The 72,089-nt window shown below is 30.5% G+C and overlaps 4 protein-coding genes and 1 long non-coding RNA gene across 10 annotated transcripts; 2 read left to right on the top strand and 3 right to left on the bottom strand.

Annotated features, from left to right (window-relative positions):
* Nucleotides 1-9,771: 9,771 nt before the first annotated feature.
* Nucleotides 9,772-14,856, top strand: LOC122526136 (cell growth regulator with RING finger domain protein 1-like; the record flags this gene model as incomplete). The annotated part of the gene is given in 5 exon segments (XM_043649340.1): nucleotides 9,772-10,082; nucleotides 10,965-11,136; nucleotides 12,774-12,915; nucleotides 13,241-13,348; nucleotides 13,789-14,856. Coding segments are annotated over 5 exon segments (891 nt in total). The 3' UTR covers nucleotides 14,245-14,856.
* Nucleotides 14,857-18,324: 3,468 nt separating this feature from the next.
* Nucleotides 18,325-18,773, bottom strand: LOC122525687. The gene is made up of 3 exons (XR_006305864.1): nucleotides 18,743-18,773; nucleotides 18,551-18,600; nucleotides 18,325-18,487 (listed from the first exon to the last, which is right to left on the bottom strand). It is a non-coding gene; the product is annotated as an uncharacterized LOC122525687 (long non-coding RNA).
* Nucleotides 18,774-42,186: 23,413 nt separating this feature from the next.
* Nucleotides 42,187-46,020, top strand: LOC122525880 (rho GTPase-activating protein conundrum). Of its 6 annotated transcripts, none has more exons than XM_043648893.1 (10): nucleotides 42,187-42,659; nucleotides 43,242-43,490; nucleotides 43,582-43,823; nucleotides 43,910-44,037; nucleotides 44,111-44,295; nucleotides 44,382-44,544; nucleotides 44,642-44,985; nucleotides 45,071-45,237; nucleotides 45,307-45,484; nucleotides 45,572-46,020. In XM_043648893.1, the coding sequence occupies exons 2-10, from the start codon at nucleotides 43,352-43,354 to the stop codon at nucleotides 45,946-45,948; spliced, it is 1,923 nt and encodes a 640-aa protein (XP_043504828.1). In that variant the 5' UTR covers nucleotides 42,187-42,659; nucleotides 43,242-43,351; the 3' UTR covers nucleotides 45,949-46,020. The 6 variants fall into 6 exon arrangements, with proteins under 6 accessions (XP_043504828.1, XP_043504823.1, XP_043504826.1 ...); XM_043648888.1 differs by lacking the exon at nucleotides 42,187-42,659 and adding an exon at nucleotides 42,669-42,801; XM_043648891.1 differs by lacking the exon at nucleotides 42,187-42,659 and adding an exon at nucleotides 42,669-42,999.
* A 1,262-nt stretch (nucleotides 46,021-47,282) lies between these two features.
* Nucleotides 47,283-51,031, bottom strand: LOC122525959 (nuclear receptor subfamily 2 group E member 1). The gene is made up of 6 exons (XM_043648999.1): nucleotides 51,028-51,031; nucleotides 50,510-50,650; nucleotides 50,149-50,244; nucleotides 48,486-48,746; nucleotides 47,899-48,207; nucleotides 47,283-47,625 (listed from the first exon to the last, which is right to left on the bottom strand). Exons 1-6 carry the CDS (start codon nucleotides 51,029-51,031, stop codon nucleotides 47,393-47,395), a joined length of 1,044 nt encoding a protein of 347 aa, XP_043504934.1. The 3' UTR covers nucleotides 47,283-47,392.
* A 1,857-nt stretch (nucleotides 51,032-52,888) lies between these two features.
* Nucleotides 52,889-60,154, bottom strand: LOC122524854 (GATA-binding factor A-like). The gene is made up of 6 exons (XM_043647343.1): nucleotides 60,102-60,154; nucleotides 57,213-57,430; nucleotides 56,532-56,785; nucleotides 54,323-54,495; nucleotides 53,614-53,882; nucleotides 52,889-53,509 (listed from the first exon to the last, which is right to left on the bottom strand). The coding sequence occupies exons 2-6, from the start codon at nucleotides 57,401-57,403 to the stop codon at nucleotides 53,146-53,148; spliced, it is 1,251 nt and encodes a 416-aa protein (XP_043503278.1). The 5' UTR covers nucleotides 57,404-57,430; nucleotides 60,102-60,154; the 3' UTR covers nucleotides 52,889-53,145.
* Nucleotides 60,155-72,089: the final 11,935 nt, after the last annotated feature.

Raw genomic sequence — 72,089 nt, 5'->3', positions numbered from 1 at the left:
TTTGTTTCTTGGATTATGATAATAACGATCATCAATCGTCCCATAAATACGGAAATTATATATATATATATATGTGTATATAATTGATGAAATAATATTAATTTGTAAACTTTTAAAATGCGTCGTGCTTGTTAAATAGCAACATATCATATAAGTTTCATTAGTTTTGATAATATTTCACGAGTAATATAATAAATCAATAAACAACAATTTTGTTGTCGTCATTTAAGAATTACGTATGTATATACGATAAATCTAATTTTTAATTAATATTTATTAGAGAAAATAATTTTCCTTTGAAGAATATATATGAGTATAATGTTTTTATTTTTCTTTTTTGTATACAAGAAATAAACGAGATTAATAGAAAAACAAAATCTTATGTGCAATACGATATCTCGTCCATTTATAAATTAATGAATCGTTATTTACTTTAATTCAAGGATAGTTGAGAGTGTATTGTTGATATAAGAATAAGTAAAAGACAAAAAAAAAATAATATTAATCATTCATTTCCGTTAATAAATGATGACACACGATAACAAATATTACCATCGTAACTAACTATAATCATTTTTATTCACCGTTTCGTTGTCGTCAGTTCTTTTTCCGCTTCCGTAAAATGCATTATGTAAAGTCAGGAATATTTTTAATTATTGTCTCGAATACTAATTGTAAATCATTCGATTTAGTGAACACACCGATATGTGAACATTTGTATTACGTAATTTGTCAACCATGTTGTTTTCAGTCCCATTTTTTCTCCTTTTCTTTTGTTTTTCCTTATTATCTTTTTTCTTTCCACTCTTATTATTATCTTAAATGAAAACAATAAAAAAAACCGGTGTGTGTACTTATGTACGCACGTAAGAAGTTATACTTCTTTGCCGTACCAAAACGAATATAACCTCAATAACCTCAAAAAAAACTTCAAAGAAAAAAAATAACTTAAAAAAAAACTGGTGTGTGTACTTACGTACGCACGTAAGAAGTTATACTTCTTTGCCGTACCAAAACGAACATAACCTCAATAACCTCAAAAATAACTTAAAAAAAACTTCAAAGAAAAAAAATAACTTAAAAAAATAAATAATAATTATTATATATATATATAAGAAAGAATAAAAAAAGAAAAAGAATATAGATATCAGTATACACTAAATATAAGAGAAATATATCGAATTACTTGACGCGTCAACAGTCATGGCGCGGTTACAGCATTAGTTCTCGTTTCGATCATTTAAGTAAAGCAGCGCTGAGTACGATTAAGTATTTGGATGGGTGACCCGCTTGAGAAAAAAAGGGGGGAAGAAGAAGAGAAGACAACTTCATGCCGTATACTTGAAATCGCTTTGCCGCGCGTCGTAAATACCTGACAAACTTCATGGTGTCGTTTTTCCAGACGCTCGGAACAAAATCACTCCCCATTACATTTTCCCCAACGCGCCAAAAGAAGTATAACTTCAAAAATGAATAAGAGAGTTAAAAAACAAAAAAACAATCGTGTAGTTAATAAAAAGATATTATCACATAAATTAGAAGAGTTTAATATGTAGGGGAAAAAGAAATGCAGATGTTTGAATAATAACGAATACGTGTCGTTTGATGAATATAAAAAAATTAGCAGAACGAATAGAAAAAAGAAAAAAAAGAAAAGGAATATAACGAACGGATTTTCGTCTTTACTTTTATACGCGATTATTCATTTCAATTAATTAAGCTAAGTTAATGTATTTCGTCGAATAAACAATTTAAGAAAAAAGATAAAAGAAATAAGAGAGAGAGACAAATATCTAGATATATAATATATAACAATCATATAACTTTAACATTTTATATCATTTTAATTGATACGTCTTTCCTCCAATTAAATTTCGTTTAATTTAATTAAACTAATGAAATCTTTTTATTTCTTTTTTTTTTTTTCAATTAAAAATAGAAAGAAAAAAAACATATTTGGTATAACGGTGAATAATTATTTCTTTAAATTAGATAAGTATTGTACAAGTGTCAAAGTGCTCATAACAATTAGTTTGAGTTTGTTGTAATCTTGTAATACTTATTAACGAAGACTTACACTTATATTTTTTATCTACAATTTGTAATCCGAGTAGGTGGTCGCGTAATGCAATAAATTAAAATTTTTTAAATGGATTATTAATCGACAGTGCGTATAAATTTTAATTTTTTAAATATTCAATTTTTTAAATGGATCATTAATTGACACTGCATATAAAAACCACAGACCTCTGTGTTTAACGAGTATTTTCGTCATCGTTTCATTCTAACAACACAATATATATATATATATTATTCCCATCAATGAATATAAATTTTCTTTAATAATAATAATACTCACGACGTTGTTAAAAGATCAACATTTTGATGACTAATAAATTATATGAGTAATATACATGACACGACACAATACATTCGAATTACAAAGACAATTTCTTGCCGATTTCTAAACTTATTTTCCCAGTTTTGAAAATCAAGCCGAACTTTCTGGCAAACTCTGATGTATACTATTATCAATTTGGTATTTAATTTTTTTTTCGTTTTCCTTTTTTTTTTCACTGAAGTTAATCGATTTGAATAAATAAGTAGTTGGTTGTGAATTGCATTGAAAAATTATGTAATACGGACACGTTCTCCATACTTATGCATAATTCGCGAGCGATGAACGAAGGAAAAGGTGCGCGCGTACAAGAAAGAGAGAGACAAAGAAAAAAAAAAGATAAAAATCTATTCGTTCGAAAGAACCGAACATTGACATACAAAATACTCGCAGCCCGAGGTCGAACCTCGAGGAGGAGATTACTTTTCCACTTCGATCGCGAACGAATAAACGAAGAACGAAGAACGAAAGCAAGTAACGCGACATAACCTTATTTAATCTCCATCCAAGACTTCAAACGATTTCAACATCCTTCGTAAGTGTCAAGGCTGAGAATCGTCGTTGTTATAGAAGCCACAAAGATTTTTTTTCCTTCTCTCTCTCTCTCTCTCTTTTTCTTTTTCTTTCTCTTGCTATTTTTCTCTTTCTTTTTTTCTGATTCCAATATGGCGGCAACCGCGTGACCATATTATAGCTTTGTCTCTTCTTTTACTTTCGGTATCGATATTTTCTCTAAATTTTGTATATATAATTATATAATACTTACACACATATATTAATAAGTTACCCCCAAAATATTCGCATAAGTTAAATCTTTTTATAATTTGCAAAAGAAAATGTACGATTTTTTTATAGAATTATTTTTCTTTTACTTTTTGGAAAATGGAGTTAAAGGAAGGGGGCAGTAAATATATATATATATGTGTGTGTGTGTGTATTGTAAGTAATGAAAGTTAAATTTTTATACAATAAGAAATTATTTTCAATTATATGCTTTTGTGCTTTCGTTTTTTCTTAATAATTTAATTTCAATGACTTACGGTAGACTTAAACTTTAGACCCCAGAGGTATATTAAAACGAAAAAGATTATATTAACGGGATTGTAAAAGATTGAAAGAAGATTTTATAAAAAAGAATGTTTACCCGCGCAAATATAATACTTTTTTTTCGGCAATGTAAAAGATAATTTTTAATGTACGGTAATAATAAAAAAAGAAAAGAAAAAAAAATAGTATCCAGAGGGTAAATGGTACTTTTATTTATTGAAAAAGTAAATATGAGAAATAAAGTAATATGATAATTATGCAAAACGTTCTCTCTATTGAAAATATTAATACTTAAATGAATCAAATTGAACGATACGTGATCACAAGTTGTGTTTTCAATTGGTATTCGAAATTTTCCAATGCAGCTTTTTATACGTTTACACGTAAGAAGATAATTTTTATTGTACTCTCCACAAAAAATAGAATACAAAAGAAATAAATCTGTCGACACAACAAAAAGATACATAATTATACTAAACGTTCTACTTAAAAAAAAAAAAGAAAACTACTATACAAACGAATAACAGCCATTAACCTACAAAAAAAAAAGGAAAGATCTATTTAGATGATTACATTGAATTGCTAAGAAAAAGATGCATATTCTTGCATTATCAGAGCTAAGGAGGACAACAGAAAAACCAATAAAGAGAGAGAGAGAGAGAGAGAGAAAAAAATCTCTGGCAGACGAAGAGAGAGAGAAAGTGAAAAAGAAAGAGAAAGAGAAAGAGAAAGAGAAAGAGAAAGGGACAGAGAGACAGACAGATATGAAAGAAAATTTTTTAAATATAAATACATAAAATATTTCTTTCTCAAGAGAGATGAAATCAAATTCCTCGAGGTTGCCTACGTGACCGACTAGCCGTAGAGAACTTCAAGGTTGTTGCAAAAGAGATACCAACCTCGCTATTTCCATTTATATAGATCATGTGATATATGTATAACTAGAAATAATACGTCAATATGATTTTCTCGTGAGGAAATTAAACGACTACTGATTACCCCTCCCCCCTCCCCTTTTCCCTTCTCTCTCTCCTCTCTCTCTTTTTCTTTTTATATTCTTTTTAATAAATTTTCTTTCGCATTTTTTCTTTTCTTCTATAAAACCGAACTGGCAGTTATCAATGTTATATTTTTAGCTTTTAACCGATGAGCGCCATATTTGATTGACGCCATTTCTTGATATAATATTGATCTAATATTGAGGATATCAATTCGAAGTTGTCGTACAACAAAATATGGATGAACGAAAATGAGACTTAATAATTATTTTCGTTTCTCTTCTTCATATCGATTTATTTTCATTTCGATTGAGAAACACTGTAGGATATTATGTATATATCTTACGATACGTGCATGTGGCCTTACGTATGTATGAATCATTTAACTCACGTTAGCTAGACTAGCGCCGGAGAATCGAATTTTGAAGTATCTTTTTTTAACCTTAACTTTTTTTTCTTTTTCCTTTTTTTTTTTTTTTTTTTTTCCTGTCTCTCTCTCTCTCTCCCAGCGTTATTTACTATTCATTTTAACGCGTATCGTTTTTACGGTACATTGTAAGTTCAATTTATTTGAACGATCTTTTTTTTTTAAATTAGTATTTTTTTTTTTTTAAATCATTTTTTGTATCTCACTCTCTCTTTTTCGTTTTATTATACGTGTGTATATTACCTTGTTTCTTCTCGATAAATAAAAGGAAGAGAGAGAGAGAGAGAGAGACCTCCTTTCAGAGAATCTTAGCGAAACTGGCACTCCCAGTGTAACATATATATATAAGGTGTCTCGATTTAAATGATAAATTCAAACACTTCTCCGAACACATTAGATATTAAAGAGCTAATTTCTTTTTTTTTTTTTAATTATATTTTTTAGAGTTTTTAGAATGGGAATTTAATATTTTTTTTATTTTTAAGAGAAAGTGATGCTGACAAGATATGGAAATTACTAAGAAAAATTTTTTTTTCTTTTCTTTTTCCAATATTTTTCTTTTCTTCGTAAATTGTAGAAGAATTGTAATAATGTATTTTTTTTGTATTTCCGTTAGAAATTGGGACCACTCTGTACGTATGCATTATATATTATTCGTCGATAAAAACTTGAGAATTAATTCGCAAAGTGCATTCACTTTATCGATAAGATAAGAAACATGAAAACAAAGAGATATTGTAAGACATTAAGCTATGATATTAATTTGTAACCATTCTTATAAATATCTATAGACGAAACGCATTCCTGTTTAATAAATAGCTATCGCGAAATAACAGTAAAAAGTAATTAGTTTGATTTTTGTACTGTGGTTACCCTGGATATTACTTACATATACAGTTAACATTCTAAATAGAAAAAGAGGATACAGTTAACTTTCGAAGTCAAGAAAATACAGTTATCCATTGGCAAGTGATCCTGTGAAAATACAAACAGAAAAATACGAAAATGTTTACACATATAGAATAATAATAAAGATCTATAAAAGATAACAATTAATTTGAATAGAAAAGATAAAAGATAAAAGAATAAGAATAAGAAAAATAAAAACGAAATAAACGAATTAACATAATTAAAGAGAGATAGAGAGTGATAAAAAGAAACTTGTCAAGAAACTATATGCAACACTGAGCTCTTGATTATGTAATGACATTTAATAATAATCAACCGTTAGGTATCCATTCGTTACGTTTTATAGTATACTATAGTATTGAGTAAAAGGTAACTCATTGTAAGAAGTGAACAAGACTACAGAAAGAAAAAGATAACTCGTAAAACGTTAAGGATACTTTTATTCGACTGGTTTCTTATATATATTGCGTTGACTCGTTTTCTTGCGCTGAATTACGTCAGCCACGGTCTACCAGACCTTATTAAATGATAATGTACACGTATATATATATATATTCGTTGCTACCATAAACTTCTTTCATTTTCTCGTCACCATAGAACCGAGACACCATTGGTTGACCTTGACGTTATTGTCGCCATCATCGCCCTCTGATATATTTTCATAATAAAACTTTGGCGCGAAATTTAAACCATACCTTCCATTAGCATCGTTTTTTTTTTATAAAATACCGTAATCATTATTAAAAATATGTATATTTGTAAGAATATATATTCAAATATTTATACGAACACATAGCGTATATTATTTTATGACGATTTTCGATTAAAATATTAAATTTCGAATCTATATATATATATAGATAGTTTTTTTTTTTTTTGTAATAATTTTGTATCATTGAAAATAAAAGGATAATTAGTCGATAGTAACGATCCATTGTTTTTAAATGTCAAGTTTTTATTATTCACTTTGTACCAATGGATATTCGATTTCATAGAATAGATACGATATCTATATATATTTTGATATTTTTTTGTCTCCTTGTCTCGCACTTTTTATCACGTCGGTACAAAATATAATATTCTGGAATGTTGCAAGCTTACATCTGGTTTCAAATGTCACCTCAGATACGTGCATAATGCGGGCTTGTGATTTTCTATCAACAACTCGTTTTCAATTAATTAAAATAATCAATTTATAAGAATCGTTATAGAATGTATGTGTATATGTATTCTACATATATTCTTTGCTATATATCACATCTTTGTTGATTATATTATGTTTCAAATTTCAATAATTTTTAATATGATCGTGATCAGTCTTTACGTAGCATTTTCGGCAAAATATTATTCACTTATTCAAGATGGCGTCATCGCCAAGATTGCGACCGAATAGAAAGAACGGACATGACAGTTTTTTTTTACTGTTATACGACAAAATTTGCTTGTATACACATATTTCTAAATAATATAATACATTAATTAGACCAAAAATTGATGGCGTAGTTTGTATTTTTTGCCCTGAGGCATAAATCGTATCTGTGTTCTCAACGTTCGCCATGTGGCCTCGTATTTGAGCTCGTTCATTATCCTTTCTTTTACTTTTTTTTTCGTTCCTTCGATACTACGTTCTTTCGCAAACATCCAAAAAGAATACCGAAGCAATACTATCGAAATTCTCATGTCCATTAAAATTATCATGCGAATAAAAATCGCGAATAAGATTAAAAAACAATTGAAATTAAATATTCTAACCTAATTTCACAAAATGATAAGAAATTTAAAATTAGATTCATGTAACATATATTTATATATGTAATATAAAAATATCATGAATATATATGATAAAAACAATGAACCCCAATTACTGTTATTTGTGTTTTCTTTTAAATTTGAATTCGGTGCTTTCGAATAGATTCAATTACTCTGTAAGTAGAAGCTACGTTCGTTAAGTTCGTGCTTAACTTATATATAACATACTCACTTTTATAAATATAATGAATACTCTGAATCACGCAAAATGCTTTTTAATATGTATATATATATAATCCATAAAATACTTAATATCGATGCCTCGTAATAATTATTATTTTCATTTTTACTTTCTTTTTCTTTAACTTACATATAATAGCGAATAAAATCATCAGTGTGTGTTAAGAGAAAATTAATATAGAATTAATTAACTTTTAATAAGTAGATTTTGTTAAGAAATAAAATACATGAATTATTTTATATTTTGATTCATAAAAGGAATATGAAAATTATCTCTCAACAAAATGATTCCTTTCTCTTTGTTTCGCTCTTTCTCTGTATACTTATACGGTTTATGAATCATCAAGAATCAATTATACCGATTTCATTAATTTATCAAACCGCGAGGAATACAATTATTTAAATAATTTTCTTTTATTATCAATGTAAATTATTCACTGTTCTGCTTTGTCGAATAATTTATAATTACGTGCTGCTAATTATTACGAAGAAAAGATAAATGTCACGTTGGTCATTGCTTACGTTATTCTTCGAAAAAATCTTGAAATTCTTGCTAATAAAAATCAACGTATAGAGAAACAATTGATAATATAAGGAAAAAATAAAGAGAAAAAAAAATAATGAGAGGAAAAAGTGAGAGAAACAAATGATTAAAATTTAAAACTGTAAACGTAACTGTTTAGATTCGTACATAGAAAAAGAAAATAACTATATTAATATTTATATTTTAAATTACCGCAAGAAATATGAATGATAATGATAATGATGATGAATAAGACGAATAAGAGAATTTTAAAATTACAAATGATCTTTCCTTTTTATATTTCTTTTTCTTTTATTATTATTATTATTATTATTATTATTATTATTTTTCAATAATTTCTTCTTTTATGTTTGTACAATTTTTTTAGTCACGTGTTAAAAGAAATAATCAATATTCGAGATCGGTATTGAAATTTATATGAAATAAGATGATAATTAATTCAATGTCTATAATCGCGGATAAGGAAATTGTTCATTCAAATGGATTTATATTTTTTGTTTTGTTTTTTCTTTCTTTTTCTTTTAACGTCGATTATGTATTCATATGTAGGTATAAGAGAAAGAGATAGAGATAGAGAGAAAAAAAAAGAAAAAAATTCAATGAACGATCTACTCTGATATAATATACGTGGATAAGTGATTATCGAATACGAAATAACTCATTATGTGATGTTAAAAAAATTATTAGCTATTAACATTCAAATTGCACACGAGGAAAGTATTAAAATTAAATACAATTTTTTGTTTGTTTTCAAGTTAGAAGATAAAAATAAAATGACTCGATCATTCGTACTATTTTTCTTTTTATACAGAATGATTCAAAAGTTTTTAAGTTGTAAGTTTTTAACATTCAAATTGCACACAAGGAAAGTATTAAAATTAAATACAATTTTTTGTTTGTTTTCAAGTTAGAAGATAAAAATAAAATGACTCGATCATTCGTACTATTTTTCTTTTTATACAGAATGATTCAAATGTTTCTAAGTTGTACGTTTTTAACATTCAAATTGCACACAAGGAAAGTATTGAAATTAAATACAATTTTTTGTTTGTTTTCAAGTTAGAAGATAAAAATAAAATGACTCGATCATTCGTACTATTTTTCTTTTTATACAGAATGATTCAAAAGTTTCTAAGTTATACGTTTGGATTAAATATAGTACAAATGAAAATTATCATAGAAAAAGTCGAATATCATTTCGTTGTATAGAATTGTCCAAAAAAAGAAATGAGAAATTCTTCTTAAAAAATAAAGAAAGAAAAAAACTAAACAACTTACCTACCAATTGCGATAATTAATTTAAGAGAGAGAGAAAAAAAAAGAAAACAAAACAAAACAACGCGTTAGAAATTATCGACAAACTTTCTTAGCTTTTGTATATTATAATTGTTGTCAAAATTTCACCTAATTGTAAGATCGAAGATTGTAACGTATCCGTGTATATAAAAAAAACAATTTTATTACGAAAAATTTGACATTGGTTGAAAAACGTTAATGTACGTTACAATGCAATCGTGTTTTATCACGTGTGTTTGATGAAAATTATTCACGAGGCATCGGTAAATGATGAGAGATGAAACGTTTAGAAGTCCTTTCCCATGAGATTAGTGAGTATATTATAAGCGCATGGTAGCTTCTACTCATGTGTGATTGTATTTCTTTAAAGGCACTTGGATAATGAAGATAAAAGGAATGCATATAAAAGAAGACGGATTAAATCCAAGACTATGGAATACTAAAGAAAACATCGATTGACAATGCCACGAAGGGGTACGTAAAATGATCAATCAAACAACCAACCAACCAACCAACAACAACAACAAAAACAAAAGCAATGTTTTTATTGCGTTGATAATACGCTATAATAAATCATCTGTGATATATATTTCAAACGTATAACGTCGTCTCCAGTGTGTGTGTGTGTGTGTGTGACTGTACTCGTGTATTTATTATAAAAAAGTAAACAAAAAAAAATGTATATCATATTAGTTATTGTAAATAATTTTAAAATCGATCTCTAAGTGCCTTCTTTTTATTTTATTCATTTGTAAGGATAGGATATTTGTATTTCTTTTCTTCTTTTTTTTACGTTTATCACATTTTTAGAATATTTTATTATTTGTGAAATTTGATTAGGAACATAATTGCTAAATTTTAATTAAAATTAATTAACTTAATTACAAATATATATATATATATATATCTTTAAATTAAACATAATATATATTAATAATATATAATAAGAAAAATATATTCTTTCAAATAGTCGAACAAAAATTCTAATTCTCCTAGACCTATTTTAAGATCATTTTTAGCAGAGAGACTGACTTACATACATGGAAAAACTGTTTTCAGTTTTTCATGCTTATCATCGAGGTAAGGTAACAAAGATCAAAGTGAAGTCGCTCTTTTAAAAAATACTCGTCCTAGTTTTTAATTATTCTTGACAAAAAAAAAAGCAAATAAAAGTAGAATAGAAGAAGAAAAAAAAAAGAAGAAGAAGAAGAAGTAGTAGAAGAAAGGAAAGTAGAAAGTAAGAGAAAGTAAGATAAAAAGAGTAAAATAAAGAGAGAGAGCAAAAAAAAAAGAAGAAAAAGAAGAAGAAGAGAGGAATATAAGAAAAATGTAACGAAAAAATTTACTCTGTTTCAGAAGTCGAGTGCGAAGTATCCAGTCAAGTTGAGTACTCACTGCAAGCAATGTGGGGTGTCAGCATAAGGGAACTTCACTTGGCCCTTTGGAAACCCTGGAGCAATCTCAGAGAAGCGTCCTTGAATGGCACGCTTCTTCAAAGCCACGCTCAATATTTAACACCACCACAAACGTATCCTTTTATATGTTAATATTCATCATCATTATTATTATTATTATTATTATTATTATTATTATTTATCAGTAATTGCATTTACGTTTACATTATCTTATATCATCTCGTTCATTTTCACATTCGTTTTTAAATGTGTTGAATATTTTTTTTTAATTATTATTATTAATATTATTAATAAAAATTAATTCTTCGAATATTTTTGATAATACTTATGGCAGTATTTATCGTCGTATCATTTCGAGATTGTATCATCCGTATTCGTTCGATTAAATCTCATTTAAAACTTTATTTTAATTTGTATTCAGATACGAAATAAAATTCCTATCGTAAGTCACATGAATTTTGAAATTGTTCGAGTGAAGGATTACTGTCGAGTGTTTTTTTTTTTCTTTTTTTATTTCGTACGTAATTTATTTCACGAGAGATACGTGCATGTACGAGGAAAAAAGAAAAACGGATAAATGTTAAAAAATTATTAATCACTTGTAATTGTTTGATCGAATTAAATTTTATTATTCATATAATAAAATATTCATTCTTAAATAATACGAAGCCACCAACATTTTTCAAAAATTAAATGTTAAACATATATTATCTTTTTTTTCTTTTGTAGCGATAAAATTTGCAAATGCTTCTCTACCGAAACGTTTTTTTCAATTCATTTTAGATAAATTTTGTTGTTTTATCTTTTCGTACATCACAGAGAGATATAGGCTTTTATTAGCTTTAAAAGAGGAAATAAAAGGAACGATAGAAACTGTTTGTTCAGGCAAAGTAAAAGTTAGCAGAAAGCAGTTTCGCGAATAAACAACGCCAGTTGGTTATTTTTAACCATATTTTCACGGCCACACGAGGACGAAGAGAGATCAAAAACAAAACTCACGAGAGACATTCAAATGCTAACGTTTTAAATCATTATTAAAGCATTTTTTAGTATTGATCTCTGCTTCGCCTTTTTAATTTTTTTTTTTTTAATTTTTATCTTCTTTCTTTTCATTTTTTTTTCGTTTATCCGTCACGTTATTTATATTTTATCTCGAAAGTAAAGTTAAATAATATATTATTTATACGTGTAATTTTCAACGATTATTCCTGAAACGTCAAATTTCGTTTGTTTGTACTTTTAAATGCTAATTGCACGTTAACGAAATATGTTTAAATTTTTTATACAAATTTCACGTTTATCTTTTCAATTTAATTTTAATGCGCATACGTATAATTTATTTGTTTAACGTGACGATTAAATTATATTTATAAAAAAGATCAAAGAAATATTTAGATACATGCTGCGTTGTTTAATTTCAAGGAAATATCTCGACGTGAATAATTAGTAAAAGTGGGGGGGGAGAGGAGAATGCTAAAATCGATTGTTTAATTTCGAGATAGAAGTGATTAGTCATTTAATTTTTTCTAAATCGTACGCAGATAATATAATTAAATTATAATTAACAATTTTTAAATAAAGAATTAATATTTGTACGCGTGATTCGTTTCAATTAAAAAAAAAAAAGAAATTGATGTTATAAATTTGTGAAGAAAAAAAGACAAAAAAAAAAAAAATAAACAAAAATAAGGAAATAGAAAATTCATTGGCAGAGATATTAACTAAAATTTTCTTGACCGATTAAATATAGTAGACAATCTCACGGAGAAGAAACATTGAGATTATCGCTTCCGGCGCCAGAATTAGAACTGGGAACACCACCACGACTTTGTTATCCGTTAGTGATCTTTCTAACACGTAGAGATAATGGTGATCCACATCCCGATGAAACTGTAAGTATTAATGATCAGTCAAATTTATATATATTTTTCTTTAATAACGATTCATAGTTTTTTTTTTTTTTTTTTTTTTTTTTTATTAAAATACAATATCGTGTTACTTTCCACGTGTTATGAATCCTTTAAAATCATTTTTTCAGAGATGTAGTTCTTATTTTTTTGTCCGAGTTTCGTTCCATGATTTTTCTTTTACTTATATTCTTTAACGATTGTATAAAAATTAAAAAATTATTTTGCATTTTTGCCTCCTAGCATAATTTATGTATAGATTAATTACTACGTTTGAATACATTTTTTTTTTCGTTTCTCCGTTACACAGGTTGCTTTGGTGAATGTCGTCCATATCAAGGATAACGTATGCACGTTACCGACTTCGATACTGGCACAGTATTTAAAACAAGCCAATGGACAATTATCTTGCCTTAAGGTTAGTTTACTCGATTTTTATTTGATTTTTGTTTTTTAAGCGATCGAAAAGATAGATTTCTTCCATGGTTTTTTCTTACTTACATTCAATTTATAATTAATCGAAGATATGATATTGAATTTGCATAAATCGAGACTTTTCAAATTTGTTAACGAACAACGTCGAGAATAATATGAAACAATTATTTTATTAAATGCATTAATTTATATATATATATAAATTGGAGAATGTCAAGATTCTTCAGATGGTCACTTGGTGTATGTCCAATATATTAATTTATAAAAATAAACTGAAATATTCAGTCTTTCACCGACCTATTTGATATGTGTCGACTAACGATCATGCGAAGAATCTTGACATTCGCCAATTTCGATCTTTAATAGTAACATATATTATATTATCTCCACATTTCTTTGACGAATAATAATAAAAATTTGTAGCAACTCTATTTGGCAACCGGAAACTCAACGAATTACGACGAGGGTGAAGTGTCATCCGGATTGGGCCCAGCATTGGCATTGGCCGAGCCCTGCAACAATAATGGAAGTTCAACGAGAGGTGCTTTAGTAGCATCGGGGAATAGTGATTCGGAGGGTTCGTTTTGGAACACGGCTGGGGAACAACTATGCGTTGTTTGTCAATATTTCCCGTTGTCACGTGCATTATTACCGTGCAGGCATACATGCATATGTGCATCGTGTTTCTGTAAACTCGATCGTTGTCCCATGTGTCGTAGCCCGATAAAAAGTTATTTTTGTATTCGCGGAGAAGAATATATGCCAATTGAGAAGGACTCTAATTCGTGTTGCAAACAAAGACAACAGAGTCACGGGCCAACTCATTGGCTTCACGATTGGAACGACAGACTTACAGATTTTCTCGGATTTGCACGATAGATATTTTCAAATGAAACATTATTACTATATCATGAAAAACCCCCTGACCTTTCTTCTCATTCTCCATTTGTTCCCCCTCAAGTCCCATAACTCCTCTCCCCACCCCCTTCACCTATTATTCTCTCACTTCGAATTTTTCAATCCAAATTTTTTAATTAATCTTAAATAATATACATATATATCTTCTTATACTCGTACCAATTCGAATTAAGGATTAACTGACAAGACAAGATTATTATCCTAGTATCCCAAGGTCGCTTAAATTTATCATTCAGTGACTCCTTGGATATTTTACGTGATTACTTTTATATATATATATATATACACATATATGAGTTAAAAATTTGTCTTGAAAACATGTTGCGAAGAAAAAGATAAGAATGAACGAGAAAGAGAGAGAGAGAGAGAAAGGAAGAAATGCAATGTGTGGTTTAATTTTTTTTTCCTCTTTAATTAATGATTGTTAATAGAGAATATATTAAATATTTTTCAAATGTGATTAAAAACTCGTGTGTGATTGACCGGTTGGAATAATAAAAAAGCCGACGGAATGATAATTTTATACGTATACACAGAAAAATGTGTTGCTGGTGAAATAATTTAAAATACAAAGAGACAAAGATGAAACAAAGATAGAGACAATAATCAGGTCTCCTTATCTTTTAATAACGTGTTAATTATGACTGCGTATGTTAATCTTTTGAAAGGATTCAAACAAGTTTTAAATCTCCTTACATCGATTCTATATACGTACTTGTTTAGTTTCATATTTTTATGTATATATAAATACACATACATATATATATACATAGAAAAAATATATCTATATACATATATACATATATATGAAATATATCGATACATATATATATATATATATATATGTTTCTAATTTATCGACAGGAGTTTTTAATAATATTAATTACAAACAAAAATCTAATATAAAATTTTAATCGAAGATAGATAGTTATCATCGCACGGTCACGAATTCGAATTAGCATAAATTCTCGATGATTATAAAAAAGAAGATTAAAAAAGAAGAAAAAAAGAAAATGTTTAAGTTTACTTTTAAAAAAAAAATAATAATATGTGAGATAGAACAATTGAAAATAAAAATACAAACAAAAGATGCAACACGTACATGCAATATAATAAAAAAAAAAAGAGGCAATGAAATATAAGAAGAGAAAATGATTAATTGAGATATTCGGAGGTATCGATGATCTTTCTTAATATTTTTCTCGTTTTTTATGACTCGCGAAAGAAGAAAAAGATGAAGATAAAGATTATGATGATGATGATGATGATGATGATGATGATGAAAAAAGAAAATATCATTATTTTATTATTCATAACGAATTCCAACGTATTATTGTATTGTATAGTATTATTAATATTCGATACATCCTAAGAGAATAATGATTATTATTTACTATTAGTTATATTAATTATTATTACTATTATTATTTTAAATATATAATTATTCCGCGTATAAACATATAGATAATTATATATATATATATATGCGCGCACAGAAACGTTATGCAATGTATTTAAACAAAACGAGCAAAAGAAATAGAATTTATTTTGTGAGTTTCATTTTTATATGGATTAAAAAAAAAACACAAAAAAAAGCAAAATTCTCATCTAATCTATTTCCGCGTTTTCTTGCTTTTTTGCCTTTATTTTTTTTTTTCTTTTTATAAATAAACTTGCAACACGAGAAAACCTTTCCTTTCTCTTCTTAATGTAAAGAGAGAGAGTTAATTAAGTTAAGAAGCAGTTTTATTAATATATAAATGTCAACAAGTTTTTTCTTCTTTTTTTTTTTTTACAATTAAATAAATCGGATTTAAATGACATAATATATTCCACAAGTTTCTGTGCGCTCGTGTTACTTTTTTGTTCTTTTTCTTTTTTTTTATTTTTATTATTATATTTTTCGTAGAAAATATTATGAAATAACTATATTATAATAATAATTATGCGAACGGACCACCACCAAGTAGTCTTAAATATTTTTTTTTTTTTCGGAGTTCGCAAAGACATGGTATTGGATTATAATTATTTCGATATATACATGTTTGTGTTTTTTTGTTTTATTTCTCTTATTCTATATGTAAATACGATTAATATAAACGAGAGTTGGGAGAGAAAGAAGAATATGATTACATGTGAATGGTTAATCCTTAAAAACTATCATACGGAAATTTGACTTAATAATTTTATACAAACTTCTTCAAAACAAAAATGATTAATCTTTAATCGATGTGGTGTATTATTATTATTACTGAAAATAAACAATATCACGAATTAATTCGCACGGGACTAAGAAATATTAATCATATAGAAAGAAGAATATTAAATTATAATGATAGTCTTTTTTGAGGATTAATTAATATCTTTTTGTATAAAACAAAAAAAAAACAAAAGTAAGAAACATAAGATGTAAATATGAAAGAGAATTATTATTTAAAAATGAAAATACAAAAATAAAAACTACAAAAAAATACAAAATAAAATTAAATTAAAAAGGAAAAGAATATACAAATAAAATATATTATATATATCTATACACATATAGGAACGTCCGGATAAAAAATAAAAAAAAAATTTGAAGAAAAAAGAAGAAAAGAATAATGTCTAAATAGAAGAGTGAAGAAAATTGTCTTCAACGATCGCTATGATTTTTTTAATCTTACAATTAATCATATATATGAAAAGATAATATTTTTGCTTCGATGTGTCCATTAAAGAAACGGAAAATGTAAGACAGAGAGTGACAGAAAAAGAATGACTAAGAGAGAGAAAGAAAAGAAAAAAAAATTAAGAAAACGCATCTTGTTACCAAGTCCTTTGTCATTATTGTTAATGTTCTGCCGTCCAGAAAAAAAGATAAACAGCGATAGAGCAACATTGAGAGATAAAATAACCGCAAACGAGAGTAAAATAAAAATAGGAAAGGTCATGAGGGTTATTATAAAAAATAAATAGGTGGAGGGGAGGGGAGGAAACAAAATATATTCGAATTATAGAGGAAAATTAATTTTTCGTTTGATATACAATGCAACTTCATTAATTTCGTCCCTTTCCCTTCTCGCATACGAAATAATAATAATGATAATGATAATGATAAAGATGAAAAATAAAAATCCAAGATGAGAATAGGGATGAAGGTTTAAATGAAGGGTAGAAGATAAAAATAGTAATAAGAGAAAAAGAAGAAATGAGAAAGGGACGGTTAAACGTTAATTGTCGTCCTTTTTCTTAACTTTTAAGATTGTATTAGCGTTTAAGCTGTAGATACACAGACTGTGATAATTCTAATATTGTCAAATGATAAAACAAATATCGCTGTTCTAACAAAAAGAAAAAAAAAAAACAAAAATAATAAAGGGACAACAAGAAACACGAGATACGATTGACAGAATAAAAAAAGGAGAAAATAAAAATTATTTTTACTGTTTGTTTTTCTTTTCTTTTCTTTTCTTATTTTTTTTTTTTTTTAAATTAATGCAAGAGAAACAAGAAAACGAAATGAGTCTGTTTACAATTTTTGGATCATCAAAAACAAAACAAAAAGTTTTGTAATTTTTATTAATTCTTTTTCTTTTTCTTTTTTTTTAACAAGAGTAATGGCCTCCGACGTGCAAGGAAATATTGTATTGTATCTGAGAATATCACAATACTCTTATTTATATATATACATATATATATTCTATTAAGTCTAGTATGTTCTATCGATTAAAATTTCGAATGCGAGGATTTGTACATAATTTATTTAATAAAGCATACGATGCGATTCAGTAAATTTTGCGAATTTTATCATTATTTTTGCCTTTATTTTCTACTATATAAATAATAATAATAATAATATATTACCAAATTATTTAATTTCAGTAAAGATCATGCTTTTATATGTAAGAAATTATATTTTATTATATTACATGTAAGCTCCGCATTATTGAAGGATTTCTTTTTTCTATTTGATGAAAACATGTTTACACATTGATCTGTTGTATTTATCATAGTTTATGTATTTTTTTTGTCTTAATTTTACACTTCTAAGAAAACATAAATAATGGTCGGTAAAAAATCAGATCAATAATCATTCAATAAAATATAATGATTATTAGTGAGCACAAAAAAGTTGGCATAGAATCGCAACAGCAAAAAAAAATAAATAAATGCTCTTAACATATGTATAGACCTTACACTGCTTTTCTAATTTTCCATCATGTTCCTGTATATATAAGTAAATAATAATATTAATGTTAAAATATAAGACATTAATTTAACTATTTACCTTAATTAAAATGAAATTTAATGACTTTCCTTTGGTTGTTGAGGCAAGAACTGAAAAACAAAAATAAAATAAGTAAATAAATAAAATTTGATTTTTAGGTTCTAGTAAAGCATAGCTTTTGCGTCGCGCGCTTAAGGCATGCAATAAACGTTCTTATTAACGAATAAAAATTATAATTTAAAAAATATTTACCCATTGTTTATACATTATAAACGATTATCCTATTTCTTTTCATTACCCTATAGGTTGTTACTTTGAAAATAAACTTTAAATATATCCACTGCAGGTATATACCAATTTTACTTTCATTTTTTTCAAATGACGTCGCCATTTCATAATTTTATTCAAAGCGTAATAATTATTTTCAACTAATTAACGATAAATAAAAAATATTTAATAAAATAAAGTTGAGGAGCCGGACAAACTAAAAGTGAGCAATTGATTGAAAACATAACTAACTGCCAGCGTCGGTAACTGCCACTGTCGGTAACTGCCACCGTCGGTAACTGCCACCGTCGGTAAGAGTCGACTTAAAATTTTTTTTACTCTACGTCGATAATATTTTGTATTTAGGTTCATGACGGTCAATAATATTAAAGTACAAACTCTCATTAAAAACGGTCGATGTTTTATAAATAAGAATATACTATTTCCGACGGTAGCAGTTACCGACGGTGGCATTTACCGACAGTGGAAGTTACCGACAGTGGAAGTTACCGACAGTGGCAGTTACCGACAGTGTCAGTTACCGACGGCCGACGAGATAAAGGTAGAGCACTGCAATTACCGATATCGCCCTTAGCCGGCCTGCCACTAAAGTGGCTTTTGCGATTATTTTTTCCAGGTCCATGAGCCACTATAGTGGCTCACTCGAATAGCTTACTGTCTCACCGTTTAAATTAAATAATCGTCTTAATAGTCGTTCATATTTGAGTGAAATGTTAAAGTTTAAGTATGTACAATATATTTTTAAGAGAAAATATAATTTAATCATTAAGGAATCTTTACGTAAATCATACGAACTTGCTTTATATAAGACTGATAATTTAAAAAGTGTGTGCGTCAGCTCCTACGCACAACTAGAGTTTACTCCTTAAAAACAATTGTCTTTAAACAGGTACAGGAAAAAAGACTTACTTAAAAAAAAAAAACAAGAATACAATGAATGCATACAAAGATACAATGAATGAATCGAATGCAATCTCTATTATAGATCTCAACTTAAATTTCGACAATTTTGGACTACTCCCTGGTATGATATTAACTAGGGATTCAAAAGAAACTAATTACAATTATAATGTTTATGGTAAGCGGTCTTTGGCTAGATTTTACTTGCAATGGAATGCATAACATATAAAATATGTTAAACATTATACTGAAAGTAAAATACCATTGCCCAGGTCTAACCACGAGGAGGTAACCGCTTCTGAAGACCCGGGATGTGCATCCTGAAGATGTCCCCATCCGAATTAAATTAAAACCATAGAAGATGAAAGTCCCGAGAAGGTTTTTTAATAAGCCCCACTCTTAGGCCCCACCCTAAGAGTTTTATTCGGAAAATCCTTACAATAATTATCGAAAATGAAGAGAAAAGCTTGAAAACTGAATAGAAAGATGAAAACGAAGAGTGCATCTGAATAAAAGTCAAGTAACATCAATGATTTTATTAAAAATCAATACACTTTATTATAATTTCAATATATGCACATACGGAAATTACAAGTTTTACGAATATTTTATATTTAATAATTTTCAATCTACCTAAATTATAATATAATAAAAATAAATGTATATAATTTTTGGTTAATCCATGGCATCTGTAAAAAAAAGAAACTACATTAAAAATAATTATCATACATGTACAATGCTACGAGAAAAACAATAAATGAATTAAAATATTTCATTTATATTGAGAAATAATTATTTTATAATACCTTTTACCATTACTCTGTCCTCTTCTGGTCATCTTCTAATCCACTTCCCCTTCCTCTTGGACGGAATGGTCATATGAAACAATAAACTGATTAAAAACATTCATTTACTTATAGAAATAATTATTTTTTACTACCGATTACTAAAACTTAGTCCACTTTTGGTCATTTTCTAGTCCACATCCCCTTCCTCTGGGTCAGAATTTTTATCTGAAAAAATAAACGAATTGAAAAAGTTCATTTACTTATAGAAATAATTATATTCTACTACCATTTACCATAACTAAGTCCTCCTATAGTTCGCTTCCTCCTTCTCTTGGATGGAATTTGGCATCATAGTTTATCCTGCAAAGAAAATATTAAAAGGAATAGGAATAGAATAGGGAAAAGTAGAACTTTTGAGGTGGAACTTTTCACGATTTTTGTTTTAAGTGGTTTCCCCCCGATCGGACTAATCCACTGACTCTAATTTTTTTTACGAGAAACCTAGGCTTCACGCAACGATCGACCATTACTCTAACAGCAGACGGTTGAGGCCTGACTAACGGATAGTGACCGAATCGCCAACGCGTGTCGCTTCGGTCCCTATGCTAAATGCATATCTATGCATATCAAATCGCGAATAAAAAAAAAACGTATCTTAAAATATATATTACGAGGAACCTAGGCTTCACAAGTCGATCGACCATCGTGCCAACGGCAGGACCGGTGAGGCCTGACTAACGGATAGCGACCGAATCGACTATGTGTCGCTTCGGTGCCTATGCTAAATGCATACTTTATGCATATCAAATCGCGAAAAAAAGGAAATCTAAAAGTTGTTCCACCTCAAAAGTTAAGTAAACTCACTTGAATGCATGCTAATTCACGTGAACATACTTGATATAAAGGAAAAGAAAGAAAGTGAAAGAAATAGGGAAGATATCATGGTTGGTGGGGGAAATTAAAGGTAAGGGGATACCTGAAAAATATAAGAATTATTAAAGAAACATTATAAAGTAATTAGTTTCTGTATATTAAATGGATAGAAGGAACTAAGGAAAGGGGTAAAAGAATATGGTATTAATTGGGAAGTTAAAAGAAACTAATTACAATTATAATGTTTAAAGTAAGCGGTCTTTGGCTAGATTTTACTTGCAATGGAATGCATAACATATAAATATGTTAAACATTATACTGAAAGTAAAATACCATTGCCCAGGTCTAACCACGAGGAGGTAACCGCTTCTGAAGACCCGGGATGTGCATCCTGAAGATGTCCCCATCCGAATTAAATCGAAACCATAGAAAATTAAAGCCCCGAGAACGTTTTTTAATAAGCCCCACTCTTAGGCCCCACCCTAAGAGTTTATTCGGAAAATCCTTGCAATTACTATGGAGAATAAAAAGAAAAGTGGAATACCAAATATCAAAATGACAAGAGAGAGTGAAACATGAATAGAATTGATATAACATGGAACCTGTGAACGAATAAAATACATTAAAAATAATATTACATGCCTGCGATGCTAAGGAGAGAAGAATAAGTAGATTAAAATTATACATTAATTTATACAAATAATTACCTTACACTATATTTTACTATGACTAAGTCCTCCTGTGGTCCTCGGCTGGTCCTCGGCTGGTCCTCGGCTGGTCTTCGGCTGGTCCTCTTTTGATTCTCCACCTATTGAACCTGCAACAAAAAAAAAAACGGGGATGGAAGAAGAAGAAAAGTGGGCCCGGAAACGAATCTGAAAAAGAAAAAGAAAAGATATTATAGATTTGCAAAGAATCAATGATCCATGGTACCTATAAAACATGCAAGTGCATTACCAATGATTTTCTCACGAGTGCGATGCAATATGAAAGTAATAAAAATATTAAAATATTACCTTTTACCATATTCAGTCGACTTCTTGGTCCCCCTTTCACATAATTCATCCTGCCAATAAAATATAAAGAAAAGGATCGTTTGTGTGGGTGGAATTTTAGGTAAGGACATGATTCTATCCTTGGGAGTAAGATAGAATCAAGGCTCGCGTGGGCAGGGTCGCATCCCTGAAGTAGATCTTTCTTCGGAAAGAAAGAATCTACCCGCTACCCATTAAAAAAAATACTGGAAACGAACCTGAAACAGAAACAGAAAGATTAGTTTAGATTTGCGAAGAACCAATGAATGCATCGAAAGCATATTCCTTTTCCTAGATCAAAATCCAATACTTACAAATGATTGGAATTAATCATATCCTGAAACAAAATAAAATGCAAATTAATTCAATACATAATAAATAATTGATTAAATCTTAATACCTAAAACAATAAAAGAGACATTAAAAAACATTATAAGATAATTAGTTTCTACGAATGAAATGAAGAATAAATGAAGAATGAAAAGTGGGGAAATTGTGTAATAGGAAATTAGAAAATGATATGATATTGGGGCGGGAATTCGGGAATGGTATTGTACTCTATCATGATTTTAAAGTATTTTCTATCTTTTAAATGAAATATCATTTATAAAATTAAATTTTCTTAATACTCGATTTATTTTAGGAAAAATTATGTTTGGTCTTTGGTGGGTGGCATGGCAAATCCAACGATGGTCACCTGTAACAAAAAGCAAACTATTTTAATTATTACCATTCTTAATAACCATTATAAATTATTGACGAGCAAAACAAAAAAATAAAACAATAAAAATATCAAATGACCAACGAGCTATTTTCAAAATTCAACCATGCTGTCGAACTTGAAAATAACTCATTAAGTCTGTAGTTGCCCTCTTGAGCCACAATTAAGTGGGGGCCTCTTCGGCTTTTAGCCTCTTCTTTCTTCAAGCCTACTGTCGGACATTCCCTACGTGCGAGCATGAAAAGAATCTTTGACCAAAAACGTCAATCGTTCCAAAAAGTATTCGCATAATTTGGCATATTACAACGATTAATGATATAGAATTAGAATCGTCCCTGATTCTATATAATAAAAAAAAACCTAACCGACCCTAACACAACCCTGAAACAGAAAAATGTGATTAGTAAAACATCCTGAGCTTTTTACATAGAAAATAATTATTACCTTTTGGTCGAGAGATATCTCATCGCCGAAAGGAATATTATTAACAATGTAAAGTATCGATTCTATTCTAATACCAAACCGTTATAATATGCCAAATTATGGTCGTACAATTTAGAAACGACTTCAAGACATTTTCACCCAATTACTCTCAACTGCTTATTACACTAATATAAATGAAATACATTTCACATTACAATATATTATGAAATAATTCCATTTATTTTCTTTCATCATACATCTTATGCAAATAATTCCGATGTTCGTTAAGGGGGTGACTCTATTTATTAATTATTACAAAATGCATTCGCGTTTCCCGTTAGCTATCCTAGCTCGTGGACAATCAACGAACTTAAAAGTTCATCGACTGTGCACATATTACACGAGCACATTTAATCGAATGTCCGAGCAGTTAATTATGCTAATCGATGACCTAATAACACTTCGCACTTTTACTATCGAGTAATATAATCGAATTGAAATAAAAATAATACTAAAAATGCAATGCATTTCTTTGCAATATTTTTATTTAATTTATTCTTTATATTAATTATATGAAACATTTCAAAGACTAAATCGCGATAGTGCGAAGTGCTAGTTATAATACTTAAAACTAAGTATCAATTCATCAAAGGTTTTGCGGATTTGATTTCGACTCTATCTCGTTCGAGATACAATCGAAATAGAAATGAATTTCTTAAATGGTTGCAAATCCCTTTGAATCATGATACATAATGCATATTACAGAATTGTCACAAAAAAGATTTACAAGTCAAGCAAGATAGAATAAAAAAGATATAATTTTGTGACAATTCCGTATAAAACCCGGAGGTGGGGACTCGCACTGAAAAGTGCAAGTATGCCACGTGCCATTCCGGGGTCCTACCTACTTATAATTAAAGTTTCACATTCGCTCAAAAAAATACACATGCATACCCACCCACACACTCCACGGTTCTCACACATACCACCAGGGTGCAAAAGCCTAAACTAGAGAGCATGCCCCGGGGCACCTCCGACACCCTAGTTCAAACGCGTTTTCTAAATTTATGGGAGTACGTACCAATTGCTGTAATCGTCTGTCAAGGCTAGTGATTATTGCATAAATGACTAATGCAAAAATACAAGTATAAACTAGTATATATTGCATACTAGTTATATACGAGTATATTAGTTTCCACAATAAATGCGGTAACTCTACTATGCAAAACGATTGTTAAAAAAGAAAATTTCGTATCGTACGCGTGACTCTACAAGTTATTTTTATTCAATAACTTTAAAAAATAATAAGCGCGGTATTACGTATCGCGAAACGATGTACAATGCACATTCCTAACCGCACACACATGTGCAATGTACACCGTGCAATCACTAGCACAATGACAGACGCCAAATGGGGGGGAAAAACTTAAAACTAAACCATACTAACCGTTTCTCACCCATACGTGTAACACCTGGGCACACGCATAAATGAGAACGCAGAAAGTATAGGGGGGAGAAACGGGGATTAGTATATTAATTGCTGAAAATCCTAATCTAAGATTTGATTATATATAAAAATGTTCTCTCATTAATCTAAGCGGGCTATGACTCTACAAGTCATTTATAATGACTTTTAAAAGATTTTAAGAATTTAAAAAAAATAATAAAATCTCGGACGACTCTTTCGTTAAATGGCTGTTCTAATGAAAGAACTGGGCTTTGAGCCACCACTTAACAGCCAGAGTCTATCCGTCGCGAATGGGTTTGTCTTCTTGCTCATTTTTTATTATATCGAAAAATAAAATCGCGATTAAATAAACTAAGTACGAAGCAATGCATGTAAGACATTTATTACATGCTTTATTGGACGAAATCGAGTAAATTAATACTCGATTTCACCACTACTAAACGCGAACGAAACACGTAATAAAAAGAAAAGTGCATTAATTAATTGCACTGTTAATTAAATGAATTTAACCGATGAGACAAGAAGACCTATCCTGAACTAATAATAAACATACAATAAAATATACAATTTTCATGAGCAATTTCAAAAAAGGACTAATCCTTTTTTGGAATCACTCATGTGCTCGTCAATAATTTTTTGGAATAATTACAACCAGTAACTCGTGCCGATTGGGACCTTTCATCCTCGGCATGATTGAGCACCGGAGGGACTTTAAATTTTAACTCACGACCTGCTAAATGTTATATTACATATATGTGGCATTTTAAAATAAAATGACGCATGTATGCAATATGAACAATAGCATTAGAAGTTCTGCGGTGGCTCCAAAACACTCCTACTTCGTAGCAAATGGTCCAGCTGCATCCCTCGTCCATCAGACCCATGGGAGAATCCTCGATGCACTTTTCCTCGCACTCCCGTGACTCTATATCGCGTAAACGAATATAAGAAACTATAAAAGAGTTTCTTATCGCGAAACCGAAATTTCTTAACGGCGAACAACACTGAATCTACATACGCGATACGATTTGAATTTAATTTACGCCCGGTCACTGACTCTACTTCGCGATTAAAATGTTACTTTAATTATTCGTACAAACACTGATTCCAATCTAATTCAAAGACTGCATTGCACGCAGTCAATGCAACACAAAAAATTCACTCCCGATAGGCGGTCACTTCACTGATGCACTTCACTGATGCACTTCACTGATGCACTTCACTGACTCTACTTCGTGCTTCTAATCCGTGATTTTTAATTATAATTATAAACGATTTCAAACTCCCGTTACATTGCTTCGCGCCCGAATTGCAATGATGTCCTGAAACAGAAAATGAAAAAGAACGATTAATATCATCGTCGTAATCAAAACTATTAAAAATTTATCATAGAAAATGGTTTAAGAGAAAATCAAAATATACTTTCAAATCTTCATGATGAATGCACGATGGGTCTCCTACCCTTAGGGTGACGATGACCGAAGCACTGACTCTACTCCGCGGATAAAAATTGTATTTTAATTATTCGAACAAACATGACTCTACTTCGGCGATAAAAATTTATTTAATTATTCGAACAAACATGACTCTACTTCGCGATAAAAATTGATTTTAATTATTCGTTCAAACAATAACTCTACTTCGCGATAAAAATTGTATTTTAATTATTCGAACAACACTGACTCTACTCGCGATAAAAATTGTATTTTTAATTATTCGCACACAACTGACTCTAAGTTTTTACAACTGCATTGCGGGCAGTTAAAAATCAAACACTAACACTCGCTTACCTCTCTGAAAACAGAAAAAAGAACAAACGATTAGAAATCATTGTTATCGTTTCAAAATTATGAGAAATTATTAAAGAAATGTTTAAGACGGTTCCAACGAAAATCAGAAACTTACGTGTTTCTTATCGCGACCACGACGCACTGATTCTAATTTTTACAACTGCATTGCACGCAGTTCAAATATCAAACACTAACAACAACACTTAGCCTTCTGAAAAGAGAAAAGAAAAAACGATTAGAATCATTGTTATAGTTTAAAAATTATAAGTAATATTAAGAAATATTTAATAGAAAATTAATTTACCTTTTATCTTCAGTGATGAATGCCCGATGGGTCTCCTACCCTTAGGATGACGATGGCACACGTATAAACCGAATAAAAGAAACTTTCGGAGTTTCTTTACCCGAAAAATTTCCGATTTTTGTTTAACGATGCAAACACTCGAGTACCTCATTGCCTACGCGCTCGATTGCAATGATGTTCTGAAACAGAAAATGAAAAAGAACGATTAATATCTTCGTCGTAATCGAAAACTATTGAAATTTATCATAGAAAATGTTTCATAGAAAAATTATACTTACTTTAATCTTCAGTGATGAATGCCCGATGGCTCCTACCCTTAGGATGACGATGGTGGATGGCTAACGAAAATAAAAAACTATAAAAAAGTTTTTATCGCGACGCGAAACGCGAACGCGACCGGAGACGTCTTACCGACCGCACTGCACGTCAAAACGTCTGAAAGAATGCACAAGATTAGTGTTCCTATAAAATAAATCGAGTATTTAATGTGGGATATGTGAAAGGAGTATTAAAGGGAAAATAATGAAATGATATTGTAATATGATAATTAGGAAAATGAAAGAAACTAATTATGATTATAATGTTATGGTAAGCGGTCCTTTAGCTGGATTTGTACTTGCAATGGAATGTTTTAACATATAAAATATGTTAAACATACTGAAAGTAAAATACCATTGCCCAGGTCTAACCACGAGGAGGTAACCGCTTCTGAAGACCGGGATGTGCATCCTGAAGATGTCCCCACCGAATTAAATCGAAACCATAGAAATGAAAGTCCCGAGAAGGTTTTTGAATAAGCCCCACTCTTAGCCCCCTCTAAGAGTTGTATTCGGAAAATCCTTGGCAATTATATCGGGAGTAAGAGAAAATTGGAATAGCAATATCAAAAATGATAAGAAGGAGTGAAACATGAATAAATCGCATAAAAGGGAACCTATGAACAAATAAAATACATTAAATATAAATGTCATGATGTGCTAAGGGGAGAGAAGAAAATAATTAAAATTAAACATGTAATTAGACATTTAATTATACAATTTAATTATATAATAATTATCTTACACTATCCGTTTATTATAACTAAGTCCTCGTGGCTGTCTGGTTTGGTCCTCGGCGTCCTGGAATGGTCCTCTTGCTGTCCTGGTGTGGTCTCCTCCTATGTAACCTGCAACAAAAAAGCAAAGGGATAGGGAAGAAGTTGAAAAGTATGCTTTTAAAAGTGAAACTTTAACGTTTTTTTTTAAGTGGTATCCCACGGTTGGACTAATCCACTGACTCTAATCTATATTACGAGGAACTTACGCTGCACGTACAGTTTGCCCACCGGTACTATATTTACTGCAAGCTTGAAGAACTGAAATCCCTGGGCCCGTCTTACTAATAGCGCTGGTAGACATCCCTTCTAATGCAGTTTCAGTTCCTATGCTACGTGCACATCTATGCTTGCAAAATCGCGGAGTTAAAAAGCAAAGTAAAATAAAAAAATAAAAAAAAAAGGATAGGAGTTTCACTTTAAAAAGCTAAGGGTAGGACATGATTCTATCCTTGGGAGAAAGATAGAATCAAGGCTCGCGTGGGCAGGGTCGCATCCCGAAGTAAATTCCTTCTTAACAAATGGCGCCCTTTGCGAAGAAGGAATCCACCCGCTACCCATTGAATTGTTTCTAAAAAAATAATAAAATTTATTAAAAACGTTTTGATATTAAATTTTATGTAACAATGATTGAAAAAAAATCTAGTATGGAGAAGTTATAATTATGTTACAATCCAGGAACGCAACAAGCTGAAGACAATCATCTAAAATCATAAAAATAAATTCATATAAAAATTTTCTATATTTAAAATACGTTAATAGGAGAGTATGTAATATGTTAAAATAAGTATGTATATGTTAAGCAATTTATATATATATATAAGTATTAGTAGAGAATAATACTTTGTTCAATACATCTTAAATAATTATAATTAAACGAGAGATATGAAATGTATATTGTAATCAAAAATAAAGATGTACCTTTTGATGAACCTTCCTCTATGAAATCTACTGTAAGACTGAAACATTGTCATATAAAAAAGTTTTTTTTTAATGAATGTTATATACATGGCTTTTCTTAGTATGTAACGAGAAAATTAATTGTATAAATAGAAATAAAAATTATAAAGTTCTGATTTTAACATTATTTCAATTTTTATGTAATTGTTTAAACAAATGTACATTTTTGTAATGTTTCTTGAGCAGTGATGACTTCGGAGGGAAGGGGTAAAATTTCATCTATTAAAACATAAAATCGCAAATATTATATTCAAAGTACGTCAAAAGTTATGTAATATTTAAATAAATTAGATGCGTTTAAAAACATCTTAATTATAAGTAAATTCATTAAAATATTAAAATTAGTTAATAAGCAATGCATGTGTCTATTGTTGTCTAAAAGCTCGATGTATGTTCGGTGATCCCTCCCTCGAAATCCACCGTTGATCTGAGTATTATCTTCGTAAAGTTTTTTTGGTGAAAGTTGTTTATGGTGACTTTCCGAAATGCGCATGTGTATAAAGAAAATCAATAAAATTATCAATAAAATTTAACTTATAACGTTCTCGTTTTAATATTGCTTTTATTTTTGTATAATTGTTTAACTAAGGTACATTTGTTGTATGTCTGCGTAGTGATGACTTCGAGGAGGTGGGGTTAATTGTTTCATTTATTAAAACATAAATCGCAATAATTAATATTCAAAGTACGTCAAAGTGATAATATTTAAATAAATATTTGCGTTTAAAAAACAAGCTTAATTATTAGAAGAATTCATTAAACATATTAAATAAATTGTTAGTTAATCGATGCAAGTGTCTATTGGTTGCTTAAACTCGGAGTAGGTGTTCTGATCCCTCCTCCTCGAATTCACGTTGATCTGAGTATTATCCTCTGTTTAAGTTTTTTTTGGTGAAAGTTGTTTATGTCACTTTCCGAAATTGCGCATGTGTATAAAGAAAATCAATAAAATTAATCAATTAAATTTAATATTATCACGCTCTCATTTTAAAGTTCTTTTATTTTTTATAATTGTTTAAAAAAACATGTAATTGGTTGTAATGTTTCGTTGCAGTGATGACTTCGGTGGGAAGGGGTAAAATTTTCATCTATTAAACAAAAAAATCGCAATTAATTAATTCAAAGTACGTCAAAGTTATGTAATATTTAATAAATATATTTGAGTTTAACCAATCTTATATTAAATAAGTATTCATTAAAATATTAAAAAATTGTTAATAATCGATAAAAATGTCTATGGTTGTTAAAAGCTCGGGAGTAATTCTTCTGTGATCCCTCCTCCTCGAATCCACGTTGATCGAGTAATTATCCTCTGTTAAAGTTCTTTTTGGTGAAAGTTGTTTACAGGACCTTCCGAACGTTGAGCATGTGTATAAAAGTTTACAGGACCTTACCGAACGTTGAGCATGTGTATAAAAAGAATAATATCTATTTACTAAATTTAAGATTAAAACGTTTATGATTTTCGTATTTTTATCTATTTTATGTATTATTTTAATTCTCTTGCGCAGTGAGGACTTCGCGGGTAAAATTCTGCTGTAACATAAAAAGAGTGCTTAGTGCAGTATAATATTGTTAATTAATCGAATAAAAATGTCTATTGTTGTTAAAAGCTCGGAGTTGTTAAAAAGCTCGGAGTCTTCTGTGATCCCTCCTCCTCGAAATCCACCGTTGATCTGAGTAATTATCCTCTGTTAAAGTTTTTTGGTGAAAGTTGTTTATGTGACTTTGCGAACGTTACGCATGGATATAAAAGAATAATCTATCTAATCAATAAATTTAGATTAAAACGTTATGATTTTCGTATTTTCATTTTTATGTAATTATTTTAATGCACCTGCGAAGTGATGACATCGAGGGTAAATTTAGCTGCAATATAAGGAAAGTGCATTAGTGCATTATAATAATTGTTCTTAATCGATGCAAGTGTCTATTGTTGTCTAAAATCGGAATGTATGATCAATGTACCTTCTCCTTCGAAATCGATCGTTGAAATGAGACGTTGTCCTCTATGAAATTACTTTATTAAATGTTGTTATATGACTTTGGAACGTTGCACAGTATATAAAGGGTGTCATACATCTAATACATAATCTTTAAGATTATAACGTTATGATTGTTCGTATTTTTATCTATTTTGTGTAATTATTTTAATGCTCCTGCGCACTGAGGACTTCGAGGGTAAAATTTTGCTGCAATAAAGAAGTGCATTAGTGCATTAAAATAATTGTTAATGTATACGTAATGTACACGTATATGCAAATGAAAAATGAGATTACATTTCTCTAAACAATTATACAACCAATATATTAAAACCATTAATAAACAATACTAATGGAAAATGTGAATTATTAAAGTTTACCAGAAAGCTGAGTGTTTGCTCGTTTAAATATCAAAAAAATTTTCTGGATTCATTTTAAATCTTGTAAGTTTTTCATTTATGTATGTACTTGATACATAAAACAAGGAGAAATTCTAATTGATGCTGTGCAATTTCAAATCTTCAAATACTTGCAAATCTGCAAATCATAAGATTGTATTAGTAAAGTATCAGTAAACTAAAGAGTCTATATTTATGTATGATATGAAATAATATGAATATGAAAAGATAAAAATGTAAATATAATTATAGATTATGTATATGTAATCATGCTGTTATCTCTCAATGTTTGGAAACTTAAGACAGTAATGTAAAAGTAAAGTAAAAGTTAAATAAAAGTAATGTAAAAGTATTGTAAAGTAAAGTAAAGTCTGACATGTGTATAAGATGTCACTCTCTTTCTCTCTTTCTTTTTTTTTCTATTATTTTTCCTCTTCTAACTTTTTATATACTCTTCTTTATGTTATAAAAGAAAAGAGATAAACCTACCACAACACATCAAGATAGAAAAGTAAAAACAGTTATTATACTGACAATAAGTATATGTATTCATGCTGTATTCTACCACTTTTGGAAACCTAAAAAGAGTATAAAGTAACATAGCATTGGTATAATATAAGAAAATTAAATATATGAGTGTTGTGTATACGTGTAACACGTTCCTTGTAATTATTTAAAATAACGTGCAGAATAAAGACAATATACACTGAAATCTTTGTCACATTGCACAGAAAAACACAGTCGTATAGAAAATAAATCTCGTTGCAGATATTTTTAAAACAATTGACAAAAAGCACTGTAGTCATCCTTAAAGAATTAAAATAACAAGAATTTTTCCATATCGATACAGAATATGGGAATTTATACTTTCATAGTTGGCATAAGAGATGTCAATTGTTTTGTTTTAATTTATTTTAATTCTTTAAGGTGGCTACAGTGCCTTATGTCAATTGTTTTAAAGATTTCTATAACGATGTTTCATTCTATAAGATTGTGTTTTCCTATGGCATGCGATGTCAATTGTTTTAAAAATATCTGCAACGAGATTTCTTTTCTATACGATTCTGTTTTTCTGTGCAATGTGACAAAGTTTTTAGTGTATAATGTCTTTAATCGATTATTTCTTAAATATTAACAAAGAACTTATACACCTAATAGAAAAATAAATTGGATAATATTAATTATAAATTGGATAATTATAATTAATAATAAAATGGATTTTTGATTTATTTAATAAATAAATTATGTATTTTTTTCTGTGCGGTGTGTGATAAGGTTTATAGTGCATATTGTCTTTATCTTTTCGTTATTTTTAAATATTAACAAGATACGTGTATATTAAAAAGAAAAATAGAATAAATTTTTATTTATTAATAAATAAATTATCATATTAAGCTTGACTAGCGTGGTCATAAAGAAAGGCGAGTTACGTACGTGTGACGTTGTGTGCGTGAAATCATTTCTATATGGTTATTGGGAATTTCTAATTGGTCACTTTACGTGTGAATAATTATCTACCAATCAGCTAATTTGCCAAAATAATTATCAGCCAATCAGGGCTCTTTGCTGAGTTTCCTTCTTTCTTTTCGCGGCGTCGGTGCTGGAGATCGCACGGATACTATGTCGTCCCGTTAATCTCAGGTAATTAAAAAATATTTTCTAACGTACAGCCTTCTATATATATCAAACGCTAGCTACAAGTAAGATTTTCATACGTGAGTGTTTTCAAAACGAAATATTAAAAAGTTTGAAAGATATATGTGAAATGTAATTATCGATATTTCTCGGCGTCGCGTCAAATCTCACCAATGTTACTAAATAATATATTTTTGTAATTTCCACCTATTTTTCACGGTATCGATACTTACTATCATCTCTAATGATGCTCTAATTAATTATTTTTCATAATTATGTATTCAAAGATCGTATTTCGTATTAAATTCGATTCCTGTCACATGTACACACATACAGGCATATATGCATAAGTATAGGTAGCTCGTACACACACACTCATATATATGATTTTCTTTATGTTATACTAATGTAATCTTTTTTTTTCCTTTTTTAGGTACCGAGCATTAGGAGAGTCCAGCAGGAATACACATACTTAGTTTAACAATTGTGTTTAATCTTTTTTATCTTCATATTCATCGAGGTAAGCGTTATTCTTTTTTTTAAACCATACAGAAATGTATACAAAGAGTGAACGAAAGTGAGAGAGGGAGAGAGAGAAAGAAAACAAAACATTCACCTACAAGCAACTATGAATGTGTATGTATATTTGTAGAAATTTCTCGAGGTGAAAACAGAAGAATAACCGTCGAAACGAAACGTAAACAGTCGAGCACCGAGCATTCGATACCTCTACGAGATATACGCAGAGAGATCTCCATTCCCCTTCCGTCCTTCATCGAGTAAAGATCTAACGAACGTGACGTATTAAACTATTTATTGATTTTATTTCTAACGTTATCTAACGTTCAAAACTTCCACGTTTAACATTAAATACTTTAAAAGTTTTTATTAGATAGAATAGTATAAAACGTTTTTTTTAATTAAAACTTAAAAAATTTTTAGCTAATATTTTCAACAACATTACATACTTTGTATGTAATATTATACAAGTAGTGAATTAAGACAGTTAATATTGCTTAAATTTATATTGATTCTTTATATAAAATATCTTTGAAAGTGTGGAATGCCTTCAGGAATGATTTCAGGAAATATTGTAATATTTAATTGTATGTAATTATAATTTTTAGTATGTTTCAGCTTTTCAGAGATTTATTTAATTTTATTTTATTCATCGTCATCCTAAGGGTAGGATACCCATCCTGCAGTCATCACTGAAGACTAAAAGTAAGTATATTTTCCTATCAAACATTTCTATGATAATTTCAATGGTTTTTTATTGAGAAGATGATATTAATTGCTCTTTTTCTTTTTCTGTTTCAGAACATCATTGCAATCGAGCGCGTAGGCAATGAGGTACTCGTGTGTTGCATCGCTAAAATAAAATATAAAAGAATCGTAAAGAGTAAAGTCAGTGTTGTTCGCCGTATGTAAAGTTTCGTTTGCTCGGTTAAGAAACTCCGTAAGTTTCTTTTATTCGGTTTAAACGTGTGCTCATCGTCATCCTAAGGGTAGGATACCCATCGTGCATTCATCACTGAAGAATAAACGTAAGTCAATTTTTATATAAACATTTTCTCAATAATTATAATAATGTTTTTATATCAATGGTCTATATAATCTTGTTTTTATTTTTATTTCAGATCATCGTTGGAATAGTGTTACAATTTATTAATTAAATTCATTTGAAATTCGTTTAACACTAGATTTTTTCATTATTGTTTCATTTACTATTTTTTAAAAACTTACAAAAATTGTTTGCATGAAGAAATGGGTAGAGGGGAGGAATTAATATTTACATATATTTCATTATGGTATTAAAAATCAACGTATATTTTAAAAAAATAATATTAAAATTTTATATATACTTAGCATATGTAGCAAAGAAATTTGAAATGGAGAGTCAAATTGGTTTATTGTTAGTCCATTAATCTAGTGTTAATTGAATTAACTGCATGTAATGCAGTTGTAGAATCAGTGTTGGTGCATTGTCATCGTCATCGTCATCCTAAGGGTAGGAGACCCATCGTGCATTCATCGATGGAGATACAAAGTGAGTATATTTTTGTATTTAATAATTCAACAAACATTTTAATTGTTTTCAGTAATAGTAATGATATTAATAGTATTGTTTTTTATTTCTATTTCAGATTGCAATCGTGCGCGAAGCAATATACGGGAGTGTTGTATCGATTGAATATAATTAAAATCACGGATTAGAAGCACGTTCGTTCGCTCATTTCAATTCGTTCGTGTTACGCGATTGTATTAGAAATTTTTCATATTAAATTACCTGCGACCAAAGCAGTAATTGCATTAGATTTTGTTCGACAAAAGTTGTATTTTTATTTTAAAACAGTCGCACAGACTGTTCGCGTATTAGAGTCAGTGCATCAATGAAGATTTTTTACTTGCATTGACTGTGTGCAAAGCAGTCTTTGGAAGCAGTTGTAGAATCAGTGATCGGGCGCATAATAAATTAAAATCATACGCGAATTAGAATCAGTGTTGTTCGCCGTATAATAAAATTTCGGTTTCGCGATAAGAAACTCATCTATAGTTTCTTATTTTCGTTATTAACGTGTTATTAGATTCACACGAGGTGCATCGCCATGGTGCAATTGAGCTTCATCCCATTGGAATGCATTGTAAGTATTCATTTTTATTAACATTTTATTCGTTTTTGTTTGATATGATTTTGGATCATATTACATATAACTTATCATTTTGTTCTATTTTATTTTACAGATATAACGACGGACTTTCTACCTTATCAAAGATGTGGGATGAATTCTTCGATGGATCATCAATGGATCTTCGATGGATCTTCGATGGATCTTCGATGGATCTTCGATGGATCTTCGGTGGATCTTCGATGGATCTTCGGTGGATCTCCTGCAATACCAAATCGAGGAACTCTTCCATCGTCAGACTACAACACTTGCTGCGAAGTAGGAGTGTTTTGGAGCCATCGTAGAACTTCTTACGCAGTGAGTCAAAAAATTTAAAGTCCCTCCGGTGCTCAATCATGCCGAGGATGAAAGGTCCTAATCGGCACGAGTTACTGGTTGTAATTATTTAAAGAAATTATTGACGAGCACATGAGTAATTCTTCTTTTGGAATTACTCATGAAAATTGTATATTGTATTGTATATTGTATTGTGTATTTTATATTAGTTCAGGATAGGTTTTCTTGTCTCACCGGTTAAAATCATGTAATTAATAATGCAATTCATTAATGCTCTTTCTTTTTCATTACGTGTTTTGTTCGTGGTTAGTAGTGGAGAAATCGAGCATCAATTTACTCGTTTTCGTCCAGAAAAGCATGTAATAAATGTCTTACATGCATTGCTTCGTACTTAGTTTATCTAATCGCTATTAATTTTATTGTATCGATACTTCGATATTATAAATAAATGAGCAAGAAGACAAACTCATTCGCGACGGATAGATTCTAGCAGTTAAGTGGTGGCTCAAAGCCCAGTTCTTTTATTAGAACAGCCAACTTAATGAAAGGAGTCGTCCGAGGTTTTGAAATATATTAAAAGATATTAAAAGATATTCAAAGTCATTATTTATTAAATAAATTGTAGAGTCCTTAGTCGCTTAGATGAATTTTTATAAAAATGTATATTTATATGTTATGTATATATGTGTTTTTAATCATATTTTTTAGATCAGGATTTTCAGCTTCTAATGTACTAATCTCCCGTTTCTCCCCCCTATACTTTCTGCGTTCTCATCTATACGTGTGCCCAGGTGCTACTCGTATGGTGAGAAACAGTTGGTATAGGTTTAGTTTTAAGTTTTTCCCCTATTGGCGGCTGTCATTGTGCTAGTGATTGCACGATGTACTTTACACCTGTATGTGCGTATTAGGTAGTGTACTGTACATCGTTTCGTGATAGTTTTTAATTAATAAATTATTTAATATTTAAAGTAATACTTAGTATAGCACACCTAGAGTTAGGTGCAATATGAAAAATACACATGGTTGTATTTTTCTATTTATATTAAATTTTTCTCATTTTTTTTTTCGAATCGTTTTGAATAGTAGAGTTACCGCATTTATTTGTGGAAACTATGATATACTCGTATATAACTAGTATGCAATATATACTAGTGTATACTTGTATTTTTGCTTTAGTCATTATTGCAATAATCATTAGCCTTGGCAGTCGATTACAGCATTGGTACGTACTCCCATAAGTTTAGAAAATACGCGTTTGAACTAGGGTGTCGGAGGTGCCCCGGGGCATGCTCTCTAGTTTAGGCTTTTGCACCCTGGGTGGTATGTGAGAGAATCGTGGAGTGGGTGGGTGGGTACGTATGTGTATTTGCTCTTTTAAATATGGGTAATTGGCAGGCAGGTAGCATATTTCTCTGAGCGAATGTGAAAACTTTAATTTTAAGTAGGTAGGATCCAGGATGGACACTAGGCTTGCTTCCACTCCGGAGTGGAAATTCCGCCTCCTGGTTTATACAGAATTGTTACAAAAATTTTTTTTTTATTCATTCCATATATGCTTCCTTTGTAAATGTATTTGTAACTCTTCTGTAATTTTATTATGTATCATGAGATTCAAAGGAATTTGCAACGATTTGAAAGATTCATTTCTATTTCGTTTCTATCTCGAACGAGATAGACTCGAACAAATTCGCAAATACTTTGATGAATTTGATACTTAGTTTTAAGTATTACGAAATTAGCACTTCGCACAATCGCGATTTTCTCTTATAATGAAAAATATTGATATAGTTCAATATAACAAATGAATGAAATGAAAATATTGCAAGAAAATGCATTACATTTGTTGCATTATTTAATTTCAATTGAATTTTGTTATTTGATATTAAAAGTGCGACGTGTTATTAGGTCATCGAGGGAAATTATCTGCTTGGACGTTTGATTAAATGTGCTCGTGTAATATTATGCAATGTACTCTAAGTTCATCCATGGTTATACGAGCTTGAATATTAAATTGCTTGAGCATTAAATATAAATTAATTTTTTCATAATTCCATATTAGAATCATAAACGAAATAAAAGTTAATTTGCAAAAAAGATATGAGATATCTTATCTTTCTTGCACGTTGAAAATGTCCAATGCAGTTTTCAGGTATGAAGAAAGAAGAGGCTAAATGCCGAAGAGGCTAATGCCGAAGAGGCCCCCACTTAAATGTGGCTGAAGAGGGCAACTACATAGACTATTGAGTTATTTTCAAAGGTTCAAACACCAAGTTCGAACTTTTCGAGAATAGCTCTTTAGTTATATTTTATATTTTATTATATTATTTTCTTTGCTCGTCATTAATTTGTAGTTGTAATTGGAGATGATGGACCATTCCATCTCCTTGAGACACCAAATTTGTGTCTCTATCGTCCAAAAGATGCATAAGTTTTTAGTTAGAGTCAAAAATATTAAAATTCTCGTATTATTAAATTTTGAAGTTTTATTAACGTTCAGTAAATATTACAGTCATCTTTTTTTTTCTTATTTCGTCTTTAAGATTTTTTAGTGTGATTGTATTTTATTAAATTTGTAAGTTTTCTTTTTTAAATAACGTATAGTTTAAAAGTATTTTATAATAATTAATAGATATTATTTTTATTAGCAACATATTATAATATTTGTACTTTTCCTGTTTCTTAATTAATTATATATTTTAATGTAAAATCACGCGTTTAAATTTAATTTTATTGCTACGGTATAATTAGAGATTTGATAAAAATTAATAGAGAATTCAATTGAAAAATGCATCTGCGAATGGGACGATTTACATGTCAGGCTATTTTATCACTTGATAGTATGATTAATATAATTTTCTTCTTGTTACAGGTGATCATCGTTGGATTTATCATCAAACCTTTTGGATTTATTTGAAAGTCTTAAATTGCTTCATTTTAAAATATATATAAATGCATTTCTGAAGGCACACACATGTTTTATACACTAAAAATTAAATATAATTATTTAAAATTCTATAACACAAATATAAATTTTTATCTTTTTATAGGATTAGAAGTATTTCTTATTTATTTAAAAAAATGTATTGTGTCTACTACTTTTTTAAGTGTGAAATTTGTTTGTTTCAATTGACTGCGTGCAAAGCAGTCTTTGAATTAGTTGTAGAATCAAAGTAATCGGACGTAAAACAAATTAAAATCATACGCGAATTAGAATCAGTGTTGTTCGTCGTATAATAAAATTTCGGTTTCGCGATAAGAAACTTATTTATAGTTTCTTATTTTCGTTTATACCGCGTTATTAGATTCACGCGAGATGCATCACCATGGTGCCATTAAGCTGCATTCCGTTAAAATGCATTGTGAGTAGTAATTTTTATATACATTTTATTCAACTTTATTTCATATGATTTTGGATCATATTGTAAATAGCTTTTTATTAAAGAATGTATCAAAGATTTGAAAGATATTTATTAATACAATATTTAAATAATGAAAATATATATTTCGGGTTAACAGCCTCAATTATTGCATAGATCTATTTGTAGTCAGAATAGAATTACATTTTTCTTGTAGTTTTTTTTACCGAATAATTTTGTGAGCGAACGAGAAAGAAACAATACATGGTTAAGGAATATTTATAAATAAGTATAAATAAATAAAATATATATATGCATGTATATGCATTGAAACGATTAGTCTCTTTCATTTTAATGCATATTATATTAATAGAAATTATTTTCTAACATATTATGTATTATATTATGTTTCTTCGTTACTTTGTTCTGTACTCAAAGTATTTTCAGTTGATATTGGGACTTTATTCAAATCTAACAAGCCATTATCTTGATGTGGTGGATTGTAAATTGAAATATTAACTTCTTCGCGTCTGAAAAAGTAATAATGAAAAAGTTATTAATTAGTGTCATAATTTTATAATGCTACGAACAGATATTTTACAATTACATAAAAAATCGAAAAAATTAAAGGACGATCTTTAGAGAGAATTATGTTTATATATATTTATTATTTATACTTATATTACCTTTCTGGGTTCTCATCGGTGCCGTTATCAGTATCCGTTAAAACTCCAATTTCGTATACTACTGCTCTTATAATATATCTAAAATATTAATATTACATGTTATCATTATCATTAAATATTAATAATTAATATCATTTTATTTATCACTATAACTCTTATATAATTTTAAAACGTTGACTTACAAATCATCATTCGTCGTATTTTCTGCCAATGCGGTTAAATTTTCTGTAGTATAATTTGGATATTCTTGCGTAGGTGTAGGTATAGTGATTATTTCAGTTGACAAACACACAAAAATGATCAATATAGAAAACAATCGGATAGGAGCCACAAAGGGCTGACCATATTTTTCACTGGTGTATAACATTTTGACTAAATGATTATTGCTTCTGCTAGCACTTTTATAGGCGCAAAGATTCATTATTAACACTATCCCCACTTTTATCTATTTGAGAGTTATTCGCAAGTATATACTTCCTGTATTTGAAAGTGGAAAATTTTTCTCTACAGAACTAAATACTTGCTAATGAAAGAGACAATTAGAATACGTGTTGTAGCAACCTAGAATTTTTCTGCTAAATTCCAAGAATTGACATTATTGATGATAATATATGACATAAAGAAATATAATCCTTTAAACATATATTTTAAATTTTTATTTATATATAATAAATAATTGTGAACGGTAAATAATTTTTTTATATATAGTTAACGCGTAAGGTAAAAAGAAATATTCTAATATCAGATAATCAGAAATTATTTTATTTAATATTTCATTTTTTAATAAATTATATATAAATTATATATAAATATTATGAGTATATATATTAAAGTATGTTTGAAAGATTATATCATATATGCTGACGTATTTCAGCCTCAACCTTAAAAAACTACGCTTATTGAATTAACATTACTTTGTAAATTTTATCATATGGTTGCGTCGACATACGGTAGGCTTTGTATTCTTTAAATAAATCGTGTAAAATAATAGATATAAATATCTTGCCAAAGGTATCTTGTTGAGAGTAAAAACTTTTCAACCGATCGTCATACGAGAATAGATTATTCTTCGATGATAAAATAATATTAATATACATTGTGTTACATACGAAAAAAACACAGCTATCGTATAGAATGATTTCTAATAAATTTCTTAATTAATATTCTTTTCACGTCGTATTCATCAACTATGTTTATAATGTTTAAGTATTACATATTAAATTCTCAATTTGTGTTTTCATCGCGTGCATAAATGACCTTCGTTAAATGCAGTCCAGACACAAAAATCAACTTTTTATTGCCAATAAAATGTCAATAAATTTTCTTTTCCTTTGGAATTAGTAATCATACTATAATGAATCCTGGATCATTGTACGCAGCAATCTTTATGCAATGAGATTCTGGTAATCGATATTATTTGCGTATAACAAAATTATATTAAACTTTATTGTCGAACTGATCAGCTGCATTAATTTTATTTATATTTTAATGAATTAAATATAATTGTAAGATATAATTACAAGTAAATTCTTGTAATAATTTTTGTCGGTAATATAGTACTACGGTCGGTTTATAATCGAACGTCGATAATGTAGAGTGCGATAGGAAAATGATAAAAACGTAATGTTTGATAAGTTTAGAATAAGTATATATATAATAAAAAGCGTGAATTAAAAAGTATCTAATATTTATAGATGTAGAAATCAGTCATTTGATTTAATTGATCTCTTATACTGAAGTGATTATTTATTTGAATAGATATTTTTTGTGAAACATATGATACGTAAAGTAAAGAAATAACAAATACACATTTATACTTGGATTTAAAAAATAGTGAAATTAACTTGAATAGGATGAACATTCCTGTGGGAAAATGTTAGAATTCTTTCTCAATTCTCAACAATCTCACGTTTTAATAGCTATTTCCGGTGTGTTGAAATTAGAAGTACATCCGTCTGTGCATTAAAGTGCAAATAGAAAACGCTAGATCTCGCATTATCGTTTAGTTAAAAATGATCCTTCGATCGATAGTTTTGAAAGATCTATAATTTACTATTGAACGATTATTTTCAATCGAGTGGATATTTCAAGTGTAATATTTGAATTTATAATTAATTAAAATGAATTCGTTAAAAGTTTCACGCATTATGTCGTCTTCACAGCGATAAGTCCAGTGATTTTCGTAGCATTGGGCGTAATTCAAAGACGCGTTTCGAATAAATTACGATTTCCAAGAAGTAGATAGCCTCGAGAAATTGTTAGCGCTTACGTTAAAAGTTTCACGGACGCTTAGTTGCTAAATGTTACTCATAGTATCTTTAGATAGATACTACCTTTCTTATTCAAAATATCTGATAATGACGCTTTTCTATTTATCATTTAGCGCGTTAAAACAGTAGTATATCGTAGGCGGCCAACGTGAAATTTTATTTTCCCGGAATACGATGACTATTTTTGCATCCTCGAAATACCGGTAGAGGGAATCTTATTTCAAATCATACGTACGTACTCTATGCACGAACATATTGTCATACGAATAACAGTACGACGTCAAGGCTATGTTATGCCTCATCAGTATTTTTTTTTTTTTTTTAAAGTGAATGTTTAGGCGTCTGAAATGATAACCGTTGCATTTATTGTCATGTATGTGTTTATATTGATTGTCTTTCTTTTATAAATTCAACGAAATTATTTCGTTTGATCATTTATTATTTTTCCTCGAGTATGGTTAAATAAGCTTTAGAATTTTATCTGTATTAAGGAAAGAAAATGGCCTTGGTTAATTGTATAATTCATCTGTGTTTACATTCAATATGAATAATCAATGGGAGAACGTGTCACGTCAGTTAATGCTTCTTTTACGCTTTACAACTACGTTTTTTTTTTTATTGTCAGATCTTTTTCTTTCAAATGGTTATTTCAAAAATGGAATTGTCTTTGCAAGTGTGTTCATAGTTTTCTATTGTCATTTAGTTTGGGTTAACGATATCTTTTATTGTTTATGATTAATCATACTTTGATTGCTTGAGTGTGTGAATATTAATAACGCAAAAGGTAGATAATAAAATTCATCATTTTTTCAGATATTGACAATGAAAAGTGGGAGAAACTTTTAAATGTATTTTGTCTTTTCTTTTTTACATATTTATATTGAATATAAAATATAGCAAAAGAGTGAAAAAATAAATAAATCATGGATAAGGTACAAAGTGCTACTTATATCGGGGTAGATTCCCATTTATTAGACTACTGGGAAGAATATCAGAAAATGATTGAGGAAACTAAAATGTTAGATGATTACCTCGATGAAGAATATCCACGAACTTATGATGGTATGTTATATTTACGCATTGGATATTGCCAGAATTAGTATAGTATATTATTCAATAAAGATTTTGTTTTTAATGTATTATACATCTTAAGATGGCGAAGAGGAAGCGGAATGGCTTCGCGCTGCAGGGTTAGGAGAATTAACAGAAGCATGGAAAGCGGGTAGAGAAGTTCAACCAGAAGAATTAGGAGCTGCTTTGCGTCCTCTTTCAAGAGCGCAAGCGGAAGCTGTAAAGAGAAGAGTTAAATCTCTCAATCATACTGTTAAACAGCGTTTCAATCAACGACAACGTGTAAGGAAACCAGACATTAGGGATGTGTTCAAAGATGTAGAGGTTTGCACAGTTCTTTTTTTATTTATTTAAAGATTCTAAATAATTGTCATATTTAGATCATCGTACAAAAGAATTTGTTTGAATAGATTTCCAGTACAGGTACAAGATCAAGAAGTGCTACACCTGATTCGTTAGATTCTATTCCGGGTGAAACACTAGAAAATGCTTCACCTCCTTCGCAACCATCTATAACTGTAATTGATCATCAAACAAGGTTAATTATCATTAACCTAATATCATGATAAATAGTGAATATTACATGTAATATAAGTTATGGGTATTTTTAGTGGTAACATTCCTAGTTTTGTGTCAATATTTCATCGTTCTTCAAATGAAGGAAAGGAGACTGTTCGAAGAACACCAAGTGCACCATCAACAAATACAAATTCTGTAACAAATGCTCCAGTTCATGTTCAAGAAATCTTTAGGCGTACCGGTCACTCCTCTCGAGGAGATGTTGCTAATGATTCCGGTATATTAAAATTAGTTTTTCTTTAACAGCTTTGTTTGTTGCATGAATTTTGGTCAATTCAATTAAAATACTGCATGTACTTGCAGAAGGTATTCAACTGACTGGCTATCACAGATTAGGAACAATACATCTTTCTAGACCACCTATTCAGAAACGTAGTGGTAGCGACCCTAGTGAAGTAGCAAATACAGAAAATTTAGATATCGAAAATATTGGAAAATTAACAGTTTCTAAAGATTCGACATTGCGGTAATTTTCTTTAATATGCAGAGCTTTAAATGTGCAGTTATATAATTTTTTCTGCATGCATTATTTTATCTTTGCATTTATATTATTTCTTTTTTAGAAGAGCTTCAGGCAGTCATGCAACTGTTTCTAGAAGTCATAGTAGTTTATATGGTTTATCACCCTCTAAAGATGAAAATTTATTATCTCATCCATTAAACCGTACTTCATCACATGGTCATTTGAGTTTTGAACAAATGTGCAGGACAAATGAAACCAAGTCACAAGTATGGGTGACAGAAAATCTTCCAACTGATGATGGTTTTCCTCGACAACGCATAGAATCGTTATCCCAACGTGATTTTACACGATTGCAGCCACTTTTGTGGCTTGAACTTACCGCAGTTTTTGATAAATATAATGTACCTCTTAAAAAGCGTAAACCAAACAAACGTAGGAGAAAAGGTTCGCATTGTTATTGAAATTTTAATTTATAGAATAATATTATATTACTCTATATATATATTGTATAAACCATTCATATTTTTAGCTGGTAATTTATTTGGTGTATCGTTGTCAACTTTATTACTCAGGGATAGCCAGTTAACAAACGAAGAAAGTAACATTCCTTTAGTATTTCAAAAAGTTCTCAAAGAATTGTCCAAGCGTGGTGTTAAGGAAGAAGGGATTCTTAGAGTTGGTGGTCATAAACAGAAGGTACTAATATTAATAAATAAAACAGTGTTTTTATTTGTATTAATGCCTTCATAACTTCGTTGCTTTTAGGTTGAGCTAATATGTACAGAATTAGAAACAGATTTTTATAGCAAGCCAAAGGAAATCGATAAGTTATTTAAACGTATACCATGTCATGATTTGTCAGCTATTCTTAAAAAATTATTACGTGACTTACCCCAACCGCTTCTTACAGTGGAACTTATGGATGCTTTTTACCAAATTCATGGTAAAATAATTTGATAATAATATATCAACGATATTAAGTTTATAATAACATTTAATAATGCTATTAATTTTTATTTTCTTTTTTTAGAAATAAAAAATCCTAGCGATTTATCATATTCATTAAACTTATTGGTGCTACTTCTACCAACAGAGCATAAATGCACATTAAAAGCATTGTTAACCTTTTTGAAATTGGTTATAGATAATCAGAATTCGAATAAAATGTCAATACATAACGTGGCAATGATAGTAGCACCATCACTATTTCCACCACGTTACGTGCATCCTAGTGATCGTACCGATTTAAATGCTCAAGTTAATATGGCTGCCATATGTTGTAGGGTAACAGAAGCATTACTTATTAATTCGGACAAATTATGGTATGTACCAACTGCTCTACTAAGTCAGATGCGCAGACAGTCCGAAGAAGAAAAATATCGCAAATACAAAAAGAAGTATTATTAAAGACAATAATTGGCAGACTGAGTATGGTACTGTTGTATCGATTTGTAGATGAAGTATAGAGAAGTATAATAATACCTTTGGTGCCTCTTAATTTTTCTAATAGTATTTTTAGATCAAATTTGTATTTTTTAAAGACTAAGCTGTAGTGAAATACCATTTGAAAGGGAGGGTCGCTTTGAAATCCTTTTTGTCAAAAGGTTTTTTTTGATATACCTCATATTTTTGATGATCATTCCTGCATTAGTCTGACGTATTTAATTTATTCAAAGTTCGTTTGAGATCAAGTGCAGTAATTCGTTTAGTTTACATATTTAATTGTGCAATAGTTCAAGAAAGTGAAAGAGATAATGTCAATTTTATTCTCTTGGTTTATGAAAAATGTTTTTTCAAAATCTGTCTTGTAGGAGTCTAATGTAGGGGTTAAAAAACTTTCTATTTTTTGTTACGATAGAGTAGATCTAACATTATATTGTATATGTGTGTGACCGTAATTATGTCCGTGATTAATTTATTTGCTAGTATTAATCACTAAAGTTAGATCTCCTCCACTAAGTATTGTTTAATATTACTTAGGTGATTATGTGTTAAATAAAATTGAGTAATAGGTAGAGTCGGCTAACACATTTTTGTCAATATATATTGTTATATTTTTTTTTATGTTTTTTATATCTAAAGTCGACAATAATTTTTACCTGTGAAGTAAGGATTACTCATTAGTTGAATATCAAATTAATTACGGTCGATACAATTAGTTATTAATATGTGCTAAAATTTTCTAACACTAAGTTCTTTTCTTGTATAATTAATATTTATTATATAATTATTTTATTGTTGCAAGTGAATGTCTCGGTCCGATGCAAAAGTGACACAGATGATTTCTTTATTATATATATATATAATTTATTTTTATTGTTTTTTTATACTAATAGAAATTATTTTCAGAATTTATTGAATAACAATCGAATAATTAATTAGATTCATTTCAATTTATTTCTTCTAATTATTTTTACTTATTATACATATACATATATATATATTAATATTAATTTCATATCTCATCTTTGTGAAAGTCGTAGGTATTCTCTTTCTACGCCATATAATTTTAAAAATTTTGTATATAACATTTTGCACACTGTTATTTTGAATTAATAAAGTGCCAAAGAAAAATTCAAGTGCATTTTATTAATTGTATATATTTTGTTCGTTTTCAGAGATAAATCTGTTGAAAAGAAATTAATTATTTTTTTGTGTACAACAAAAGTTTATAGATATTTAATTTATTTATCAGATACTCCAAGCAAATATAATAATCAATATACACACATACATACATATATAAAATTATCGAAGAATAAATAAATAAACTAAGACTGATAAAATGTAGAACATCAATCAAATTGAAATTATTTTCTACGTTTGAATTCAATTAGAATCATTTTATCGATTATCGTATCGATGCTATAACTCTTTCGAGATCTATATTACCAATTATAGGTGCGAATAAGTCATTAGATAATTCTCCGGGACAGCAACTAGTAAGGATAGGTAATAGAAACATAATTTGTGTCAATCTATGACCATGATCGCCTTGTTTTTGAAGATGACTGATGAAAGTTTCCACAGCTGATTCCCTCGCTTTCATTATTAATCGAACACCATCCGAAGTTCGAGCGATTTCTGCATTTAATAGAAAGATCGTTATTTAAATAATAATCTGCAACGAATGGATATTAATAACAATTTTTAATTACTTCTCTTTTTTCTTCGTTAAAAATCGCAATTTTTTTTCGAAATCCTTTTTAAATAGCATTACGCTAATCAATGCAATTAATTTTATTGTATAGTAAATTTAATTTCATAAATAATTCAGAAGAACAAATATAGAATTTTTTAATTATCTTTACGATTGTTATTACAACAACAACAACAAAATAATTATTTTACGTTTACCGGGTCGACATAAAACGAAGGTCTCCAAAATGGAGAGTTCAGTATCATCGAGACGCAAATTGGAAATCGTATTACGTGCTGATTGTAAACAAGCGAAAGCATTTTCGTTTCCTGTTGCATTTGTAGTACCGAGATTTGTTAAATCAAAAGGCCAAGTAGCTGCACGTAAAACGAACACCGCTGACCATGTTTTTCGAAGAATCACATTTTGTTCTTCGATATCGAGTATCGAAAAATCACGGTGTCGTCGAGCACCACGTATCGTAGCGAGAAATATTTGCGCCGATATTTCATACCGAATGGCATCACCTGAAAACATTATTTTGTCTTCTTTTTTTTTCTTTTTTTCATTTATAATTTTAACATAGATTTAAAATAAAATATTATTTATACGTCGATCAAAATATACATTTTTGTGTGCGACGTACTATTTTTTTAATTATTATATATGAATATTTAATAGAGAGGAAAGGAACATAGAACGTTTGAAAATTGAAATCCCATAAGCATTATAAAGATTTTTAACGTAGTTAATATTTATCGTTAATTTATTGCAACGCCATGAAAATATTTTTCCGTTCAATTACCAGGTGCAATGATTCTCGGAGATTGCACGTGTCGTAGGATTGCAGGAAGCAATGCTTCGTTGTCTCTTCGTGGCTCGTAAAACGATTTTATGGATGTACTCATCGTGTTCGTTTTAAATATTAGAGGAATTTCGAACGTATTCAAATGTCTTTTACAAGAGTCATTTGCATTGTTTCTCGATTTCCAAATAGCGTCAGAGTTGTTATTCGATGATGAAATTGTTCGATTTCTTATACGTGGTCCTCTCTCCTCTTGAACGGCTAGAACAAATTTTATTTCTTCATCGTTTTTTTAAATTCGTGAATTATTTAAAAAAAAAACTTTGGATTAACACAATGGAAAAACAAACTAATATTTCTTTGAATTATTTTTACTATTACGTTTTTTTTTCTTTCCTTTAATGACTGCAAAATAATTTTCATTCGTTCGCGATTATTAAATTTCTAATTTTGACTTTGATTTTTTAATGAAATATAAATCTTTTAATCTTCGAAGAACTACATTTTCTATTCAGAGATATAATCGCGTAGGGTTCGTGGAGACACCCTTAAGCTGTCCGTCAAAAGGTAAATAAACTTGGTTCATCCACGAGTTGTGACTACGATACTTGATGTAATTTGATTGTCCATTGTGGTTTCTCTGAGCTGTCGTAGTTTTATTTACCGAAATATCACTTGGGAACGTTCGTTACGATCGATAATTCACTTTCTTGGAACTTTTACCTTCTCGTAAAATTTTTTTAATAGATATTATTCAACAATTAACTTTACTCATTTCATTAGAATTTCATATACTTTTATTACTTTCTTGGATCCTTAATTATAATATGGATTAAACTTTTCGAAATATTTTAAATATTAATTAATTCATTTGATCTCTTAAATGATATTTATGTCAATGTATCAAACAAATGCAATATATATATAATTTAGATATTTAATATTTTTAATAAATATAAATATTTCTTAATCAGTTAGCTGTGACGATCTTTTTAAATAGTGTTTACCTAAATCATTGTACAATTAACACACTAATTTATTTATTATTTATTTATTTATATATTTTAAGCGTAATCATGTTTTAATGAATTTTTCGTTGCTAGTATAGTAAGATTAATTTACATGGGAATAAAATTGTAGCTTTGCAAGTCAATCGTTGATTAAACGTACCGAAACAAACTTAGCATTACTAGTCACGGAAGTGTCAGCACGTGTTAACAACACTGACACGCGTCCTTGTTTGCATCTCGTTCAATTCGTTATCACCTGTCCGAAGCCTGAGAATTCTGATTCTTTTTAGGGATTTGGTATGTTTACAGTAGTTCAACTTTCAACCGATTTAATTAAATTTTTGTTAAGTAATAACGAGGATAACATAATGACCATTATCAAATTTATGTTATTTAATAGTATATGAAATTAATTTAATGTTCAAACAAAATTTGTAAAGTTTATTTAAATAAGGAAATTAGTATTTCTTTCTTTTTTTTTTTTGTAAATCGATTATTTATGTTTTTGCAAAACAAGTATAACAATGGTCATCAAAATTAAAAAACAAACTTATAGTTTAATATTAGTAAAACAAAAATATTTATTACTTATCGAAGAATATATATATATTTGTAAGTTAGATTATTTAAAAAGATGGATAAATTGTATTTACCTGCCGTGTTCATGCCGACGGAAAAGCATTTCTTCAATCGACAATGTGGGCACCAATTCCTTCGCGTTTTATCAACAGCACAAGTTCCCGTACTCGCTGCGAACACGCCATTATCTTTATTGTTTATTGTTACTCCAAAGAAAATGAAGTAAAATATGCGTTTCAACTAATTCTTGAATTGTCTTATCTGCTCTAAAGATAAGGTTTCAGCAAATTGTTATTTTTTCGAATATATTTCTAAAAAAACAAAACAGTTAATTTCTGTTTTGTTGTTGTCGAAGCTATTTAACCATAAACGTTTTCAATTAATATATATCGAATTATGATATTTCGATAATAAGGATAACATAAAATAGCTGACCGATACAAGTGAAGAGGGTGCCTCGACGAACGGATCTTTTGAAGAAACACGAACAACCGTCGCAGCAATAAACACCATAATGTTTCCCATAAGAACGATCACCGCAAACTTTGCAAGCAACGGGCGTGGGTAATGTTCTTCCTACGTAAGAGAAACCGATAAACGTACGACTGTTTATTCAAAAATGTATATCCTTGAAAATAATATACTAGAAGTTTTATCCTTGTACTATCACACATTTTATCTTGAACAAGTATAATACGGGTATTAAGATATAATTAATAGTTATTATATCGTTTTTATCTAATAGAATTCTAATTAAAATTTGCAATGACATTTTCTTTTTTTTTTCTTTTTCTTTTCTTTTCTTTTTTTCCATTTAAAAGAAGACACGAGAAGAGAAGGAAAACAAAATTACACAAGTATTATCACATGCAATAGAAAAATTCGAAAAGAAAATCGAAAGAAAATATTTCTTATATAATAATAGTAATAATATTTATTATCGCTAAACTTACCCATGTTATCAGATGTCGGGGGATGTTTAAAAATTTCACAAATAAATCCTATCTATTTAAAAAATATCTATTATAATAATTGGAAGAGGAAAAGATTAGAGTATTGAAAGACAATAATAATATGTCTAACCAGTTCGAGTGACCGAAGTGAACTCTGATCGGCTGATGTACAAACGACCAAGTTGTTTCACGATTGATATAAAAGAAAGAAGGGGGATGAAAAAGGGAAGGTGGTAGAGGGTGGTGGTCACGTGGAAAGGCTTTTTGTTTGCTCGGCACGTCGTTCGAATGTCAGAACGCCGTGCGACAATATTTGATCTTCTTACCAAATGACACGATCGTTCTGCCTTGAAATCTTTCTTTCTTTCTTTCCTTCATTTTTCTTTTTCTTTTCTAACTATATATGAAACTAGGTGTAGAAAAATCATCACTATCCGATCTGTGTGTGTGTGTATGTATGCGTGCGTGTGTGTGATGCGTTCTTCTTTCTTGCCCTTAGACGAGGGTAAAAATAACACTCGTCTTTTCTTATGACGTCAGAAGCTTCTCTCTTTATTGCTTCGTATCGCAGGAGACAAAAAGGAAAATAAAATAAAATAATTATAATAATTATAATAATTATAATAGTAGTAATAATAATAATAATATTATTTATAATAATAATAATAATAATAATAATAATAAAAGAAGAAGAAGAAAAAATAAAAAGGAAGAAACAATTATACAGGAACTGTGCACAATTATAATTCAGACTCCATTACGCTTATAATTTTACAGCTTACAAGGAAAAGTGAGGCAACCTTTGGACTATGAGTCAATAAATTAGTTGGGATGACTTTTACGTCCGCTTCATTTTCTTTCTCTCTCTCTCTCTTGCTTTCTTTCTTTTACACATACATTCGTACACACTCGTACACACAATCATTCTTTTTTTATTTTTTTATTGCTTACACGAACGAGAGATTATTGTTATAAATTGATAATGCATATTGTGAAGTCACTAAAAAAGATTTCGTGTATATATATATATATAAAGGATCGAATAAGCCTCCGAATATAATTCTGAAGCTGTGATATGCACCCCTTAGCACGAATGATATTTACAAATAATTAAGTACTCATCGTGTGAGAGAGAGTTATTCGTTATATTATTAAAATCTAAGATCTCGAATGGCAAGTAGATCGTAGTAATAATAATAATTAGTTCTAATTAAAACGAATTTTACGCACACACACACACACACACACGATTTTTAATTTTAATCATTCGTTAGAGATATAAATGAGCTATTTACACAATGAAAGCATTTTTATTTTATTATTTTTTTCCTTTTTTTTTTTTTCTTTTTTTTTTTTTGTAATTTTTTTTCTGTCTACTATCGTTAGGATGATCGTGTACAATGTGTGTCATAGAAATATCGAATAGTCGACTAAAATATAGATAATTCGTGTACGCGTATGTAATGTGTTCGTATGTATGCATGTAAATGTGTTATACGTAATGATAAGTCTAATGCTCATGTAATTCCTTCCTTTCACAATCTCTCTCGAAAAAAAAAGAAAAAAAAACAAAAACAGTTAGAAATGATTTTCGTTAATAAAATTTCGAAAAGATCGTCTTCGTTCTCAATCTGTCGTTCTCAATCGTTGACTAGAGATCCAAGGTTATTCTCGTTACGTTCTCGCATTATAATTCGATCGAGATTTATCCTTCGAATCTTCATTTTCATTGTCACGCGATACAGTCACGTAGTAAGTATATATATATATATAATTATATACTAATGTAGATGCATATTCATTAAAAAAAAAAAAATTTATTCTTTTATTTTTAATCGTACTATTTTTAAATTTTTATTTACTTATTTATAATGTTGTTTATTTTATTCTTCGATCACGTTCTTCTCTAAGTAAAGCAGTTATTTAGCTTGGATTGCACTTTCAGACGAAAAAAAAAAAAAAATAGAGAAAGAAAAAACTCACGAATAGAATTTTTTTCGTATCGATGATTTATATATCCATTTCCTTCGGGATCATCTAATGTAAGAGATAGTTCATTTATTATTATATATATCCGATGTCGATGGTTGTTTCAAATCTTTTACGAAGGATTCCAAATTACGACGATGCTAGAAGTTTAGCAGCAGCTGTAACATGATGTTGATGATGATATGGTGCCTCTTGCGTTCCATAGTAACTTTGTTGTTGATGTTCGCTCGTTGGCACGTTTAATTGATGCGGATGTTGATAATAAGATGAGTACGGTTGGCCTACGATCCCGTCGCAACTTCGAGGTTCCGTTTTCACGGCAGGTACACTTCCGGTTGCTAATAGGGACGTGTGCCCAAGGTATACAGGCCTTTCAGTCGGCGTTGAGGAACTCGACGATTTGGAAACATCGATTTGATGCTGTTGCTGTTGTTGTTGTTGTTGCTGTTGTTGTTGCTGTTGTTGTTGTTGTTGTTGTTGTTGCTGCTGCTGACTACTTTTAGGATCTGTTAACAATCGTGATCGCAAATATTGTTTCTTTTTTATTCCAAAGAAAATTCGCATTTGTTAGATAAATTCTCGAGATTATAATAAAACTAACCCATCGAAGGTGACGACGTGCTAGACGCTGTAGTTTCGTGTTCCGTCGTATTGGATCTAGCATTTGGTTCTGGTGTCTTTTTCGGTTTTCTTTTACGCGTTTGTATTCCATCCTTCCGCATTGCCAATGGTCTGTTAACACCGTGTAATTTAAAATACAAGCCGCATGCATTGCACACCGGTTCACCATCGTTGTTACGCCTCCACAATGTAGTTGTTCGTGTACCACAATTTGTGCAGCATAATCCTAACCGTCTCGTTGCCGTCTGAAATTCAGATATCTGTCCCATTTGTAACGTATGTTGGCGTATCAGATTATTCAACTTTTATACGATTAAAAGAAAAATAGAGATAAAATAATATTTATAATATATAAAAATAATAAAATGTATACTAATAAAAAAATCAATTGAATGCAACGAAAAACCTTTCCGATCGAGTTTGCGTCGTGAAAAAGAAAAAAGTGAAAGAAAAACGAATATACTTTTAGTTTTATTTTATTCGATTCCAAAAAATAATTCGAATAATCTCGATTATTGTCATTTTTGTTTTTGACTTTACTCGTTGTTGATAACATTTCATCATTTGCAAAGAAAAAAGATGATCGTGTTTTAATCGTTAATAATTAATGTGATTTAACTGATAGGTACTTGAAAAAACTTAAGTGAGATTATCGGTCGGCACTTTCGTTTGCCGATGAACTTACCAGGCGTTTTGATGGTTTGATGAGCGGTCGATTCATACCGTTCATCTTATGATAAAGCCCGCATGCGTTACAAAGATAATGACCGGTACCGTCCCTCCGCCACAACGGCGTGGAAATTGCTCCGCAATTGACGCATTCTCGACCCTCGCCAAATTGAAAGTCCATCGCCGTGTCTACGATAAAAAAGTATCAAAGTTGTTGATTAACATGAACAATTTCTTCGTATTGAAATGTTCTTCCAAAACTATCTCAGAATACACAGGATGATTAAAATGAAATGAAATCTATATCAGATTAATAATAAATTATGTTACCCCTATAACATTGATATATATATATTTTTGTTCATTTGTTCATTAACAAGATTAGGAGAATAACATTTAAAAAGAATCATTTTACCATGAACAAAATTTGTTCGAATCAATTCGAAGGAGAAGTCTGGATCGTGTTTAAAGCCTAGAAGGGGAATCTTTGTACTTCGGTGAAAAGCCAGGATAAGACTATTCGCGTTTATCTGGCTTCGAGTTACGACCTGGTGCGATACGTGCTGTGCTCTAAACATAGACAAGCTTTAAAAGAGAGAGAGAGAGAGAAAAAGAGTGCTGCTGCTGCTACTTCGAACGATTTACGGTCGATTCGTGCACTCTCCTGAGAGCAGAATGGAACCAGCTAGCTAGCAAGCAAGCAAGCAAGAGTTAGCTAGCAAAGGAAAGAGAAATAAAAAAAAAAGAAAAAATAAAAAATAAAAAGCAAGAGAAAGAGAAAGAGAAGAGAAGCTTCTGCTTGCCCGATGGTCTTTTACTCGCAGTAGATGCCGCAGTCTCTTCTGGCGAAGAGAAAAGCCTCAGCAACGTGAAACACTTGACCGCGGCGTTCGAGGCCAAGTTGGTTCAAAGAGACCGCTATCATTTATCCGTCGCACATGGCCTACCGAGTGCTATGGTAAACCGACGTCAACCTCGTCCACGGGAGGAGAAAGAAGACAGTCTTTCTTTTAGACTGGTTTTCCCTTTTACACACGAACCACCTCTAAGCAATCTTTTCTCTTTCCTCAATGTTCATCTTCAAGTTCTAAACTCTTTCTGAATAATCGTCCAAGTTACAGACCCCAACACATGCTTTATTTACGAAAGTTGCATTATGTACTTCTCTTCTTGGAAGATCGTTCAAACAAATCATCGTTCTAAAATCAATTGAACGAACGTGGATTATATTATCAAATAAATTACATTTCATTCTACGAGATTAATCAATTTTTAACAGAAATAATATACAGTTAATACACGAAAAAGTTCAAAGTTGCATATTGTTTTTATCCGAAATGAATTATTCGTATTCGAGAGTTGATATCTAATGATTTTTTTTTATAATCAAGTCTTAGAGGACGATTAGGAAGAGACAATATTGAATGATCCATCGATTAGATGTCGGGTTATCGAAATTGTTCATTGAGGGACGATTACTCGTTTAGAAATTTTAGCAGGTAAAGTTTCTTTCGTGTTACTGCTGATGATAAGTTCCAAAACTTTTCGATAAACTAATCACCAGCAGTACGTTCGCATCGTCGTATATCTTATCAGCGGATATACGGGCAGTTTGAGTAAAAGTTTCGTTCATTTATCGCGGTATTGCCATGTTGTGCTTAGAGTTTAACTTCGAGAAAACGATATGCAATTTTTAACTAGAATTCTTTTCCGAGCCGTCGCCGCGCCGTTTGTTTCGTTCGAGTTCAGCACGGAAGTTGTTGCGACGGGAAACATCGATTCCTTTCCGTAACGTTCTAAGAAGACTCGCTAAGAAATAGTATAACTTGAAACCTGTACGATAGGTTATGTCCTAGTACGAAGAGAAGCCAATGATCCTTGGTCTAATGCTTTTATGGTCTTCTCAGATAAAGAAAATAACGTATGAGATTAGAACGAATAACATATAAGGGGTTGAAAAGAGAAATAGTTAGTAAATCCTTAAATAGTATGACGATAGGGTCTCCTCTTCCGTACATATTTATATACTAATAAATTAAATATACGCATAAATAAATCGATATAGGTATATATGTTTTCTTATAACAATTATTGAAGTTATAAACTGCAGTGTTCGTTCGATGATCATAAACGAAATAGGAAATTTAGCGTTAATGAATGTTGAAGAAGATAACGTAATAAATAAACGTAGAAATGAAATCAAATAAATTATATTAACTTAGTACCATATGGCGAAGCACGTTGAAATCCGGCACCGTCGTAAGCACGCCATGAGGACATCATCGCAACGTTTTGAGCATAAAATGGTGCAGCCGCTGCAAGGGTAGAATGAGGGTGTGCCGTATGAGGGTGGCCAGCATGAGGATGAGCATGTCCCGTGTGTGGACCCATCGTTGCACTGGAAGCACTCGTGTGACCAGCCAATGCATGATGAGCAGCGTATGTTTCGACGCCATGTTGCCAGGACGCTGTTTTCTCCCTTATATAGAAAATCAAATTTATTTATCTTTACGAATTAGTAAATTATATATTATATTCGATCAATTAATAATACTTATTAGCAGAGTTACTTAACCATGTTTAACTACTTTAACCATGTATTAGTAGTTCTTAACCATGTTTTATTACTGACTACACTAAAATTATATAACGCGAAAGTTATGTGGTATTACTTTCGCCAATATAATTATGATATACTTTAAATAAATTATATTTCACTCAACTTTAGACAAAATATACGTTAATTTATAGTCAAAACATACAAAAATGTATCATTTTTCAAGTAATATAGGGTTACATTAGAGTGCTTATTTAACAACATTTAATTTCGAATATCTCTGTCGATTATCGTGCGATTAATGATTAAAGATTTATATAAAAAAAGATATTCGAAAAGTTGAATTTACCACGCAGGTGATGCAGAACCAGCGAAGGAATGATATTGAGCTGCCGTGGCTGCAGAAGGGATTGCTGGTCTGGACGAAGGTACGTAAACGGGGGCTTGCAGTTGTTGTCCATGTTGCTGTTGTTGTTGCTGAGACTGTTGCTGATAGTCGGAGCCTGCGCCGTACCCGCCACTTCCGCCCCCGTGGAACATCCTTCCCAAGAGCTACGACCACGGCATCTGTGAATATTTATCTGGTAGATAAAAATAGTCTTAATAAGATAATACGATACAGAGGGGTAAGTCACGAAAAAACAAAAAAAAGTCACTCCCATTACATTTTCCCCAACGCGCCAATAAATATTAAACCCAAGTCGTGTGTGATATATTCGTTTAGCACGAATTATATACGAACGTTTAGTTCATAGATCAATGCATGAATTTATGACGAATATAATAGAAAAAATGTCTAATACAAGTACAATATAATAATTATTCATATCTTATCTATGATATATGCTAATGAAACGTAATATTTTTTTCATTTATTTCAAATTTTTTTTAAATGAAACTTGAATATATATATATATGTCAGTGTATTCGTTCGTTGTTAAACTAATAATTGTGAATTGTTAAGAATCGTCAGCTCAGGTTTTCTTTAGATTATTCGTTTAGAATCTTAGGAGGTGTATATCATCAGAGAGATACCAAGTTCACGTTACCTTTAACATTTATCACACTCGAAGAAACTTAAATAACATTGGTAATGTTTTTTTTCTTTTCTTTTCTTTTCTTTTCTTTTTTTGGGGAGGGGGGTTTTTTTCTTTCCTTTCACAGTCGCTAAGCGATTTCCATTATGCGACTCGATAAACGTCGCTTGGGTAGTGCGGGCAGAGGGTAAGAGTATGGAAGTACTAATAGTACAACCTATACTAGATAATGCTAATGGTCTCTTTACAGCTCCGATAAGCGGTCGCGTATGCGCGCCGTCGTGTCCGAGTACAAACGTAGGATGAGAAATGGCGTGGGTTGTTCATGGGACCAAGGATGTCTCGAGGGGAACGGGGTAGTAGGGAAGGGGACGGGCTAAAACATTAATAAACAAAAAAATCCACATCGCAGGATTTGCCGTATTTCATGCGAATCGTTGAAATCTCTTTGATTTGCTGTTAATTTAAAGAAAGTCGCAGTTTCTTTTCAACTTGTTCAAATTGTGTCGTTATTTAATAATAATAATAAGGGCTCGAAAACGTGATTCGTATTTTTCTTTTGCCACCGTTCGCGGAGAGATTTTAGATCATTTTCTTTCGTAGTTCAAATCGTTGCAATCATTCGGTAAAAAGTTATCGAGAAGTAAATAATATTTCAGGATTGATTAATTTTTTGACAATAAGTGAATCGAATTGTTCGCAATTGCAATTGCAATTGTAAAAATAAGAAGGATCTGCGTTTTTAATTTCATTTCGATATCGGATTAATTGAATTCGAAGAAATTGAAGATCGCGTATCAACGCGTTCGATCGTAAAAAAACGTATCAAATTTGTCAATAGAAATAAATAGGAATAAATTTTGAGTGTTGTCTTAAAGATATCCGCTAGGTATTATATCCGCGAAAAAAATTCTTTCGATATTTACTTTCGACGAAATAAAATGGCAATGTTTTAGCGTATAGAAATTCGATGTAAAATCTTAGAGTACCGCCCACGGTATTCATTGTTCGAATACGGATTTCGCTGAAGAAGAAGAAGAAGAAGAAGAAGAGGAAGAAGAGGAAGAAGAAGCAAAATAAGAATAAGAATAAGAATAATAAAAAGAATCTGAGTGCCGCCATAGTCGGCACGGCACGGCACGTTCCACTAGTCGGCCCTCTGTGGGTCCCTGGGTTCCATGGATGGAACCGGCCTCCAAAGAGCCGAGGGTTGGTTATTTATGGCCGTGTCGAACGTATGGGCTCGCGCGAGAGTAGTAGAAGTATATAACCAGCAGAGAAAAGGATAGAGAGTGATATTGCTGAGGTGGAGGGGTGGAAAGGCTAGGGGGGTGAGAGGGGGAGGGGGAGGAGAGAAAGAGGATAAAGACGAGTCTCGAGTGTGGATGAGCGCCTCAGGAGAGAAAAGAAAAGAAAAGAAAAGAAAAAGAGAAAAGAAACTAATGTAAAATAAAGAAATAAAGAGGAAAGGGAGAGAAATCGAAAGAGGAACGATGCTGCAAAGAGAAAGAGAGAGAGAGAGAAAGATACATTAAGAGTTAGGATAGGGCGGAAGGGCGGGAGGAAGAGAGAGAGGAGAAAAGGACAGAGGGCGCAGACGCGTCTCCACCTTCTTCTGGGTTCTCCTGAAGAACCGTAGAAGCCGTAGAAGCGGCCATCGCGGTCACGAATAAGGATCGTGTAGGCGGGACCAAAACTCTTGTGTGTCATGTGTATACGCGCGCAAGTATCTACATATGTATAGGCTGTATGTTTTTTACATCTCTCTCTCTTTCTCTCTGTTTTTATCTCTATCTTTCTTACTTTCATTGTACTATCATTTATTCTAAATCTTTTTACTATTCTTTTACTTGTTGTTAGTAGTTATTATTATTTTGGGGCGGAGGGGTTGCTCGTGTATTTAATTAATTCGGTGAAAATTAAATCGCGTCGATGACTTAATTTTTTTATTTGAATTCAGAGTAATTAAATATATAAATAAAATCAAATATTTCTCTGCAAAGTTATTAAAATACGCGGATGCGTTTTCAATGATCTTTTAATAAACCTTGTGGAATTATCTTTGAAAGTTTTACTGAAATATCAACTCGTTAAGAGATATATATGTATATATGAGTGTGACTCAGCTTTTATAAGTATAGTATTTACATAGATATACGTAAAGTATACTGTAGTTGTATAGAAAGGGAGATTCAGAGTACCTCACTAAAATTCAAGATATCACTTCTCTGGCTACGTTCTCGCGTTCTATTCCATGTAAATACGTAATAGATTCGAGTTTGTAATATCACTTGCTTATACAGAGAGAAAACATTCAATGTGCAAGGCGTGAATGCGCGCGCGCGCGCGCGCATTCCCGTGAGGGTGGATGACTACGAAGCCGAAGTATGGGACGACGTTTGTTAAGCAACGTTGACCACGATAAGATTAGATATGTTAGATTTATGTCTCGTTGCCCTTTTCTTCATTTTTTTTTTTTCTTTACTTTTTACTCTCTTTTCTTTTTCTATTTTTTTTTTTTTTATCCTTTTTCTTTGTCTTCGCTTCTTTTTTTACACTCCGGCGTATCATTTAATCGTCTTATCGCATAATTTTCATATATGTACGCGTTTATGTTTGCGTTTAAAGAGATTGAAGGAACGTGAGAACTTCAGAGTGGTTAACCTTTTACTTTCGTAAAACAAAATGGTTCTTATACTATTTAAAAATGGCGCACAATTTTGGAACGTTCTATTCCTTTTAACTCAAGTTAGTAGCGTTTTTAAATATTATAACGCGCCAGAATGATATCTGCGAATATAAATATTTCAATTGTAGAAATGACAGAGTGCAAAAAAAAGGGGAAAAGTATAAATTTTTATTGAAATATTATTACAAGAAAAATGTGCGCCGAGTAAACGTAAAATCGGAGGTTATGTGCTTGAGAAATAGATTCGTTCAGATAATATTACGTGAATAGATAAAAATATATAATGCGATACGGTTGAACAATTCTAATATAAATTATCTGTCGACGAGTAATTTTTAGATCGACTGAATATTTAAATAACGAACTAGTCGAAATCGTAATAAAATTGAAATGAATTACTCTAGTACGACATTTATAATCGCCGGCATTTTCAATTCAATCGGACATCTTTAATTTCGATGTTGAACCTTCTCCCACAGATGTCACTTCGATCGGCACGTTCGATTTATTTTTTATTCTTATACGCTAGAGGTCGCAATATGAGAATCTTTCTCTATCTTCTTTCTCGTGCATACACACACCCACATATACGAGCACCAGTTATTGCATTATAATGTTTAACGCAATCAGCCAAAGAAAAAAATTAGAAAACAAATAGAAGAGAAAAATAAGGGGGGGGTGGCGGGAAGATAAAAAAAAAATAATAAAAAATAAAAAATAAAAAATAAAAAAGAGGAACTGTTTCGTCTCGATGCACGCGATATATCGGTGCGACCTACACGATAATTTAATTGCTGTCATAAATTAAATATCGGCAGGCGACGCGACACGATCGTTTTTCTTTCGGATGGCGGATCGAGCCATGGTAAGCAAGCGTGCAAGCAAGCAAGCAAGCAAGTTAGTAAAAGAAATACAGAAAGAGAAATAAAGAAAAAAGAAAGAGCGAGAAAGAGAAAGAAATAATATATACGTGCGCGAATTCCAATACACGTAACTACGGCAGCCACGTATAATGGCACCGAAGAGATTAGATAATAACGCACTCATACGCCCGCGTGCGATACGCATGCATTCGATGCGTCAAGAACGCAACGTTAATGGCTTTTAACCAACACGACGACTGGGCTTGTGTTCTTTTTCCCTTTTTATTTGTTTAATTTTTCTTTTCTTTTTTTTTTTGTTTTTTTAAGCTTATTACGACACAACAATTTCCGTCGATTTTCCGTGAAACATATTTTAGAGGAAGCAATGATGTCACTCTCGTAGTTTACAATTTTACCCTCAGACTTTACAAATAATGATAGGTAATAACACTTTGATACATGATTTTAATTTCTAATTACATCTGTACTTATTCGTGTTATTTATATCTCCCTTTTTTTTTTCCTTTTGTATCTGTATAATGACTCGTTACTTTTATGCTTTAAATACAATTTATAAATTAGTATAGTATTGTTATATGCCATTAGTACGACTTAAAAATGATGTAATTCTTTCGAAAAGAAGGACAAATTAAACGATTAACGCGTTTAATTATAATAATTTATTAGTATTAATTATTTTCAATCGCACTTTGATTGTGACTGATAATAACATCAAATTACAGATCCCTTTGGATATATATATTTTTAAAGAGATAGATAATTTGTATTTTTTCTGATCGATATATGTATGTAGTAGTTACGCCAACAGAATTCTTAAGAGATACGAAACGGTACTCTCGTGATAATTATGCGACTGCGAAAGTAGGTAGATTGTGAAAGATCGTCTAAAAGGTGTATACCGACTCTGAAACGGTGTCTCGAGTTTTCAGAGCAATTTAATTCTTAAGTTATTAGGCCAATTTTCTCGAACATAAGCGATTATCTGTAACGCCTGTGTATTTACTTACTTACATGCATATGTAAATATGTATATATATACATATACACATATATACGCATAAAGTGCTAGTACTACTATGTACTCTAAGTTACTTGTACATTTTATACACATCAACGCAATATATTTTCTTTTTTCTCGGTTCAAATTGTATAAGGACATGTGTACAATCTTGTTTCAAGTAGGTAAGTGCAAATCGTTTGAAAATATACGTGTAAAGTTGTTCAGAAGCATAAAAAAAGTAAAGAAAAGAAAAGAAAAGAAAATTCCGTTACTGCGGAAGCCGAGTTAGTAAAATGAAATGGTAGCAAAAGTTACTCAGAGATTGAACGAAATATTTTAATTTGTAGATAAATGTTTAGTCGGATTATCAGTTAGGTGAAAATTTCTTATAATGTTTAAATCTCTTTTATCGTTTATCCTAACAACTATAAAATTATTTCATCTATCGTTATTGCAACACGGAAGACTTTACGAATGAGACAGCTTACGATTGAGGTTATCGTTTAATGACTTGACAATCTTTACGTATTAAGAATTTTAATAACTTTCTGTTGAAAATGAAATCATAGGAATTAACGTCTAAGACGAAGTATCAATTAATGAGGTATAAAAAAAAACATTTAATATCTTATTAATTATATAATTGACAAATATAAGATTGGTGTCCGATACCATTAACGGGGTGAAGGAAAGGGGGTTGAGATTCTATTAAATAATTTTTTCATTTTAATTATTACATATTATACGATAATAATAAAATAATAAAAACGTATATTATATTTCTTATATGAAATTACCCATAATACGATATTTCATTTTCGAGTTTCAATATTTTCAATGGATCATTCCCATCTTTCTAATTAAACAAAAAAATACTTTTCGATGATAATTTTCTCAAATTAGTATTCTCGTACATAACATTGCACTCAGTCAGAAGAAAGGAGACAGGGAATGAGGATTTATGAATTACAGCAGGAGTCAGTATAGTTTTAACAGGACATTGAAAATAGATAGAAGATGGATCGATTAAAGGAAAAATCTTCTTCTTCTTCTTCTTCTTGGCAATTAGGAAGAACCGTGGCGTCTAATGTCTTAGAAATCCGAACATTCCATTGCATACGGTTGAGTAGAATAAAACGAATTAGAATGAGAGAGAGAGAGAGAGATAGATAGATAGCAAGTTAAATAGATAGATAGATAAATAGATAGACAGATAGAAAGAAAGAAAGAGAGAAGAGGGTCTAATCCGTCGGCATTAGTCGAAGAAGAGGAAGCTTTAAAAGCTTTGGTGATTACACCAGAGTACTCTTATTCCCTTGCCCCCTGATCTCCCCCTTCCCATTCCCCCCTCACTCACCCACCCTCTCTATCTTTTTCTTTTTAACTTCTCGTTATATTCCTCTCTTTTTTTTTTTTCTTTTACTCTCTATCTCTCTTTCTTGGGAAGAGGACGGAGCCCCCCTTCCCTGCCTACCCCCCTTTCTCATATCCGGAGGGAAGAAAGAAAAGAAGAAGCACGGTGGCTCGAAACGAAGAAGGCGCCACGGCGCCGACTGCCGTAGAAGGGTTTCCTTGTAACTCTCGCACACATATAAACGCGTACCAACACAAGAAAACTTGGCCTTCGTGTACGTTCACGTTTCGATTTGGTCACAACCACCAATCGTATGTATCGTCGTCTTTTACTTTTCGAACCCTACGACGAAGTCCTTCTGACAAGGCGTGAGCCTTCTCTACCCCCCCCAACCCCCTCCCCATCCCTCCCCTTTCCCCTCTCCGTCCACCATTCCACCCCTCCCTCCCCTCCATCCTTCTACTCTTCGCCACTGTCTCCATTTCTTTTTCTTTTTCTTGTTATTTATTTACAAGGAGGACCCGATATTTGATGCGAGAGGAGCACAATCTCATCTTTTTTTATATTTTTTGTTCCTTTGGGATTTTTGTTGTTGTTGTTGTTGCTTGTGTTTTTTATTTCTTTTTAATTTTTGGGGAAGAGGGGGGTTTTGCCGTACCTTACACAGACGGTACCAAGTTTACCGATGAGATTTTATTATTTTTTTCAACGATGATTTCAACGATTATTTTCGAAGGATATCGAAACATTGTTAATCTAAAGAGAGAGAGAGAGAAAAAAAAAATAAAGAATAATAATAATTTTAATGCTATCCCAAGGGTAATAATAAATTTAAATTACAAACGATAAAACAAGTAGCGAATAACTCGATACAAATTATAACCGTTGAGATCATATATAAATATCTAATGAATTAATATTACTTTTGTTCCTTTTTTTTTTTTTAAAGTAGAATAAGACGGAACCGATCGATGGGTTTTTTTCTTTTTCTTTTTTTTCTTTTTTACGGTCTCTTCTTCCGCGTGCATTAAACTCGCATAAGTACTTACGTATTTACCATACATAAGTATTATATATAGTATACATATAATATTATACTGTACATATATATAAGTATATACTTTGTATAATATTATACTCTACATATAAGCATATATATGTATATGTATATATGTATGTATATGTATATGCAGGTACGTGTATACTTATGTATGTATTTACGAAGAGATGTAGAAATCGCGTGACCCGACTCTATAAGTTCGGCGTGTAATAAATAAATGTAAACTCTGTGGAGGCTCGGCTTGGGATTTATCGATCGACGTACCACGTAGTGGAGCTGCTTAGATACCAACGACCGAGACTCGTTTCACGAAGATTAAGGTGTAGCATGTATCGTAAGTGTTGCTCTGTTGCTGCTGCTGCTGTTGCTGTTGCTGTTGCTGCTACTTTTGCTGCTAAAAACCCTGAATCAACGTTCGAATATCGTAATATCTTATATTAGTTTCTTTTCTTCATCTTTTTTTGTTTTTTTTTTTTTTTTTTGATTAAACGTTTAACTCGCGTGTCTTCAATTTTCCAAAAAAATAGGATAGAATTTTTTTCGTTTTTGATTGATTGATCGTAAGTTCAATTGGATCTTCGAATAATTTTCGTATAATTGGTATTAATAGAAAATCTGTAGATACGTTACGTAAGTACGTTTATAAAAATGTACACGGTGATTGGTTGTCAAGTTCAAATCGTTCAATTTTCCATTCTTATTATTTTTCAATCTCGAATAATACGCACTATTAGTGATTTATTTTATTCGTCAAACTATTGAAAAAAGAAAAGAGAAAAAAGAAGAGGGGGAAGAAAAAAAAGAAGAATATTAATGTTAGGATCATTTTGAGAAACAAAGTTTAGCTTTTAAGGCTATCAGTAGGTTAATCTCGTGGAAATTTCAAGGTACTATTCCGAACGACCAGTTAACGATGCGATTAAACGAACAAATTACCAAGCAATTCTTTTTTTCTTCTTTTCTTTTTCTTTTTCTTTCACCCATTCGTCTATACGTTTTCTGAGAAAAGTAGTAAGTTGTTAGTTAGTTAAGGGATGGTAAACGAAGAAGATGTCATTTCGGGAGTCGCGAGTATTGGCGGAGAGAGAGAGAACTCGTCGTAGAAAAATTTAACGACGATATCCCCCCCCCCTAACCCACCACCCGTCGGTGGGATATATAAAAACTTTTTACTTCAGGAAATTTTTTTTTTTTTTTTCGTATAAAAACATCGACCCATCATCTTGTTTATTGTCAGGTGCATGAACTCGCGTAGCGTCTATATATTTTTCTTTTTTTCTTTCTTTCTTTCTTTTTGTTTTGAATTTAACTATACGCAGACCTACCTGATCGCGAAACCGTCTTCTGCATTATGCTAATTGCTTACGCTCGTAAGAAAGACATTCCGCGTATCATCATCCTGGCGAGACGATGCGTCGCGAACGGATTTATAGTTTATCGCTCGGCTAATAGAAAGCAAAAGTTTTATCCTCTTTTTCCTCTCACTTTTTATTCACTTCAATTTTTTTTCCTTTTTAAAGTTATACTTCTTTTGGCGCGTTAGGGAAAATGTAATGGGGAAGTGATTTTGTTCCGAGCGTCTGGAAAAACGACACCGTGAAGTTTGTCAGTATTTACGACGCGCGGCAAAGCGATTTCAAGTATACGGCATGAAGTTGGCTTCTTTTCTTCTTCCCCTTTTTTCTCAAGCGGGTCACCCATCCAAATACTTAATCGTACTCAGCGCCGCTTTACTTAAATGATCGAAACGAGAACTAATGCTGTAACCGCGCCATGACTGTTGACGCGTGAATTAATTCGATATATCTCTGTTTATTAGTGTGGACTGATATTTATATTTTGATATTTTATTTTCTTTTTTTTATTCTTTCTTATATATATATAATAATTATTTATTTTTTTAAGTAATTTTTTTTCTTTGAAGTTTTTTTTTGAAGTTATTTTGTTATTGAGGTTATGTTCGTTTTGGTACGGCAAAGAAGTATAACTTCTTACGTGCGTACATAAGTACACACACCAGTTTTTTTAAGTTATTTTTTTTTGTTAAGTTATTTTTTGAAGTTATTTTTGAGGTTATTGAGGTTATGTTCGTTTTGTTACGGCAAAGAAGTATAACTTCTTACGTGCGTACATAAGTACACACACCGGTTTTGTTTTAACCACGTTTCACCGCATCATAGATCATCATTGATCGTTCCAAAATCTAATTTTCGAGATTAATTTTGTATATATATATATATATATATATATATATATATGAAAGAATGATTTACATTTACCGGATATAATATGAACGTGTTTATTAAAGTAAATTCATATATGTATATGAACTAATAATACACGCGCACACACGCACGCATAGAAATTTATTGAAATATGATACTTATTTAAAAGCGAATGCGCACGAATGGCGATAGAAGGTATAGGTATCTTCCCCCACCTTTCTGTACCCCCTCCCCCCACCCAGAGAAATCGAAGTGACTTCTCCTATCCTGTGTCGGTGATCGTACCTTTAAAGTAAATCCAGCATCGGTGTGCACTTATGGGTTCTAATGTCAATGTTCATCGGACTTAAATGCCTCGCGTGGTGTTCTTGTAGTTAATATAAATCTTACAGTGAAAATAAATTTATTCATTCGCGGGGTTTTATACTTGCTCGTTTACGTTATGTTCACTGAAATAAAGAAAGAAATAAATAAAGAAATACAGAGAGTATCTGTGTATGTGTGTATGTGAGACAGACAGACTGAGAGAGAGAGAGAGAGAGAGAAAGAGAGGATTAATTCTATGTAAGAGTAAAACAGAGGAATAAGCAAATGTGTTTGTTAGTGTTTAATACGTGAGAAAAAGAGTAGAATATGTTTGTGTAAAAGAAAAAGAGAGAGAGAGAGAGAGAGAGAGAAGGAAAGGATGACGAACTCGAACCTGCAAAGCAAGAATTTCTGCTACTCTCGTAGTCTCAAGAAGGAAAGATATCCTCCGGCTGCAACTTCCACGTGAAAAAGAAAGAAAGATAGGATGAGAGAGAGAGAGAGAGAGAGAGAAATAGTTGATCCAACCAGTGTAGATTCATGGATACACCCTAGATTATTCGATCGTGCGAATTAATCGCCTCAGCAATTACCTCGCATCGCGGAATATTTGTTTATTTTGTTAAGGAAGCTTCCAGTTCGTATTACCATCTTCGATGAAGAAGACCGGTGTGTTCTTTCTCTCTCTCTTTCTCTCGTTTTTTTTCTTTCTTTCTTTCTTTCTTTTAATTTTTGTTGTTTTGTTGTTGCAGAAAACCGGCTTTGATTAGAAATTTATGATTTTCACGAGTTATTTCGATGGAATGCGTGGGTGGTATATTAGAAAGATCAATTTTATATTTCGAACGATTTTATTGTAACTTGTGGTAAAGATTTTTTGTAGTATAGTTATTTCGTTTGTACGCGAATTGAAAATATAACGATTGAGATTTGTTAGAATTATAAGATCGTTGCGAATGCGTAGACGCAAAAATGTTTTGTTGAATTAAAATAATTATTTATATGTGAATTATAAACAAGATTTTCTTTTTTGTTTTTTTTTTTTTTAGAATTGTCAAGTGACTACGATTGGTGTAAATTTATCGTTTTTTGTCTCAGAATTTTATTTAACGTCTCAGGTTAAATTTTAATGATCAAAATGCGAATGTGTTGTTTTTTTTTCTTTTCTTAGACAGGTAGATTGTAAAAACATTTTTTTTGTTTAACATTAGGTACACTTCTCTCTAAGTTTTTCTTTTCCTCCCTCTAACCCCCTTATTCTTTCCTTTTTCTTTTTATTTTTTTATTTTTGCCATTAAAAGCCATTCAAAATTCGTGTCACCTTATTTTTGTAGTTATCGCAAACGATCCGTAAAATTTATCTCTGAGCAATAAAAAAGCGAGAATAGCAAGTGTTTAAGTAAGTTTCTAAGCGTCGATGAGATATCGTGACCAAAACTTATTCCTGATTTCGAATTATCGACTGAACGACGTTTACGCGTATATCTCGAGAACTGTAATCAACGTTTTTCAAGGTTTAAAGAGAAGAACGTGATCTTAAATTTTTTAATCTACCTGCTGGAAAATTATATTTCGAAGATATAAAAACAATTCTATACTGTTTGAAATAATTATCGATATTACGACAATACTTTATACGTGCATTGATTTGTCGTTGTTACAATAATTAATAAACAAATAATATGATAATAAATATAAAAAATAATACATAGAAAAAAAAAAAGAGATATACGCATTGACGTAATTGTTCAACTTTGTTTCTTTTTTTTTGTGTGTTGAATACGCACATGATACCTAGCGTATCATTTCTAAGAAATCTTTAAATGAAAATCTATTGGCATAAAAAACGTCGACGGAATTATTTTCCAAAGCGTACCTTTAAATTTAGATTTGAACGCGATATAAAAAAGGTCCGGGTTTAATGATCTTGTTTAAAGGTCTGTCGACCTACCTAAAAGGTAAAAAAAGAAAAGGAAGGAACAGGGAATCGGTAAAATGGTCTGAAAAATTGGCGCCAGCATGGTAGAAAAGACCTAGTGTTTCGTTAAGTAATTTGTCCGGGTCGAGAGATGGCAAGCCGATTCGTTTTTACCTAAAAACTTAGGAACTCCCAACCTGGCGGTTGTTGCCGGTTGCCTAAAAGAGACAATATAAATCGGACACGTCGGTTACCACCCACCTAAATAGGTTCCACGTTTCATGAATGGAACATCGAAATGCTGCTAGTCCGTTCACCTTGTTTCCTTCTTTTCTTTATTTTTCTCTCTTTGTTTTTTAAATTCGATCATGAATCTCGAAAGGCAACGGTTAGAAAATACAAAGAAAAAGAAACAAACATTCTTAACATCTTCTTCATCCCTTTTTAACATTTCCATTATTTACTTAGGGTCAACGATATTTCAATGAATTAATATTTGAGCAGATGGGGGGGTGGGGAAAAATAAAATATAAAACACTTTTTTTATTTTCTAATCAACGAATATTAATCTTCGTAGTTTGCCCGTTTGAATCACGATTAAAATGACGATGATTAATCGAGAATTTCTTATCGATGAAGTACAATGAAATGTTTCTTCATTAATCACCTATTCTAATTATTATTTTATAATACATCACGATTATACGTGTAGAAGAATACAGTGACATTGATAAATAAGAAAATCAAACGATTTCGAAAAAAGTGATCATAGATTATACGCGTATAATCGAAACAAAATGGAATTATTTTTCTATCTTTTGTTTTTTCGTTGATTCATAGTTAACAAAAATTCAAACGTAGAATCTAAAGTAGAGGTAAAAAGTTGGAGATGTTATTACCCAATTATTATTCAATGGTAGGAACGATTCTTTCTTTATTTCTGTGGGATATATACCTCACGTCGTTTAAACCAGTTGCTGTAAAATTCAACGAATATGTAAACTCTCGTGTGTATACTTTTAAATAAGAAAGAAAGAAATAAAGAAAGAAAGGGGAAGTGAAAGAGAAAGAGAGAAAGAGAGAAAGGATCTTGTTCGTTTACCGATCTTTTGCGTTAGTTAGAACGGTGTGTTCTTTTTCGTGCAGTATCAGAATAAACGAGATCTCAATCGGGTATACGGAATAACTACGTGTGCTCGTAAGTATCAAAATGGATGATCGTACAAGTACACGTATCCAGCCATTGCCGATAGAAATCGAATTTTCTATATAGGTATATATAACTTTATATAATACATATTTGTGTGTGTTTGTGTATGTATACGTGTATCTATATATATATATTAGGAGGACCGAAAAGTAACGTCGTTTTATTGTACATTAAATTCAAACACGGCTTTGAAGTATACAATGAGCTGATAAATGATAAACAAATATTGTCATGCGCATATGTGTAACCCCCACATGTAATAATATAAAAAAGATAAATTATATTTGATATGAATTAATTTTCCAATCGGAAATTTTGTAAGATATTATATAAGTATGAAGTTGTGTTTTATTTTTTAATTTTGTTTTCGTTTTAACATAAATCATCTCGATAACTTCGTCACTTTTATTCGTCCCTTTTTCAAAAATTGTCTTCGGTCGTTTTATAAATGCTAACACAGTATAAGCTTACCCATTTTGCGAAACGGTAGTTCGGATCATTTAACACTGTTGTAAAATATTTTTATAACTAACGTCATTGAACTTGGTTGCCACCGTATTTCCGTACAATTTATATTCGCCGACTCTTCTTTAGCCTTTCGATTTCTCTTATTGCGTTTAAAGAACGTGCATGGAAATTTGTAAATGTTTGCGTGTATTATGCGTGTGTGCGTGGCACGCGTTTATATGTCTCTATGTGTAAAGATAGTTATGATATTGAACTGATTTAGATAATTAGAGAAATTATTATAATTTTGTTAATTTTATTACATGGCTAATGGTTGGTTAAAACTGATAGAATGCAAATTTTTCTTATATTTTGTTGCAATCCAAATTTTTATAATTTTTCGCGAAATTGTTTACATTTTTATTTATTTTATTTTCTTTAATAAACATCAGGACAAACATTATCACGAACATTTGTCAGAAGGTGATCAATATTTTATTTTTTATTTGAAAAGAAAAAAGAAAAAGGAAAAAAAGTCATGGAAGGAAGATCTTTTCATAGTAATTCATGCATATAATATCGTTCTTTGTTACCGTTCCAAAAGTGGCAAGCAAAAATGGAGCCCATTTGTAAGCTAGATTCGATCGGTGCTTGCACTCATCGTGAGAGTGAGAAAGAAAGAAAGATCCGTGACACCCGGTTTGCCTACTCACGCCTACTTTGAACGAAAGGAACGGTCGAGCGTGCTCGTGAATATCGACACGAGTGTCGTCGTCTAGAAAAGAATCCCCAGGAAGGCAGGAAAACGTCCATAACCGTCTACTTCGATCCTGCTACGAGGATACTTCGCGGATCGTACGTTACCCTTTTTATGATCTCTCTCTTTCCATATAGAGCTGGCTAGCTGCTTAATTCTTTCTATTTTTTCCTTTTTTCTTTTTTTTTCCTTTCAAACAACATTCAGCTTTGTTTTTTGAATTTTATTTTTATCTAAGTATATATATGTTATTTATATGTTTATTTATTTATTTATTTATTTATTTATTTATTTATTTGATTGTTTATGTAATATGATAATAATGATTATGTAATAAAT

Source organism: Polistes fuscatus, unplaced genomic scaffold, assembly GCF_010416935.1.
Source record: "Polistes fuscatus isolate 324 unplaced genomic scaffold, CU_Pfus_HIC Scaffold10, whole genome shotgun sequence".
Classification (NCBI taxonomy): domain Eukaryota; kingdom Metazoa; phylum Arthropoda; class Insecta; order Hymenoptera; family Vespidae; genus Polistes; species Polistes fuscatus.
The sequence above is the reverse complement of the archived record's forward strand: the minus strand, read 5'-3'. Positions and strand labels throughout refer to the sequence as shown.

Excerpts from the sequence above, each read along its gene's own strand:
- LOC122525880 (XM_043648893.1), top strand. The coding sequence starts at position 43,352 with ATGGATAAGGTACAAAGTGCTACTTATATCGGGGTAGATTCCCATTTA. Across the intron at positions 44,986-45,070 it reads AAACAAACGTAGGAGAAAAG|CTGGTAATTTATTTGGTGTA; the intron begins GTTCGCATTGTT and ends TCATATTTTTAG. Across the intron at positions 45,238-45,306 it reads TTGGTGGTCATAAACAGAAG|GTTGAGCTAATATGTACAGA; the intron begins GTACTAATATTA and ends CGTTGCTTTTAG.
- LOC122525959 (XM_043648999.1), bottom strand. Across the intron at positions 48,208-48,485 it reads TCCGAGAATCATTGCACCTG|GTGATGCCATTCGGTATGAA; the intron begins GTAATTGAACGG and ends TAATGTTTTCAG. Across the intron at positions 47,626-47,898 it reads CTTCGTTTTATGTCGACCCG|AAATCGCTCGAACTTCGGAT; the intron begins GTAAACGTAAAA and ends TATTAAATGCAG.
- LOC122524854 (XM_043647343.1), bottom strand. The coding sequence starts at position 57,403 with ATGTTCCACGGGGGCGGAAGTGGCGGGTACGGCGCAGGCTCCGACTAT. Across the intron at positions 54,496-56,531 it reads TCAACGTGCTTCGCCATATG|ACACGGCGATGGACTTTCAA; the intron begins GTACTAAGTTAA and ends TTTTTATCGTAG. Across the intron at positions 53,510-53,613 it reads TCGTCACCTTCGATGGGTTA|TCAGCAGCAGCAACAACAAC; the intron begins GTTTTATTATAA and ends TCCTAAAAGTAG.